This window comes from Phytophthora cinnamomi (genome assembly GCF_018691715.1).
Source record: "Phytophthora cinnamomi strain GKB4 chromosome Unknown Contig11, whole genome shotgun sequence".
NCBI classification, from domain to species: Eukaryota; Oomycota; class Peronosporomycetes; order Peronosporales; family Peronosporaceae; genus Phytophthora; species Phytophthora cinnamomi.
The window spans coordinates 531,516-600,014 of record NW_027150944.1 but is presented as its reverse complement, the minus strand read 5'-3'; the positions used below and the strand labels follow the sequence as shown (position 1 = coordinate 600,014).

The 68,499-nt window shown below is 53.9% G+C and overlaps 15 protein-coding genes across 15 annotated transcripts; 8 read left to right on the top strand and 7 right to left on the bottom strand.

Moving 5' to 3' along the window:
• Nucleotides 1-12,877: 12,877 nt before the first annotated feature.
• IUM83_18946 (HAD hydrolase, family IE) lies at nt 12,878-13,934 on the bottom strand (the record flags this gene model as incomplete). The annotated part of the gene is made up of 3 exons (XM_067943971.1): nt 12,878-13,165; nt 13,236-13,690; nt 13,757-13,934. 3 exons carry the CDS (start codon nt 13,932-13,934, stop codon nt 12,878-12,880), a joined length of 921 nt encoding a protein of 306 aa, XP_067798029.1.
• Nucleotides 13,935-18,245: 4,311 nt separating this feature from the next.
• IUM83_18945 (CAMK/CAMKL/AMPK protein kinase) lies at nt 18,246-21,823 on the bottom strand (the record flags this gene model as incomplete). The annotated part of the gene is made up of 4 exons (XM_067943970.1): nt 18,246-18,533; nt 18,611-19,065; nt 19,182-19,463; nt 21,304-21,823. 4 exons carry the CDS (start codon nt 21,821-21,823, stop codon nt 18,246-18,248), a joined length of 1,545 nt encoding a protein of 514 aa, XP_067798031.1.
• A 1,244-nt stretch (nt 21,824-23,067) lies between these two features.
• IUM83_18944 (HAD hydrolase, family IE) lies at nt 23,068-27,191 on the bottom strand (the record flags this gene model as incomplete). The annotated part of the gene is made up of 3 exons (XM_067943969.1): nt 23,068-23,984; nt 24,050-24,174; nt 24,508-27,191. The coding sequence occupies 3 exons, from the start codon at nt 27,189-27,191 to the stop codon at nt 23,068-23,070; spliced, it is 3,726 nt and encodes a 1,241-aa protein (XP_067798030.1).
• Nucleotides 27,192-27,388: 197 nt separating this feature from the next.
• Nucleotides 27,389-28,032, bottom strand: IUM83_18943 (uncharacterized protein; the record flags this gene model as incomplete). Its single annotated transcript, XM_067943968.1, has 2 exons — nt 27,389-27,824; nt 27,896-28,032. The coding sequence occupies 2 exons, from the start codon at nt 28,030-28,032 to the stop codon at nt 27,389-27,391; spliced, it is 573 nt and encodes a 190-aa protein (XP_067798033.1).
• A 253-nt stretch (nt 28,033-28,285) lies between these two features.
• On the top strand, nt 28,286-29,218 carry IUM83_18942 (synaptobrevin-like protein; the record flags this gene model as incomplete). The annotated part of the gene is made up of 4 exons (XM_067943967.1): nt 28,286-28,304; nt 28,445-28,535; nt 28,658-28,870; nt 28,945-29,218. The coding sequence occupies 4 exons, from the start codon at nt 28,286-28,288 to the stop codon at nt 29,216-29,218; spliced, it is 597 nt and encodes a 198-aa protein (XP_067798032.1).
• Nucleotides 29,219-29,380: 162 nt separating this feature from the next.
• Nucleotides 29,381-30,174, bottom strand: IUM83_18941 (uncharacterized protein; the record flags this gene model as incomplete). Its single annotated transcript, XM_067943966.1, has 4 exons — nt 29,381-29,634; nt 29,705-29,864; nt 29,948-30,015; nt 30,087-30,174. 4 exons carry the CDS (start codon nt 30,172-30,174, stop codon nt 29,381-29,383), a joined length of 570 nt encoding a protein of 189 aa, XP_067798035.1.
• Nucleotides 30,175-30,310: 136 nt separating this feature from the next.
• IUM83_18940 (2-isopropylmalate synthase) lies at nt 30,311-31,727 on the bottom strand (the record flags this gene model as incomplete). Its single annotated transcript, XM_067943965.1, has 3 exons — nt 30,311-30,646; nt 30,767-31,529; nt 31,609-31,727. 3 exons carry the CDS (start codon nt 31,725-31,727, stop codon nt 30,311-30,313), a joined length of 1,218 nt encoding a protein of 405 aa, XP_067798034.1.
• Nucleotides 31,728-32,448: 721 nt separating this feature from the next.
• Nucleotides 32,449-34,194, top strand: IUM83_18939 (AGC/NDR protein kinase; the record flags this gene model as incomplete). Its single annotated transcript, XM_067943964.1, has 1 exon — nt 32,449-34,194. One exon carries the CDS (start codon nt 32,449-32,451, stop codon nt 34,192-34,194), a length of 1,746 nt encoding a protein of 581 aa, XP_067797981.1.
• Nucleotides 34,195-35,347: 1,153 nt separating this feature from the next.
• IUM83_18938 (uncharacterized protein) lies at nt 35,348-36,043 on the top strand (the record flags this gene model as incomplete). Its single annotated transcript, XM_067943963.1, has 1 exon — nt 35,348-36,043. One exon carries the CDS (start codon nt 35,348-35,350, stop codon nt 36,041-36,043), a length of 696 nt encoding a protein of 231 aa, XP_067797982.1.
• Nucleotides 36,044-36,322: 279 nt separating this feature from the next.
• Nucleotides 36,323-37,006, top strand: IUM83_18937 (PLAC8 family protein; the record flags this gene model as incomplete). The annotated part of the gene is made up of 1 exon (XM_067943962.1): nt 36,323-37,006. One exon carries the CDS (start codon nt 36,323-36,325, stop codon nt 37,004-37,006), a length of 684 nt encoding a protein of 227 aa, XP_067798002.1.
• A 695-nt stretch (nt 37,007-37,701) lies between these two features.
• On the top strand, nt 37,702-38,361 carry IUM83_18936 (PLAC8 family protein; the record flags this gene model as incomplete). Its single annotated transcript, XM_067943961.1, has 1 exon — nt 37,702-38,361. One exon carries the CDS (start codon nt 37,702-37,704, stop codon nt 38,359-38,361), a length of 660 nt encoding a protein of 219 aa, XP_067798003.1.
• A 340-nt stretch (nt 38,362-38,701) lies between these two features.
• IUM83_18935 (PLAC8 family protein) lies at nt 38,702-39,361 on the top strand (the record flags this gene model as incomplete). Its single annotated transcript, XM_067943960.1, has 1 exon — nt 38,702-39,361. The coding sequence occupies one exon, from the start codon at nt 38,702-38,704 to the stop codon at nt 39,359-39,361; it is 660 nt and encodes a 219-aa protein (XP_067797980.1).
• A 519-nt stretch (nt 39,362-39,880) lies between these two features.
• Nucleotides 39,881-40,351, top strand: IUM83_18934 (PLAC8 family protein; the record flags this gene model as incomplete). The annotated part of the gene is made up of 1 exon (XM_067943959.1): nt 39,881-40,351. The coding sequence occupies one exon, from the start codon at nt 39,881-39,883 to the stop codon at nt 40,349-40,351; it is 471 nt and encodes a 156-aa protein (XP_067797993.1).
• Nucleotides 40,352-40,871: 520 nt separating this feature from the next.
• On the top strand, nt 40,872-41,342 carry IUM83_18933 (PLAC8 family protein; the record flags this gene model as incomplete). Its single annotated transcript, XM_067943958.1, has 1 exon — nt 40,872-41,342. One exon carries the CDS (start codon nt 40,872-40,874, stop codon nt 41,340-41,342), a length of 471 nt encoding a protein of 156 aa, XP_067797992.1.
• Nucleotides 41,343-47,566: 6,224 nt separating this feature from the next.
• On the bottom strand, nt 47,567-48,396 carry IUM83_18932 (uncharacterized protein; the record flags this gene model as incomplete). Its single annotated transcript, XM_067943957.1, has 6 exons — nt 47,567-47,607; nt 47,839-47,974; nt 48,045-48,052; nt 48,157-48,234; nt 48,298-48,306; nt 48,384-48,396. The coding sequence occupies 6 exons, from the start codon at nt 48,394-48,396 to the stop codon at nt 47,567-47,569; spliced, it is 285 nt and encodes a 94-aa protein (XP_067797977.1).
• Nucleotides 48,397-68,499: the final 20,103 nt, after the last annotated feature.

Below are 68,499 nucleotides of genomic sequence, written 5' to 3'. Positions count from 1 at the left end.
CTTCGGCTTACTTGCTATTATCATATATGTAAGCGGACGGATCGTAGTCAATATACTCAATATCCATAATTTTATTAACTATACTATATGTATACGCATAAGTTCAACATGCCTTGCATCGCGATCACCCTTTCAATAAACCCATGCTCCAGAAGGCCCTCCCTCCTTGTGGGATTCTGTACTTCCGAAGATTACAAGATCCAAATGTATTAAGAGGAACTCAAGAAATGCATCAGAGGATTAACGTTTCTACGCAAGAAACTCAATAAAATGAATACGATGTAGTGGTATCACCGCCTGACTTCCATCAAGTATCGGAAGCTTCAGCGTTGAACTCCTTGCACCCATACCGCTACCCTATCGCTTGCGGTCCGTTTATCGAAGTCGAGTCGAGGCTGGCGAAACACCAATCGGTAAGGTGTCAAAAAAAACTATATAAGGCTACTCGAGAAGCCTGTAACCTGAGATTGTTCATAAATTCAATGCGACTTTTAGGACCTCCGGACGAAGTACCTGGAAACTATCAACCGCAAGCGATTTTATAAATAATATCCGGTTTGCCATATAGAAACAGAGCTTAGAGATTTCAATTTCAGGTCTGCCGCCCTTCCGATTTTCAATCTAATAGCATTCGACATGTTTCCATCATTTGCATCGCGCTCAACACCGGCGGCAATATCAGTCACTCGAGCGGACGAAACTCCGTGTCAGGACGAAAATACGGCTCCCGGAGTATGTACGCGGAAGCATCGTAGCGTCGGACGCAGGCAAAACCATCTCACTTGACAAGCGGGCCACTGGGACTCAGAAAGATCAAGATGGAAGTGGTGATTTAAAAAAAGCCAACTGTTAGCAACTGAAAATCAAGATGATTCCACTAAAATCCTCAATACCGCGATTTCATCGGTTGGAATCAATACTGATCCACTGAAAGTGCCTATTATGGTTGATACTGAAACTACTGCCAGACCAGACGTACGGCGCTGAAGCAGTTACTAAACCATCTATAGCACATATGGGTCTGGCTATTCAAATGGCGATGGATAGATCGGCCGGTGTTAAACCACAATTACCGCTGATGCGTAGATGGGAGACCTCAGAGCCGCGGTCATTCGAGATCATGAAGATCAGGATTGCATCAAGAAATTGGATTAAAGCATTCTACAAGCTAATCCAAACTGGGCGACCATTGGAATCAACCCGGTTAAGAAGGATGGTAAAGACGACCCGGCATTGTAAGGCTGGGAAAATGGATCTCTTCAGTCGGTAAAGGTAGCTATGGCATTTAAAAGTTATGAAGCTCAATCCATTGGGGTCGCTACCGAGGCTAAAATGCAGAATAGTATCACGATGGTGAAAGCAATTCGGTGAGGCGGTGCCATGCCGCTGAAGATGAGAACGCTCGAAGAGCGTTCGATCGACTAGCGTCGGCCTCTCCCCAACCCGCAGATAGAAAAGAAGGGCGAAGATGATATTGAAGATATGATAAAGCGCTAAAGATCTACGGCTTACACATTAAAATATTTAAATAAATCGACTTCGACAAAGCTCGATGATGATGAGGCCTAAATACAAGCTGCCATGGTTTATCATTTAGAGGCAAAACTTATATAGAGGCTAACAACCTACAAACGCATAACTCCTATTCTTAGAGATGGTGGTGTGTTTGCGTTGGATATCTATGGACTTAGTCATTTTTTAGGATCTTCGTGTTTGGTGGGTTATAAGCAAACATCACCCGCTGTGCAAAAAAATTGTAAGTGGTTTGCTACGCTCGAACGATTCTTGACCATTGTCGGGGAGAAAGGATAGCTTGAAGCGTAAATACTGAGATGGCTAACAGAAAATTGCGCTGCCATGAATTGGCAGATAGTGCATCATTGTTATTGATGTTAAAACTGGTAGAGATGAATACCATGGACAAAGAGTTTGCTATCCCAGAACTTGAAGCTTCTGGATTATTACAGGAAGCGCGTCATCAAAGATGAAGATAATAGTAAAGATTACGTCGGTATTAATTCCGGATAAAGGTTCGAAGATCCACCCGACTTACTACCTAGGTGAGCCAACTCATAACAAACCCTATATTTTGAAACGCTCAACACAAACCTGTGAAGAGCGACGTATGCCATTTGGTGAAAATATTCGATGGATGGACACATTCCAATCCTTACTACGCTGGCTAAAGAAGACTGTGGGAATATGTGATGATACCGCAAATCTAGTAGAAAAAATAATGATAATCTCAGAGTTGCGAAGCCATCTTCAGCAACGCTGCTGATATCAAAGCACACTTGGATATGAAGCATGGCGGTGAGACCCTTCAAGAGCTACGTGACGCAGTCGCGCAGAATACCGGAAGCTCAAAGCCGCTTGGAGAAAAGAATATACACGATGCTAAGAAGTCGGAATCAGGCTGATAAAGACGCGGTAAGGCGTTAGGGCGAAGCGGTAAAAGCGCAAAGCAGCATATTCAATCAAATTTCGTGCCCTGTACCCAAAATCTAAAGCTTCAGCAGCAGCGAGAAAATGATCAAATGGGCGATAATATTACGTTAATGTCGGCTTCAGCGCACTGGGTTAGGGCAGGCAGATGGGCTGAAGGTGCCGGACGCTACAAGGTGCAGGTGTCGTACCGCTGGAAAGGTGTTAAAGCGTAAAAGGTAGGACTTACAACCTGAATGATATTCAAGGCAAAGCAACTCCATCAAATATATTTATCGCAAGCTTGGTTCTAAATTTATCAACGTTAGCAGGTCTTGACAAGAAGGGACGCTGACCATGATCAATGCCAAATCTCAGAAAGGTTAAGACCGATGGTAGTCGTGATTCTCTCTACAGACCATGATAAAGGATCTGGTATTTTTTGAAACGTGTATCGATGCGAAATATGATCATCTATCTATTTAATGATAAGCCTATTCAAAGGGAGAATACTTGAGATGACCCATTTTCAATGCTTTGATCAGCATCTTGAGGACCCGCTCGAGTCGCTTCAGTTGAACTACGATGAAAGCTCAAGGAGAACTTCGGGAAAGCAGCAATACAAAATCCCCATCGATTCACAAAAAAACAGCTCAAAGGTAGTATTGGATATATTGCAGCAATCGATTGAGTTTTGTTCTGAATTAAAATCGATTATCGCGCGACCACGATAAGAGCGGAAACGGAGCAGTGGTCGTTAATTATAATATGTTAGTACTCGACCCACGAAATATTTCCAGAGCGGAGGGCTCTACCGTCTAAATGCTGATCGCCAATCTAACAGAGCTCAAATCAGCGCAGGATCTCTACACTCATTTGAACGACCGCATCGCGTAATCGTCCGACAGTGTGGGCGGCTAGTTCTAGAAGCCAGCCATAGAAAAGCCTGTCTCAACACAAGCGGTGCCTCTGGCGAGCAATTGGGAGAAAGCACAGTGATACCTGGCGGATCAGGCGTATTGGCCTATAAAAAAAAAAAAGCGATCGGTCAAGACCTTTGCACTATGAAGTCATAGAAGCAACACGTTTTGGCGCGGAGCTAACGCCTTGCCAGGGCGATGGGTGGGGAGGTCAGTCCCTCAGGAAGAGCCCTGAAAGGGCTCGATCGATAACTTCGTTTGGTCTCTCACTTTGGTTTGCCACCTCGCCTCGCGGCGCTCCGCCAAGTGGGAGAGCCCTGAATGGGCTCGATCAACCAACTTCGTTGGTCTCCCTTAAGGCTCTTAGTCAGCTCTATTAACTCGTAAAGTACATGCGTCATTCAGTCGGCTTTGAGGAATCTCCAACTCGAGTGTATAGGTAAGCTTATGGAAGAGGAGACGGGAGACTTGCCATAGTCAACAGTCATCTGAAGACCTTCCAGTCAGCTCGACATCCTCGACGTACATCTGGATTTGAAGCATTAGTTGAGCACAATGAGGCCTACTTGCTTCAGCATTTCCTGAAGCACAGTATCCGAGGTGCAGGAAGTCATCCGAGTCGTTTTTTGTATTTAAACATGAGCTCAATTTTCAGTAGACCATCGCACAGAGTCCTCCACCGGTTCAAAACAATGCTTTTGGGCGTCGATCACTATATGTATAATAAGCAGTAGAAGCTAAGCGATGAACCACCTCAGCTATTGGAACTATAGGATAACCCTGTCGAGACGAGACTATTACTCCAAAGATTGCTTGAGTACGCTACACCAGTTGCCCCAGCATCTGGTTGAAACGGTTATTCCACGTACAAAATCCATATATAGGCGAAGTGCTACCAATACCTCCCTACCAGTAGTTGTTTTGAATAGTAATATTAGTTTGATCATTGGTTCTAATCTAGGTATTTGTTTGTAAGGTTCCCTGCAAAATTAGTTGAAGTGCTCTTGCTCCGTTATTAATTTCTACGACTCCTCGCACTGCTGTTGAATTCGATCCATACCAGTCCTGAACGATCAGCAAATGATCTATCTAGCCGGTATGATCCATCAGACACAGTCAACAGCAAATGCGGATTAATTAGCCGTTTGAGTAGGATTGATTATTACGCCTGATGCAGCAGGATTAGATTATACCAAATATCGCCACCACAACCGATTCCTCCACCTACGATAAGGGTTCCCGTAGCCTGACTCGTAGCAATAGCTCACTCATATAAGTGCTACCAGAATTGATCCAGAGGCATGCTTGTTCGTTAAAGTTATATTGGTTCCGGCCGATGGAGCATCGGCTATATATACTGTGCTCTAGTAACAGTAACACCGAGTATTACTTACGGCGATGGTGCAAGCGGCAAAACAATTCATTACAGCAGTGGCGTACTTGAAGCAGCAGTGCTTGGTGGTATAGGTTTGCCTAGCGTGGCTAATTAGCGAGGGACCTTGGATAGTCCAAGAAGCTAGAGTTGTCGAAAGCCCGATGAAGAGTTCCTAGCCCTAATGCCACCATGGCTACTAAACAACCAAAATTAGGACTTGTTGAAAATGTTGTATTCGATAAGGTTACAATGCCGGAATGCTGCAATAGTGGATTTGCTCAGCAAGCTGGATCCCGGTCGAAATTGAATGATCCGCTTATTCCAAGACCACCAGAAATAACTAGAGGCTCCAGTAATTGGGGTGCTACTCGAAGCTGTTATCTCCAAGTAATTACTTTCCAGCATTAATCCATAAGCTGTATGCATTATTCCAATCGTCATACTAATTACCAGGAGCGGGGCTATTATCGATATATACAGTGGCAGCATTTTATAGCGGTTGTTTGGTAGAAACTTCTACCAATAATTACTGGGCTGTGCATAGCTTGTAACCCACTGAGCTCGGGAAGGTTACTGACGAATTAATGTTGTAGGTTGTCGCCAATGAGTTGTGCCGGGTTAAATGAATTCCCCAGGATGGATAATAGGCTCCGTATACCTCAATCATTGATATTTTAACAGTGCAGCAGAGGTAAAAGAGTGCCAGAGACGTAATATTAGGCTGAGATGATGTACTCCAAGGTACCTGATATTTCCACTCACCCATAAGAATAGTTAATTTTCCAACGGAAGTGATATTGGGTTGAGATGATGTACTCGGGAATTTACCACTAATGTTTCCACTCACCGTAAGACCGTTAGAGTGCCTAACGACATTGATATTAGGCTGGGCTGCGGTTTGGATGGTTCCAGTAAGGTTTGCAGATGATGGCGGGTATTCCCAGTGATATTGCCCGAAGCATCAAAGTACCAGTGATTTCGATAAACTGCAGTGCCAGGTGTAATACCGATTACGTAGGTTGGCGCCGATGACACTGCTGCACCGTTAACAGTTAGACGAGCAACTTGGTAACCCTATTCAACAGTGATCCATCTCTGGAGCAACGAGAAGCTTCTCCAGGAATAGATGTTCGGCTGTTATTACTTGCGTAATATAGCTCAGTCGATAATCATTAATACCGAGATATAGAGCAATACGTAAAAAAAGACCTCTCGCCCGTTTTACTTGTTCGTAGTACCGGCACCAGAGCACGCATCGCGGAGAACCGGCACCAGAGCGTTCATAGCGGAGAACCGGCACCAGAGCTGCTTGGGCCGCTCAGCTACAGAGCCGCTTGGCCTGCTCGTCGTGGAGCACCGCCACTTGACCCTAACGAAATACTAGTTAGTACACCCAAGAGCGCAAAACTTGGCTAAGACGATCGCAAACATTATCTGATTGAGAGGAAACCAGGAAAATCTCTGCTAAGCTGATACATGAAGTTCATCTTCTTTCACGGGAAGGGATAGGAACAGGTTTGTTTAGGGCTCGTTTGTTGTAAGTTTGAGCATAAACTGAAACTACGGGAAACGTTACCGCCAGTTATTATCAGGCCTAGTCTGGTTACGCGAACACGTATCATCATCATCCTTCCGTCTGGTTACGCGAACACGTAGCATCATCATCCTTCCGTCAAGAGTACGGTTCGTCCTGCAATCACGAGCTTTGTCGGTTTACCAGCAGTGAATGAGCCCTGTGCAGCGATGAATCAGTCACTCCACGTAAACGCCCCATGCTCAGTCCCCAATTAACTCTCCACGGATCAAGCCTCAAGAACGATGCGTTTCGCCTACATCGTCCTCGTGTCTGCTGTCGCTCTACTCACAGGGAGCAACGGCCTAACCGCCAATCGGCGGATAAGCGACAGACACCTAATCCAGCCAAGTAAGGGCCGTGCGCCATCGTCTACCCTCAAAGGCAAAAAAAACAGGTGATCATACCGTTTATTCGAATCTGACCAAAAGCTCTAGCAGCAGTAGCAACGACAGCGAGCCAGCGTCTCCGTCCAATGTCTCCGATTCGACAGGAGGATCGACGGCGAATCGTGGCGATCTGTTGACTTTGTGTAGCCGGCAAGGAAGTAAAGCAGCAGCAGGTCCAAACCACGCCTCCAACAAGAGCAAGGACAACTCTGCATCCAGTGGCGGCATGCATCCTATTACTTATATACTGTAGAAGTACAGTACCAAATACAAATAGTAGTACTTTTAGTAGGTATCAGGCAATGCTTCTTTGTGTGATTTCGCAGGCCGGGAAATCACCAAATTCCGACCCCAGAAACTAATGTGGTTTACCAATGCATGGCCCACCACGAGGACATGCTAAACCGTCGCTGCCAGCATCAATATTTGAGAAGGATTTGCAAGCCCATCGGAACAGAAGGTTCCCGCCCCTATTTGAAAACTGGGTCGTAATTGTTTCTAACCAGTTGATGGTCTTCCCACCTACAAACTTCAATATAAAAATGCGCACACCTATAGTGGCTGTGTTCCACAGCAAGTACGACAACGTTCACGCTATTTAGTCGTAGTTCGAAGTAGTCATACTTCGGTACTTTTCGCGGCATACCGCACAACTATTATTTTCTGACGAGCTCAAAGACACCAGATTTGGACAGGTCTCGTTGAGCTGAAGCCAATCATAGTAGAAGATTATTACTAGCTCAGTCATAAGATGAGTTCAAAAGATAGCCTTTCTCCGTCAAGATCAGTTCAAAGTTTGTTTTTCTCCCTCAAAGTCGTACACCACAATTCGTCACCCCAGACTAAATAGCGTGAACGGTGTAGACGTGTGGCGTGTCGCTCTGTGCGCTCGAGCAAATAGCCGGCATCTACAGCCAGCTTATTCTTTTCGATGTGATCAAGGGGCAAAACAGTCAAAAATGACTTCAAAAGGTCCGTTCCGTAAAAGGTATGGAATCTATTTTCGGCTATAAGCCCAAAAGGGTCTCCGAAACAACGGCGAGTTCAAACAGGCAGACACAAGCGGTCCTGGATCCAAGAGAAACTGTCATGCATACTTCCACCGATATACAAGTTTGTACGTAGTGAGATAAGTTTCTGGGTAGTACATTTGGCCCCGGCACTTGTGCTCGCCGGGCGGGCAAGGAGCCTCCGCGGACCGACAGGCGAGGCAGCAGCGGCAAGCGGGGAGGAGAACAGTCACGGCGAGGTAGCGTCCACAGCGGTACGACGCTTGCAGCGTCGCCGAGCACGTCCATCAACATGCCAAGGACTAGCCTCCGCCGCTGCCTCCCTCAATCTGCTGGATCAATCAGCTATCTTCGAATGTTGAATCCGCTGGAATCCAAGTCGCAGACGACCTAGTTTGATTATTGTGACCCGCGCAAACTAACATTCGTGGATCAATAATATCGGTGACCACCTCCTACTCCTGTAGTTGATTAGTGGGGAGCAATACTACAGCACGAATCGCAGACACTACATACTTCTGACAGCGACTTTCAAAATGCCACAGCGGTGGCAAGCGACAACAATTACAACAACCAGGACACCAGAATTGAAACAAAACTTCATGTTGTTCATGTCCCGACATGTCTGCAACATTGGCAATCACTGCTGATCCACGGCTTCCTTATTTTACGATACAGGAGTCGAGTGGGTTCAATTCGAAGAGCTTGAGAGCCATCGCCGACACCCCTCTCTGCTTGCTCACCACGCCACAACCTACTTCGAAGATGGCCGTGAGGAAGGTCACGATGTCTGTGTCGACGTTTTCCTTGTTCTCGTTCAAGCCCAGTGGCCCTAATTCCGTTTACATTGAGGTAGCTAGCAAAATGAGATGGACACTAAGCAGTGAATCAACTTTTTCACGCCCCACACTTCCTTTTAGCATATGCATAATCCTACAGTTGTACTAGCACTTCGAAGTATTAGTATGGATAGTAGTATAGGTCAGCATTAAAACTCCTCAAAAATGCCGAGTCTAGAACGTCCAAATGCTACCTTTTCTACGGCGATAGTAACTCTCGTATCCGTTAACGATAGTCCAGCCACGTATTCACCTGCCGCCTCACGCCTCTTCATCATCGAGTCGACATCAGTGGGGTTCATTCCGGCGCGGTACCACCTGCGGTACATCCTCCTTGCGACGCTGTTCCGGTTGAAGGCGCGAATAAGGTCGAAGAGACCCTTCTCTTCTTCTTCTTCGTCGTCGTTGTTGGTATTCTCATTTTTCTCGTTAATCTTGTCGGATCTCAGGTATCGCTTGCCATTTTCCTCAGCAGTTACCGCGCGAGCAGCGTCGGAAGAAGTCAGTTGATAAATCTCGTTGCTGTTGACTTCAGTCGGGTCGTTGTAGGGCTGAAATCCGCGCGTGGGCGGACCGGGAAATGCGCACATCAGGCGTATTCGCTGGGCCTGCGTCGGGTGCAAGGGGGATCGATTTACCTTCCATGGCGCTGCTTGATCTTTCGGGCGCGAAATAGGTAGGTCACTGTACCGGACGTGCCTGCCTGGTCATCAAGGGGAATATGTCAACTGTATTCCATTGATTTCTGTGATACATAGGCCTGCTGGTCTGATAGGCAGAACGTTGCGATCACTCCTCAACTTGCAAGCCCCGGGGAAGGAGTTTCAGCCAACCTTCAGTCAAATGCAGGAATCCGACACCAAGCCTCGAATCCAGGTCACAGCAGGCAAAGATGACGATTCTCGCCCTCGATCTGAGATAACAACCTCCACAGGAATCCAGGATCTCTCTCCCGAAAGCTCGATCACGTCACCCACCACGAAGATCTTGTTTCTTGACGGCCTACGAGGAGCTGCAGTTGTCTTCGTCGTGACGGAGCATGCAGGATACATGCGTGACCTCTTCATGGGCGCCGTCGGCGTCGACGCCTTCTTCGTATTATCGGCATTCCTGCTGACCATGATCTTCACGAAGAAAAGCATCAAGCTTCGTGCGGAACGAGCATCGTGCCGCGAGTGGGGGTGGACGTTGGCCGACTACTTCTCCAAGCGGTTCTTCCGTGTGTATCCATTGTTCGCGCTGCTGTCAATTGTGCTGTGGCTCCTGCCGTTCGAGTACAAAAGCTATACTACCAGGTCGTGAAGCCTGAGGACTTCAACTTGTTCCAGACGCTCACTTTCCACCCAGAACACCGGCACTACGTGTTGTGGACGCCTTTGGAGATATCGTACTACTTCATACTACCCACGTTCGTGCTAACCACACTTTGGCTGGGTCGTTTCTGGTGGTTAGTGTTCGCCGCTCTGTACGTCTGGGTCGTTCACGAGGGACTGTACACGACTCGAGACAATTTCCACCGCCAGCCGTTGAGCAAACACCTGTCGACATTCATCGCGGGGTCCATGGCCGCCGTGATATTCGTCAAGTTCGAGGCGTGGAGAAAGAGCAACAGATTCACATACACCAAGCTACATGTCGTCGGGCTTCGAGTCGTAGAAGCTATCCTAATCGCAGTCTACCTCAGCGTAGTCTTCCGTGGGCTGTTCTTCAATTGGCTAGGGATGCCACTGGCGCCTCCCACGAAGTACAGCATGCCGTTTACGAGTGTCAAGCTGTCGCTTGTCATGGTCATCGAGATGATCCAACCGTCAGCTGTGGCGTCAATCTTCGAGTGGGCTGTTCTTCGGTACCTGGGCAAGATCAGCTTTTCGCTATACTTGCTGCACGTGTTCGTGGTTTTCACACCATCGATCCAGGAGCAGACGAACTACTTCGACAAGATGTTTGCGGTGTTTGGGCTGGCGGTTCTGTTATCGACAGCATCGTACCACTCGATCGAGTTCCCGTCACAGCTACTGGCGCAGCGCCTTTCACGCGTGTTCGCTGAGCGAGCAGCTCGAGAGCACCAAAGGATTCCTGATGACCCATAACACTCGTTCGAGTCCTTACGTCTGCTATTGCTTGTCAGTGCGCTATTGACGAACTCGTTCTTTTCTTTGAGAATGGGAACTGAGGGTGCGACGCTCAACATAAATCTCCGTCTGAAACAAATTAGTAACGTTGTTGCACGAAGTCTTTCCTATGCTCTTCACACACATGTCGCCCCACGACGAAACGCCAACAAAACTTTACCACGGAGGTCAAAATACTTTTCTCTTATCCCAACGGTGCTTTGTGTACATGCACATGTACAAATCGTCGCAGTATCCTCTCGAATATTTCTCGCGAATTGCAGCTACAGGTGATTAAAGGTTGACGACTCTGAAACCAAACGGCGGTTGTACAAGTGTCAGCACCATTAGGCGAGACAGGAAACACATGTGAGAGCTCTTCGCTTCCTCGGATTCCTTTAAAAACATAAAAAAAAAAAAAAAAACAATGAGGCGGTTTTTGATCCTCGCCACTGTATGGGCAAAGACAACCGGATCATTTCGACGCTCGCAAGTCCTCATCTTTTCCTTCAACCCCGCGGATGTAGCCTATCCAACACTTCAGTGCATGTAACTACAGCTTCGCGTGTTGTCGAACAGCAAATCGTACCATCCCTCATGGCATCCGAGTAATTTTTGACTAAAAGTGACAACCAAGTTGTCGTAGTCTACGACTCGTAGGTCACTCCTCGACTTGCCAGGTACCGACCAGAACGCTCAACCAATGCAGAAACCGACTGCGAATCCAGGTTATCCATGGCCAAGACGAAGGTGATCACCGCAACACCCGTCCTACATCCCCGATGACGGTCCCAAATGCACCCCAGGATATCTCTCGCGAACCCTCAACCACGAAATCTTCTTCGCCTGTAGCGAAGGTTTCGTTTCTTGATGGAGTTCGAGGTGCCGCAATCATCTTTGTCGTCACGCAACACTCCGGATACATGCACGACATATACATGGGCGCCGTCGGCGTCGACGCCTTCTTCGTGTTGTCATCGTTTCTGCTCACCATGATCTTCATGAAGAAAAGCGTCAAGCTCCTGGCAGAACAAGCTTCGCGTCGCAAGTGGGGGTGGACGCTGGCCAACTACTTCTCCAAGCGGTTCTTCCGTGTGTACCCGCTCTTTGCGCTGGTAGCGATCACGCTATGGCTCTTGCCGTTCGAGTACAAGAAGCGGTACTACCTAGTGAAGAGTCCTGAAGACTTCAACCTGTTCCAGACACTCACCTTCCACCCGGAGCACCGACACTACCTCATGTGGACGCTGCCGCTGGAGATCTCGTACTATTTTATTCTACCGGCGTTCGTCCTTGCCGTGCTGAAGATGCGCCGGTTTTGGTGGATGTCGTCATCCCGCTGTACGTTTGGGTCATTTATGAAGGACTGTACAACACGCGAAGCAACTTTTATCGCCAGCCATTGAGCCAACACCTTCCTACCTTCGTCGCCGGGTCCATGGCGGCCGTCATCTACGTCAAGTTGGAGGCGTTAATCAAGAACACAGGGTTCAAGTTCGGCATGTTACACATCATTGGACTTCGGCTGGTAGAGGCCGTGTTGATCGCTGCGTACCTCAGCGTCGTCTTCCGTGGACTGTTCTTCAACTGGTTGGGAATGCCGCTTCAGCCGTCACAATACTACTTCATGCCGTTCACGAGCGTCAAGTTGTCGCTACTTTTCGTGATTGAGATGGTGCAGCCGTCGACCGTGTCGTTGATTTTCGAGTGGGTCGTGCTGCGATTCTTGGGCAAGATCAGCTTCTCTGTTTACTTGCTGCACGCGTTCGTCATTTCTACTTCGCCAATCAAGGAAGAGGCGAACTACTATGACAAGACATTTGAGGCCTTCAGTCTGGTGATTTTGTTGTCGACGGCGTCCTACTACTTAATCGAGTATCCGTCGCAGCTGCTGGCGCAGCGACTTTCACGTACTTTTAACGGATTAGCCTCCTATGGTCACGAGAAAATTGTTGAGCAAAGTGATACTGAGTCTGATGAACAGTCTGAACCAGAACTTGTCACGTCTCCGCTGTAAGTGGAGTATGGCGAGAAGGCTCCGGTTACTTGTGAGGGATTGACGAGTTAAAGTATTGCATTCGTATGCGGTAATAGTTGAGGCACGGAAGTGCGCCATGATGAATTGTCACTACTTCAAGTGTAATACTACGTAGTAGCCGAGTGACTCGCTCAGCGACCGCTACTAGCGTCTCTAAATTGGAATTGCCCCGCTCATTAGAGCGGGTATGTGGTTGGCTCATTGCTGAATCTGGTGCAGTAGAAGCTCTACAGGCAACAAACTCGCGTCGTTCGTTAGCACAACGTCGAAGCGCTGCAGATACAAATCTAACTTCTCGGCGGCGCCATCGTTTAGGAAACCGATGCGCACAATCTCGTCCTCCTTGAAGTCCAGGCCATTCGCCATGTCAGCATCGCCCAGTGAATCGCCCAGCAGCAGGATGTTGTGCCGCTTTTCCGGCTGACATTGCTTCCAGAAATCGGTATCCACCAGTGTACTCGCGTTCTTGTTCAAACTGTGGATAAGCTGCAGCAAAATATATGTTGTTAGCTCTTTTGCCTTTTACACTGCTTTATAAATTGCAAAAGAAGCTTACCGTTTGTTCGAATCCCACTACCTTGTCACTCGCGTCAAACTGCATCTTGTTAGATACAAGATGAACGTTGGTTGGCAAGAGCTTGGTCTCGACCTTCTCATACTGCTTCTCCAATACAGCGAGAATCACGTCGTACAGCCCCGCTGAAAAGATCAGCGTAGGCACATTTTCATGTGCCAACAGCTCGAAAATCTCTATGAACCCCTCGCGAAGCGTGATGTCACTTTCCTCCACGGCCTTCTTGATTGCGCTCCTCGTCACGCCGTGCTCAATTATGAAGTCGTGCGTTCTGGACCACCACTCGATCATGAAGGGCAGCTTTTCCTCCATGGTCAGCATCGCCGACTGCTCAATCGGGTAAAACTTCTCGAAAGTTTCTCGCGATACGTCTTCTGCTTCCGGTCCGAGAGCTTCGCTCTCCATCAAAAGACGGTGCGAAGTGAGAGCTTGGTCACCTGTTGGGTATATGAAAGTTTAGTTTCGAGTCACTGGGAATTAGTGTTTACTTATAACGTACGAACCTGTGAGTTTGAAGGCAGGCGTGAGCGTGTAGTCGAAGTCGGTGATGACCACGAGTTTATTGAACCCGTCCGAGGAGAATTTCTTCCACTTTCGGGCAAAGTCGACTGGGTTTTGTGCAAACATCATGGACTTTCCAGCAGGACGACGTGCATCGCTGGCGTTCTTGAGGGAACTCATCGCTGGGGTGGGAGTACTTTAGTATCAAGGTAGATCGTCAGAAGAGAAGTGGTGAAGCACGGAGTACGAGGTGGAAGAGCATGGTTGCTAGATGTGCGCAATGCAAAGTCATCCTAAGAACCAAAGACGAGATTATCTATTTATGATTGCACTTGTGAGCATTCATGGTATATTTCAGCAACCCTGTTGGCCATTACAGAGACATGAACGAACTCGCTGGTCTGTCGAAAGTTACTAGTGCCTTATAAATCGATGTTAGCGCTGTGTGCCTTCTGAACGACGAACTCATGCGTCCGTTGCATTGAGTGCGTATAATTCATCCCAGAGGTCGAGGGGAAACTGGTTTTTCCACGATGTCGGAGAGCAGTCAACTGCTAGGCGCAAAGTGTCCCAATTTTCTTTCGATGCGTTCATCAGAATTGGGGAGTGCCCTTCTTGGAATGGTGCGCTGAAGTCGGTGGCTCCGCCGTTCATGATCTGTTCGAGATCGATGCAATATGGAGAACCCCCAGCACCTATCGGCGGGAGGGCATTCAACATCGATTCGACCAATGGGTCGATCCTCGACCAAAAGAATGAAATGTTGGTGTCTGACAGAGAAATAGTAGTCGGCCCGACAATAGGCTGTGGAACGATTCGTGGTAATTCGCGCACGTTCGTGCGAGCGAGGATCAAATACTGCGTGTATGTCACTTCGAAGATCTCGGGCGAAAATTCCGTGATCGGATTACCCACCAATGTCAAATAGTAGGGCTGCAGGCGTGCTAGCACTGGCGGTGCGACTTCTAAGTGGCTGTTTTCGATGTAAATATTGGATCCAAAAAGCCACTTCGTGTCGAGATCGAGTGGTAAAGTCTGCAGGTTAGTTTCGCAAAACGAAATCTGGAAGAGCTGGAGTGGGAAGTCAGAGGACTGAAAGCCAAGGGGTAGAAGTCCACCCGTCATGTTGACTCGGACCACGGACAAGTCTGTCAACTCGGGGTGGTGAGTATTCGTGAAGGCTGCGTCGGCGCCCCATTCCTTAATTGCCGAGTTGTAAATCTGAATTTTCCGCAATCGCCTAAACTCTTGAAAGCTCTCGGGTACTGCGAGTGCTGGGCAATGGAAAAATTGGATCTTTACTCCAGAAGTGCGGTCGAATTTCTCCCACTCGACCTGCACTTCGTTACTTTTGCCAGAGATGTGAAGGTCATGGCAGTTAAAGTTCACCACAAAGCAAGACGGCGCTACGCCCGCGATGGGATGCACTTTAGGGCTACATTCTACCAGTGGCGTCTGTAAGACGGCACACACATGCAGCACTAAAACCACGAATCCCCATAATGCAAAGAGGAAATGGATGTGATGGAGTGAAGGATGACTGGTACGTGTCGTCTTGCTTGAAAGTTGCGAGTGGTTGCGGCAGGAACAACAGAGTTGCTTTTCGCTGGACTGACGCCTAGATTTTGAGTGCTACATGACCCCAGTGGTTGAGTCGAATCATCAGTGCAAGTCGGGCAGGTACCGGGTCCACTCATCGAAGTTTGGTGCTTTGCAGTACGACACAATAGATCAGTCATATTCGTGACAGAAATAATTAACCCGACTGAGAAAACGACTCGCATCGCCAAATCTGACCACGACACCACTAACACGACCTGCGCTTCATTGAGCATGCGCGCCACCCATTCGTCGTCTTCGAGCAACTCAAAGCTGAAGCCGGTAAGTACCACATCATATTGGCTCACATAGCTCAAAACAATTGTGACGGGAACTCCAATCGCAGACATGACGTCTAGAACGCTATCGCACGCGATTGTTGCCAGCCTGCGACGAGCTTCGCCGCGCCAGAAAAACCGTGAATAGATAACCACGGATGACCAACAATTGCTCAGCAATAGACCCACATAGAACCGATTAAGTAGTACTCGTGGTAGATATTTGCTCATGCGAATAGCTTGTGCGGTTTGGAGAGCAGTCTCGAGCAGTTCACGACAGATTAGAACGGTATGAAAGTGCCTGCCATTTACTCCAAATAGTCCGCGTCGATCAGCAAACCTCTTGTATATCTGTACCGTATTCCGCCTCAATATCTCTGCACTCGATGCGTGCCGGTCTTGACGGTCCATCGTTGTAATGCCATGGTTACTCGACTTGCCGCCACGAACAACAAAGCTACTCGCCCATGGTGAAAAGACAGCGTGCGTCGTAGGAGCGATCCAAACACCATCAAAAGTGCACAAACACCATGTGCGGCAGCCAGCGCGATGTAGACGTAAGCGATAGTGTGGAAATGCCCACGAGACATGCCAACATTGTAGCTTTCAAGTGTATAACTCAAGAAAGTCGCATTGAAATCCCAGTAGAATTTGGTGTAGCTGGCGTTGAAAATGCATGCAAGACAATACAATCCGAAGAAAATCAACCAACAAAAGGCGAAGCGACAAGGCGAAAGAGCGACATAGTCGACTGAGGGTCGCAAAGCGTGAGAGTCCATCGCGCAGCACCTCGGTCAATGTTTCCTGGTCTCCTTGCACAAAAATATTGCTTAGTATTTTGGTGACCTCAATCTAAACTAAGATCATTACGCTGAGCCATGGAGCCACAGAACTCATGGCGCGACGTACCTCCTCATCGACACCCTTGACAAGAAATTGCAAATACAGCTCCATCGGCTCAAGGAAAATCAATCCCCGACCCACTAGCTACACTCGCTCAGAACCTTACCTCAGTTTTTTTTAGTGCAGTGGGGGAAACCAACCAGACAACGCTCCGAGCAGCGACCTCATTGCAAAAACAAAACCACGATCATCTACAATATCGGTAGCACACATAGGATCAACCCGTCGACCAGGAAAAAAATTTGCAGACTCCACACCCCAGATACAAAAGCGAAAAACTCACCCAAAGACGACCAACATACAGGCACGTCTCACTACATACAGGTAAGGCTTCTATAGGTCAGTGAGCAAGCTCAAATAGAAGCCCACCTCACACCATCAAGCTAAACTAAGATAATCGAAATGGGAAACGTGGGATCCAATCCACGAAAGATAAATACTACCTCCGTTCGGAAATAGATGACCATTTGTTTTTTTTTTTGCGCAGCGCTCCGCCTCGTTCATTTTCCTGATTATAAAATTGTGGGAGTGCTGGAGATCTAGAGTTGACTCCAAGCGAGGCACAGTCCAGAGAGGCGTTCTTGTTCCGCCGCACTACATACACAAAAATGGATCTAAGATCTCACTACATACTTGAGGGGCACACGATTTGGCTTCGGGTGCTACGAGGATCCCACTTGCTGAGAGATGTTGCATCGCATGGCAATGACGTTGGAAGTCTGTCCGTTCGCATCAGTTTGTACTTAGCAAATGTTCGAGCCGGTAATCATTTCCACCATTAGACTTCATGATATGCTCCATGGGCGCTGGCAGCGGGAGGCGCGAGCCCTCCGTCCAAGCGTCGCTCTCAGTTTTCGCCTCACGCTCATCGTCAGCAACCGAGCCCTCCATCGTCGTCAGATCCCGCATCGCTTCCAGCACACGACGCGCGCCAAGTCGAGCGCGGGGCACGTAGCGCATGTACATGATAGACACGGGGGGAATCGGTCCGGGCACGAAAGGTCGAATCCAGCGTTCCAGGCCTCGGCGCAGCAGCGTCAGCGCGTGGCGTCGGCGAGGTTGCGCGGGGGGGAGTCGTCAGGGCGGTCTATCTTGCACTCTTCGACTTGACCACAGCTGCTACTCGATCTCCCATCGAGTTGATCCCACGCTTCCAATGCGCTCGACAACTTGGCGGCTCACGTGGAAGTACATTGCAACCCGGACGATCTCCCCACGTGTAGCTACGCTGCGAAGCGTTCACTATCCGTAATCTCCCCATCCGCCAACTTTCGAAATGAATCGAAGCCATGTGCGGGGCCAGCAGTAGTGAGCGGAAATCAACTCGCTGAAATATGATTAGAAATGGTCATCTATTTCCGAACGGAGGTAGTACTACTTCTAACGTTACTAAAGCACTGTACAGTACTACAGTAGCTAGCCGCCATCGCAATATGCATGAACTGCGCTAACTGGGCAGGCACATCTTGCTCTTGCCAAGTGCGATCGGCGTTAGCAGTGAAAAATCAAAAAATAATGTTATCGTCACTTGTTGCGTCCAGGGCTATCGCTTTCGCGATTATCTCGTAGCCAATTATGTCTACGATTGACTCAAGCCTCCTAGCCGGCGACATGCGTAGTCGTGGCCACATATTCCACCTTCATATTGCTGTAAAAACACTGACTGATGAGTTTGATTGAGACCAGTCCTTTCTAACTAGCTCAGTCAGCTTCACTGCTGAATCTGGTGCAATAGCAGCTCAACTGGTAACAAACTTGAGTCATTCGTCAGCACAACGTCAAAGCGCTGCAGATACAAATCTAATTTCTCCTCGGCGCCATCATTCAGGAAACCAATGCGCACAATCTCGTCCTCCTTGAAGTCCAGGCCATTTGCCATGTTGGAATCACCTACCGAGTCGCCCAGGAGAAGGATGTTGTGCCGCTTTTCCAGCTGACACTGCTTCCAGAAGTCGGTATCCACCAGTGCACTCGCGTTCTTGTTCAAACTGTGGATAAGCTGCAGCAAAACACGAATGTCAGCTATCTCATCGAACCAAACTCAAAGCAATATCGCTAGGTGCTTGGCCAACCTACCGTTCCATCAAACCCGACCAATTTCTCGCTCTCGTCGAACCGCATCATGTTAGAAATTACATGAACGTTAGGCGGCAGAGTCTTAGCGTCCGTCTCCGCATACTCCTTGTCCAACACGGCGTGAATCACGTCGTACAGCCCCGCTGAAAAAATCAGCGTAGGCACATTCTCACGCGCCAATAGCTCGAAAATCTCCATGAACCCCTCGCGAAGCGTGATGTCACTTTCTTCCACGGCCTTCTTGATTGCGTTCTTCGTCACGCCGTGCTCGATCATGAGTTCGTGTGTCTTGGTCCACCACTCGATCATGAAGGGCAGTTTCTCCTCCATGGTCAACGTCGCCGACTGCTCAATCGGGTAATATTTCTCGAAAATCTCTCGTGCGACGTCTTCAGCGTCCGGTCCGAGCGCTTCGCTCTCCATCAAAAGGCGGTGCGAACTAAGAGCTTGGTCGTCTAGCATAACAAAAAAAATAATATAGGCAAAAGTCACAACAATCTATGCGTAGCAATTCAGAAAGAAAAAGAACACTAAAAAATAAGATTCTACAGGGACGTTTTCGCCCACGGACCCGTGGGTTTGTAGGCGGGCGTGAGCGTGTAGTCGAAGTCGGCGATGACCACGAGTCTGTCCAGACGGTCGGAGGAGAACTTTTTCCACTTGCGGGCGAAGGCGACGGGGTCGCGCACGAACATCATGGGCTTGCCCTCCGGCCGGCGGTGCGCCTCCGACCGCGCGACTCTGCAGCCGTCGAGGGAATAGGCTGCTGAAGCGGTGGCACCCAGCGCGAGGCCCGCGGAGCCGCAGACCAGAAGCGGCGAGGGTCGGGAGCAGAGGCGGCGGAGCAGCATTGCTGGACGTGCGCAGTGGGGATTGCAAAATGGCTTCAATTTGTGTGGCCCACATTTGGAGATAGTCGTTGACCAATAGGATAGCAGCGTTTTGATTACTTCAACTTGACCGATTTGTATCTTCGAGGAATCTGATCTACCTCTCTTTTCAAGCATCACTTCGTGTGTACTAAAGTGAATACGTGTGTATGTCATCGCCGTTGTCGTTTACGTTGTCGTTTACTCGGTATGCTACGACATTGTGCAGTGTGTCTTCGACGCAGTTTTAGGATTAAGACTCTCTTCATTCCAGAAATTGCTCCATGATCTTCATCATCCCCCGCCGAACTAGTCCGAAGATACGTGCCTACTCCGTCGTTACCCTGGCTGTGTTGGCACTTGTCGTCAGGGGCAACATGGTCTCGGTGTCAGCGTCCAGATTCGAATGTCCCAAGGCTTGCTTGAACCATCCGCAGCTGCCCACATAGAGTTCGCCAGTCCACGTGTGCAACGAACGGGTGAGACCCACGAAGCTGATCAGGAAGACGAAGAGAAGGCGGGTCACGGATGCTGCAAAAAACTAGGCGATTGTATACAAGCGTGGGTCCATGACAAGTAAATGGCATCCTACGTCAGGCTCCAGTCGGTGTTCACCAACACGAACAACAAGTTCTTCGAGAAGAACCTCACCACCGACGCGGTGTTCAATTACCTGAAGCTTTACAACAAGAAGAACCGATGGAGACTCCAGGAGGACTGGTTCCCCGAGTTGATGCTATGGAAGACGTTCCATAATGCTTGGGCGAAGAAAATCCTGGTTGGGAAACCAAGGTGGACTTGGGGTGGCTGAGTGATCCCAAGCGCTTCTTTCAACGCTATGGGAAGCAATTCCAGTATTTGATATTGCTGGATGGTCAGATTCTCGTCACAGTGTTGAATACGAAATCCATTTCAACCATTAGTATTATTTTTTTGCGTCTATGAGTTCGCTGGGGCTAGTCGCTGCGGTGACCGAGTGTCGTCTGATTTCGAGACGGGTGCAGTATGAGCTATTGAGGCCACTGCAGCAGGCGTAACAACAGAAGTTGCCGTCACGGGTGAGTGATGCGGACTGTGCGTATGAACGGAATGTGCTGGTGGAGGTGCAGGGCCTTGTGGTCGTCGTCGAATGACCACGCCACCATTTGTCGTAGTGATCGAGTTGCGAGACGGTGGTTCCGCCACTGGAGCGATGTGAGTCGGTGTGGGGTCGTGCATATGATGGAAGGATGGTGCTCCATGTGGAACCTCCGAAGAATGCCGGCGCGTAGCTGATTGTGGGGAAGGTAACAGTTCTCGTCTGGGTGGATGGACTGGCTGGGCTAACGGCCGAAGAGCTACCATGCCATTGCTGATAGTCACGCGTGTATTGCCCCCCTGCGGGTTTCGAGCTGTGAGTATGCCAGAGTGTCGAGGGTCACGCGGTGGATTGGGGCCACTGGCAAAAAAGCCTGCAGCAGGCGACATCACTGTCCCGTTGTTGATCATCACCAGGTTCCGTCCGCCACGAACGGAGCTTGGCCGCTGTGTCACTGCCGAAGCATCATGATGAACGCTGTGCCGCGGAGACGCAACGTTGGACGGTGTGACTGCACGTCGAGCGTACGGACTCTCTCCGTGTTGCTGCAGATGTGGCGGGTGGTGGTGGTGGGGATTTGATTTGCGCCGAGGGCTTTCGTGAACCGACCGTGAACCAGAGTTCTGGCGGTGAGGTGCCCCGTGACCTCGATGTTTTCCCAGATCCAGCAGTAGAACCTGAGCCAGTGATGCGGATATCACTACCTCCAGATCTAACCACAGCATCTTGCCTGTCCTGGTGCTTACCTTCGGTGTTCGTGTTACTCTCTCGACGAACTGGACGATCGATCAAGGAGCTGGGACTATTGCCCGACGTGGACATTGGAATGATACGGGTTTTCATAATACGCTGGAGCTTGCCGTCAAGAAGATAATATGACGCTGTGAACCGGTTGTACGCCTTCTTCGATAGCGCCGCCTGCACCTCTTCTTTAGGTAGACCCAACGATTCCAGCTGATTCAAAACAAGTTCATGCCGTGCCTTAATTTCATCAGTCTTTACACCTTCGCCCACGTCATAACCGGACAATTCAGGAGTCTGTACTCCAGCAAGCCACGGGTGCTGGCGGATTTTGTCTACAGTGTACCGCTTCTCCGGGTCCGTCTCGAGAATGCGCCGAATCAAGTCCTGTGCGTTTGCCGACAAGAATGTCGGCATCTTGTAGTTGGCGCTCAGAATCTTTTTGTAGAGTAAGTTCGTATTGCTGTCCTCAAACGGGAGAAAGCCACAAACCATAGCGAAGAGCACGACACCCAAACTCCACATGTCTGCGATAGGACCATGATACATCCGCCCCTGGATCATCTCAGGAGCAGCGTAGCAAGGTGAGCCACAGGCAGTGCGCAGCAGTCGACCACCGTCGTGTATGTTACTCAGACCGAAGTCCACAATCTTCACCAAAAGTGTCGAAGGGGGTGCGGTCTGCTGCTGTTGCCGGTGATTGTGATTGCGATTCGACTGGAGCAACAAGTTCTCAGGTTTGAGATCACGATGTGTGATTTCGTTCGAGTGCAAGTAGGCGAGTCCATCCACGATCTGTCGAAAGAGAAAAGCGGCTTCGGGTTCACGGATGCGGTGGTGTGCCACGATATACTCGAACATCTCTCCGCCGTCTACGTGCTCCATGATGAGGAAGATGCGGTCGGGCGAGTCGATCACCTCGTACAGCTGAATCACGTTTTGATGTCGATTACGCTTGAGGATTTTGATCTCCCGAGCCACGCGCTCTACGTCCGCCGCCTGCACAATGCGCTTCTTCTCCAAGATCTTCACCGCCACCTTCTCCCCGTGAGCAAGTGCAGCCCAAGCTTCACCTTGCCGAAAGTACCTTTACCGATCGTCTCACCCAGGACGTACTCGCCGATAACATCACCATTACTGTCATCACTCGAATTGGCGGTGCCTTTCGTGGTACTCCCACTTGTCGTGGCTGATGATGATGCTGCTGCTGACGTCGATGATACTGCCGCGGTGTCCGTGACTCTTTCCGGTGCTCGTTGTTGTTGCTGTTTTTCCTGGTCTTGAGAAGTAGATTTCGAGGTCGGCGGCACTCCGTCCACTTGCTGCTGCTTGTGCCTGGGTGAGGTCTTGTCGGGGATGCTCGTCTTGCGGACAGGCGACTCGGGCGCGGGTGGAATGGAAGGGTTCATGACCGCGGCAGTTCCTTTCGTGTTGTGCGCGGTCATCACCGCCGCGCTGCCTGCTCCGATGGAATCCGTTGAGCTGTTGAGCTGAGCTGGTCTACTCGGCTTTCATCTGCCGGTCGAAGACAGCGATACGCACTGCGGAGACAAGAGCGGTCTGACTTGACTGCACACAGACTGCGCCGGTGCCAGCAAGCGAAAGGATCACTGCTCTACGCCACACTGCAGCAAAGCACACAACGCCACAATCCTCTCTGCAGGGATAGACAAGCAGCACAGCACGGCACGGCAGCGAAAATAGGACTCAACCACCATATTCACCATGCCATCCGTGCCGTCCTCCTATTTATACGGGTCGAACGCCATCTACTGCTTCTTGTACCCGCCCGTCATCTGCTCAATGAGCATCTGCACGGGCAGCAGACTCGCGTCGTGCGTGAACACCACGTCGTAGAGCTCAAGGTACTCGTCCAACGCCTCGTCCACGTGCACGTTGAGGAAGCCAACGCGGAGGACCTCGTCGGCGTCGAGGCCGTCGGCCATCCGCACGTCGCCCCTCGAGTCTCCCAGCAGCAGCACATTGCGCCGCTTCTCGAGCTGGCAGGCCTCCCAGAAGGGCGAGTCCAGCAACGCGCGCGCCGTCTTGGTGAGCGGGTGGATGACGCGGCCGTCGAAGCCCTCGATGACCCCTTTGGCGTCGAACCGCATCATGTTGGACACGACGTGCACGTTGGCGGGCGTGAATACCTGCTCGTCGTGGATCTCCTCGGCTGCAATGGATCCACTCCGTCTCTGCTCCGCCGCGAACTCCTTCTCGAGCGCGGCGTGGATGACGTCGTAGAGCCCCGCGGAGAAGACGAGCGTGGGCACCTGCTGGTCGTGCAGCAGCTTGAAGAGCGGGTGGAAGCCCTGGCGGAAGCCCAGCGAGCCCGACGCCACCGCCTGCCTCACCTGCTCCTTGGTCAGCTTGTACTCGACCAGCAGCGCGTGTGTGCGCTCCCACCACTGCGCCATGAAGGGGAACTTCTCGGCCGCCGACAGCGTCGCCGAGATCTCCACGGGGTAGAACTTGGCAAACAGCTCCTGGTGCGCGTTGGCCACCTCAGGTGACAGTGCGCTGCTGGTCATGAGCAGGCCGTGGCTGCTGCTCTCCTGCTCCAGCGGCGCCTTGGGGTCGGCGCGCTGCTTGTAGTACGGCGTCAGCGTGCGGTCGAAGTCGGCGATGACCAGCAACTGGTCCGGTCCGTCCCGCGAGAACTTGTGCATCTTGCGCGCGAATGCGTCTGCATCATAAGGGTTAGAGCGTGCAAGGAGCTACAGCGTCTAGGGGCAGCACGACGGAGTGTACCAGGGTCTCCGATGATCATGCGAGGGGCGCGGCGTTGGTGCCCGTCATTGTAGGACAGCGCATGGATGGAGGGGACTCGGCCCCAGAACAGCGTGACGGAGCGCTGGACACGAGGGCGGAGGCCCCTGCAGCAGCGCAGAGAGCGCGGGGAACGAGCTTTCGCCAAGCCATGGCCGAAACGGAAGTGACGATGGCCGTGGGGACATTGATACGTTGAGGCTGCTTGGGCTCGCAATCAGGTTTTCGGTGCTCGAAGATGTCTCAGACTTTGTATAGAGCTAGTTGAAGTGCATGAGCCAATCAATTACTGCCTGAAGCTACAGGTTGATCTCCTCTATCTCCTCGCCTTTGCGCGTTGCGTCCTTCTGTCGGTTGGCCAGGATCGCAGCGGAGAGGCTGCGCTTTGAGCCGCCCGACGACTTCGCTTCGCGCCGACGGCTGGGGACGGCGTGCGGGACGGCCGAAAGGAGGCGGTGCGTGACGACGGCCGTGTCTTCGCGCCCTCTTCGTCGCTGTCTACGCGCAGGCAGGCCGTGTCGCTTACGAGCTGCTGGCAGAGCTTCTCGATAGAGCCCAGCGTCTTCTCCAGGTCGCGCATCCGCTGCGTCTTGAGCCGATTGCTCTCCGCCAAAGCCTCGAGTCGTGCGGCGACGTCTTCATCCACTGTGTGCCGCAGGTTCTCGATCTGTGACTGCTGGAGCTCCACGCGTCGACTCACTCGAAGTCGATCTTCCGCTTCCAGCAGCTCACTCGCTACTTGCCGCTTGACATGGCGCGTGAGCTTTCGGGATGCCGTCTCGCCTGGAAGTGGCCACTGGTTGCCAGATTTTGGTGGCAGCATGATGAGAGGATCGACCTTGGTGAGGTTGACACCGTTATTCCCGGTACGAATCTCGGACACAACGCGCTTCATATCGGCTACAAATAATCTGCACGCTGGGATGAAGCCTTTCGAGAACGGATACTTACGAAGTTGCTCCATTTCACGACGAGCAGCGTGGAGTGCTCGTTCTTCGCTCGGGGAAATGTCAGCGTTGGCGTCCACAACATCTCCAGATGCATCCCAACCCATGACGTGGTTATGAGCCGCCGTTGCAAGTTCCTCGTCTTCTTCTTCCTGCTCCGTGATGGTCTGCATGTATGCATCGTTCAAGATCGCGAGGAAGACGTTCACTAGGATGAGTAGCAGCAGCAAATAGTACAAAATGTAGAAGACCGGTCCAGCAACGCGATGCGAGTCCGCCATGCCTGCGTAGTCCAGCTCTCCAGCTACAGCTTGTAAGAGCGTCACAATTGCTTGTCCAAGCGAACAAAATCCCCGCACATCGAGGCCAAACAGTAGCAGGCCGATCTGTGCGAACGCGCAAATGCACACTAAGAAGCACACGAAAAACCACGCCAGGTCGCGAGCAGCACGGCCCAACATACGTAACAGCAGGCTCATACGCTTGGAGACAGTTGTGTACTGCAAGAGCTTGAGCCAGACGAGAGCAGCGTTGATGCTCTCAATAACGCTCTCAGCATACAGCACTGTCGCCAACCCTTGCAGGTTCGGAATTTCTTCGAGTGTTGCGGAGGTGATCGCTTTCGACGCCTTGCCGCTCATGGTGCCATACGCCAAATCAATTGTGTACAGCCGAACTGCGATTGTAACAGCGAATACAACGAGATGCAGCGCTGTTAGGACGTTCCAAGGGGACGCGGTCAAGTATCCCTTCACGCTATCCCGGTACATTTCCTTCAGCATGCGACACCACTGGATCAAAATGTAAAATACCAAGAAGCCCTCCAGAACGATACGCCCTGTGCTCGCTAACGAGTACCGGAACAGCCGTAGAACTGCATCCGAAAGCTGCACGAAGGCTCCACCCGATGCAGGAAACTCTACCACAATCTCCACAATATTGAACAACTGGAGATATGCGTTGTAAACCGTGAAGTCCACGATCAACGCGCGCGTAGGAAGGTCTAAGTACCTGTCAACCTTGATCTCTGCCAATTTCTCACGAGAAAGAGTTCCATTCAACCCGAGATCCACCACGTAACCAGACCCTGGGAACGATACATCAGTGTATCCACGAACAGTCTCCGCCTCCGTGACCTTGGCGCTACTCCAGTTGTATGCGTGCACGGCTGCAGGAATCGCTTGCCCCTCACCATTTGGGTTGGGATCGGAACACAGCTTAATCCCCACAGGCTCTTCGTAGATGCATGTACATTGCACTGCACATTGTGCTGTACACTGAGATGTGTAGCGAAACGTATCCACGCCAAACTCCTCTCCACATACACGCTCGCAGTCCGAGTAGCAGGTTTGTAGATCTGTGTAGCCTTTGGTGACGCCGCTCGCTTCAAGATCGGTGAAAAATAACCGTGCCGTAGCATAGCTGATCGACGCAACGATGTCTGCGCTGTTGAGAATGAGGCCGTATCCCTGCTTCTCCTCCACGCTGCTATCGAATTTACCGTAGCAGAACGGAACAATCGTCTCATACTCAGGGATTTGGCTGAGCGATGGGCACGATCCAGCCTTTACGCGTAAAGTCCTCAAACGAACACCTCCCAGCAAGCGGTTCGAGCTCGATACAACAGTGCCAGCTTCGGAGGACGCATCGCTTGTCTCCTCGGTAGTCCCGTAGACGACATCAGCAAAGGGGCCCTGAAGGAAAGCCCACATCTGCGCTTGGTCTCGGATTGCTGTAAAACTGGTTGGCAGCAAAGTACTATCGCTAACTGTTGTCGTTGTGGCTGTCGAAGATGTAGCGGTGACCGTCGGGACTGTGAAGGACTGGTCAACAAGAGCAGTCTTGAGTCGGTTCGCGAAGTAGAACGCCTGCGTGTTCTCCTCCACCACGGTGGTAGCCAAGATGAACAGCACGAGAAACACAGCATAGCTAGCCGCTTCGACCAAACTTCCAAACGGCACCGGGTTCCTCGCGATCCGTTTGAATTTATCGTCACGGTGGACTTGCGTCGATGGGTCAGCTGCAGCGGCCGAGCTGTGCGGGTCAGGAGTTGCAGGTCTCGGCGACGTCGGAGCAGCAAGTGACAGCTCGGCACTCTTGGCGTCGCTTCCCTCCGCCTTCGCGCCCTGCTCCGGTTCCGCTCCCGAGTCATCGCCAACGCGATGCCGCCGCAGCATACTGGCGCTCGATCCCACGACTCTCCGCTGCAACTACTACACGAAAGGGCGGGCGGGCACCTACGAAGAAGCGCCTCGTCAAGCAGCACAAGACCCCAGATAAATGACCACAGAGACAATATATATACACAGCAGCAGCCATCTCAGCCTTCACCCTATCGACGACGCACCAACACGAAGCTCCGGCCAGCAGTCCCTCACGCCTTCTCGGCGCTACCAGGGACGCTGCCGGCCTCACTCGGCGGCGCTGGAACGGGGGACTGCATCTTGGCCGGGCTGGGGGTCATGCCCGGGTCCCTGAACTCCACGCGCCGCTTCTTGGCGGGGGCGGAGGCCGAGCCTGAGGCCGAGAGCTTGGAGCGGGCCTCCTCCACCAAAATGTCCTTGAGCAGCTGGAACTTGGCGTGTTTCTGGTCCGTGAGGCCCTGCAGCTTCGTCTCGAGCTCCTGCAGCTGCTGCTTGGCGGCGTCCACGGCGTCTTCTTCTTCCTGCTGCTGCTCTTGCTGCTTCTCCTCCTCTGCCTCCTGCTTCTCCTCGCTCTTGCTCTCCGCCGCGCTCTCGCCCGCCAGTCTGCGATGGCGGATGCTGATCATCTTGCGCCAGTTCTTCTGCATGCAGCGCCGCCGGATCGCGCTAATAAAAAATAAAAACAATACAAATAAATTAGCGCTACACTTTCTCCGTCGGATCTGCGCGGAATTCACCTGCGGATGGCTTCATGCTTGGCGTCGCGCAGCCTCAGGGGTGCCTCCAGGCGGAACGTGTGCGGCAGGACGGCCTCCAGGTCTCTGGGGCCCACGAAGGGCGCGCGCGGGTTGCGCGCATACGGCCTGCCGCTCATGGCTCCGGCTAAAAAAATGTGACAGTGTTAAGTAACTGGGAGGGGCCAATCACGTCCCGCCAAATCACATCCCCGCTTCAGGGACATGGCACTATACGCCCTGGCCAGAACACGTAGAGAGAGAACACACACGACACCACAGTCGAAACCGCCGGCTCCCGCAATAGCCCAGAGGCAGCAGCGCTACGTTCGCACTCGGGCAGCAGTCAGTCCCTCTTCTCCGCGCTCTCCGCCCCTCTCACCCGCCTCCGCCATGAAGATCGTCGCCATCGGTGCGTGTGCGTGTGTGCGTGTGTCTCCTCCTCCTCGTCCTCCTCCGCCCACTGAGAGAGCCTCGCGCAATCCGACGCTGATATATATGAATTATTAATTTATTAATTTATTTGCTTGTGTCTTTGGTTATTTGCTGCAGAGCTGCTGCGCCAGGACGGCCAGGGCCAGGACCCGACCATCCTGTCGGCGGGCTTCGAGGTGTCGTCCTTTGGTTACTTCCAGCGCTCGGGGTGCGTCGGAGCTGGAGAGGAGTTCTTTGCAGTTGAGGTCGCTGGATGCTGACGTCGTGACGACTTCGTTGCTGTTGTTGCTGTTGTTGCTGTTGCTGTTGCTGCTGTTGCTGGTGCTGCAGCGTGCGGGAGATGATCAACTTCTTCAGCCGCACGTTCGTGAAGCGCACGGAGCCCGGGCAGCGGCAATCCATCCAGCACGAGGAGTACAACTGCCACGTGTACGTGCGCCGCGACGGCCTGGCGGGCATCGTGGTGTGCGACCAGGAGTACCCGCCGCGCGTGGCCTTCGCGCTGCTCAACAAGCTCATGGACGAGTTCGACAAGACCAACAGGTGAGTTTGGGCAGGTTTCTGTCCGGTTGTGCCACGTCACAGCGCGAGATTAATCGATTCGTGCCGCTCTGCAGTGGCTGGAAGACGCAGTCCGGCTCCCCGCAGGAGTTCGCGCCGCTCTCCACGGCCCTGGCCGAGTACCAGGACCCGTCCAAGGCCGACAAGATCTCGGCCATCCAGAAGGAGCTAGACGAGACCACCGCCGTGCTGTCCAAGACCATCGACAACGTGCTGGAGCGCGGCGAGAAGCTGGACGACCTCGTGTCCAAGTCACAGGACCTCAGCAGCCAGTCCAAGGTCTTCTACAAGCAAGCCAAGAAGACCAACTCGTGCTGCGTGGTCATGTAAGAACTGTGAGCTTTGCCGATTTTCGCCCCCGTCTCACCATCGCTCGGGTCCCCTACAGATGCATTCTCTCCCTTCTTGTTGGTACATTTTAAACAAAGAAAATGCTTTACTGCAGTACGCGTTCCAGGGCTAACAGCTCGCCCTGCACACTAGCAAAACAGTCTACTTCCGCTTTGGAGAAGCGGTGGTGGCAGCTTTCCGCCGCGGTCGAAGTGAGCGCTTGGCGGGTTTAGCTCTTGCCTTAGTTTGGGTGGAGGGTGCGGGCGCCGCATCGCTGGACTCGTTGCCAGCGCCGTCATCCGCATTCTCAGCACCGCTGTGCTTCCGTTTCGACACTCTCCTGGGCTCGCTATGGACGCTATCATTGTCGCCGGCTCGTGAGCTCCTGCTATTGGTCTCCGAGAGTTCATCGCCGCCTGAAGACAACAAGAGCATTCGTCAGCTCACATATTCCTCACTGCTAAGCGCGACACAGACGCCACCTACTGTCTTCATCCTTTGCAGCTGAGTTTTTCCGCAGGTTGTGGCCCCTACCATAGTGGGTATTCCTGTGCACCTTCGTGATCTTATGGTTACCACACGTAGGGCAGGCATCGACTGCGTTCCCAGGACCTGAGATTCCAGCGTTATCTCGCAACTTATCGAGCTGCATACACCACAGATAAAACGAGCGTGAGAAATGAAGGTGGTTCCAACTATCACATGAAGCAAGCCGACAGCTCCATGTACCTGTGATACAAGCTGGTTAATAGACTCAAGCTGGTCACTAGCTAACTGTTGAGCATCCAGTTTTTGAGCTGCAATACAACGATCACAAAACAAAGATTAGCAACAAGAACAACAGCATCCTTTCTCGTTGTCGTCTTACCTTCCGACTTTTGCAGCTGGAATCTCAAGCGCTCAATCTCGCCCTTCATTTGCAGCGAGTTGTAACGTTCTTGCTCCCACTCGTTCATGTTCTTAGGCAAATACGATGGAAGCCACTGGAGTGCGTTGGGACCGACGGCAGCTACACGCTCAGGTAGCTCGCTCAACGGACTGATCAAGAGTCCAGTATCAAATGGCGCGATAGGGACTGTAGACGCTGGGAATTCAATCACACGGCGGTTCTTGGACTTTTGGTGTTCGACCCAGGCGGGGTGTCATAACGAGGCGCCGCTTCTTGCCTCTACGCTGACTGGTCTCTTCTAATGAATCATCAGCAGGTGTAGCAGACGATTCGTCATCTGATGACGAAGATCCATCGCTATCATCATAGTCTTCCTCACTATCACTGTTTCCTCGCGTGAAGTCAAAGGCTCCGTTCAGCATACGCAGCTTGCCTGTCGGCTTGACAAGAGCGCCAATCTTCTCGAAGAACCGTTGTTTGAGCGCTTCCTCCGTTTCCACATACGTTGTGTCTGACGGCAGAACCTCCACGTTTTCTTCCTGAATATACCCAACGCCACCAAAATCGAGTTTCACCACAAGCTGCCTTGTATCAAGGCGCAGTTCTAATACTCGGCCAGTCCCAAACGGCTCACACTTCACACGGTCACCGACACACACCTCATCAATCTCAGGGAGCTCAGCACCCTTGGCTTCTAGCATCGCCTCTAGCCTGCTCTTCTGGCGGGTTAGCCGCAAAATGCTGCTTCCTCGCGCTTCCAGCTCATTCATAATATCCTGCAACGCGTTCGTGCGTCGTCGACTGGACTCCAACTCTCTCGCCGTATTCACCACGTCGCGACTCAGCGCCCGCGTCACTCGCTCATGCTGCTTCTGCATACGCTTCATCTCTCCAACCTGCCACAGCAGCGTGCACCGATGCCTGACGTAGGCTCTCTCCAGGTCCTCGCGCTCGATCCTCATGGCTCGCAGCTCGCGCTGCGTGATCCTGACCGCGCGCCTCGCCGCCGGCAGCGTCTCCACAATCTCCTCCGGTGCAATAACTCCGCTGGGCCTCGTGCGTCTGTTCTTCAGCGTCGCAGCATCAGCGTCGCTGTCGTTCTCGTCCACCAGGAACAGCCGTCGATGGTCCTTGTCTCCCACTGCGGGGCGGCCTCCAGGCAGGTTGACGCCGGCCTTGGCCTCGAAGGCCGTGAGCTGCTGCTGGATGCTCTTGATGTCCAGCTGCGCCTCGTGCAGCGACAAGCTCTCGACGCCGTCGATCTCCGGCAGCAGCCGCGGCTGCCGGTCGTAGCGCTGGCCCTCGTGCAGGTGCTGCACGCGGTGCAGGCTGTCGGGGCCCAGCGGCAGCTGCTGCATCTCCCGGAAGGGCTGGCGGCGCTCGTCGTCGTCCTGGTCGTCCGCCCGCTTCTGGTTCGCGCGCCTGCCTCAACGAATTAAAGTGCAGCAACACGTGAGCAACTGGCAGCTAATTCCGAGCGTAAATCGGAGTGCGGGAGCACCTGCGCTTGGCCTTCTTCACGCCGCTCGGGTCCTCCAAGTCATCGACGTCGTCGTAGGCCGCGGGTTTTCTATTGCGCGGCTTGGCGCGGGTCTTTATCGCCGTCTCGCTGTCGATCATGGGGCTGCACGGGCGCTGCAGCAGGCTGGGGAGGCGCTGCGGGGGCGGGAGGGGGGCGGGGCGCCGACAGGAGCGCTGGAAGCTCGCGCAGGACGACGCGGGTGAGACTCGGCGCGCGTCGGAGGGAGAATGGCACCAACTGGGCCCGAGCCTCCCTCGTTTATGTTTCAGCGGTGGGTCGAACGGCCGATGGAGGAAAAATCCAAGGGTTAAATTGCGTTTGTGAGCGCATTGACGATAAATTCTGGTCGTAAAGTGGGTTTATTTGGATGAAAGCGTTTCACCCATGCAGGTTTAGGTGGACTCGAGCACCTGCAGAACGGCATATGCTGTTTCGTAGGCGAGTTGACATGGCTACACCCCCTTCCTCGTGCTCGTGAGTTTGTGAGGCCACTTTCCGAACAGCTTGACCGTCGGATTTGTACCGCTGCTGAGCTGCTGCGGAAGAAGCAGAATGACGACTCCTCTATCCGTAGACCGTCGTCACGCGCTGAAACAGTTCGGCCGCCGCCCATAATATAACCTCTGACAGGCATTTACCTCCCGGCTCTAATAAATCGGGGGAATGCACTCCCACAGGTTCATTACTCACCTCGTCGCAATTTCGACCAATCCGCGACGAGCGCTGGCCTCGTACAACTTTATAAATGCAGTCAGTCAAGAATCACTTAGTCCAGGCTCCAGGCTGAAGGCAGGGCAGGCAAGGCAGGCGGCGCTCTCCATGATCTCCAACTCGACGCGCGAGAAGGCCAAGGCCACCAAGGCGTACCTGGAGCAGAAGTACGCGACCATGAAGCGCGAGCGCGAGGAGAGCCGCGAGCGGTGCAACACGCTGGAGCAGCAGATGGCGGCGCTGCGCCTGACGGAGCGCAAGAAAGAGCAGTACCGCCAGGAGCTGCGCTCGAAGGAGCTGCAGAGCCTGCGCCACCAGCGCAAGCGCCTGGCCGTGGGCGACTTCCAGCCGCTGGCCGTGATCGGCCGCGGCGCCTTCGGCGAGGTGCGGCTCGTGCGCAAGCGCGACAGCGGCGAGATCTTCGCGCTCAAGTCGCTCGAGAAGAGCGCCATGGTGCTCAAGAACCAGGTGGGCCACGTCAAGGCCGAGCGCGACATTTTGGCCAGCGCCGACCAGGACAACAACTGGCTCGTCACGCTGCACTACTCGTTCCAGGACGACCACCGGCTCTACATGGTCATGGAGTACCTGCCAGGCGGAGACCTCATGGGGCTGCTCATGAAGGAGGACACGCTCAACGAGGCCACCACGCGCTTCTACGCGGCCGAGATGGTGCTGGCCATCCAGTCCGTGCACGACCTGGGCTACATCCACCGCGACATGAAGCCGGACAACGTGCTGCTGGACGCGCACGGACACCTCAAGCTCACGGACCTGGGGCTCTGCAAGAAGATGGACTCGCGTGTGGACCTGCTGCCGGTCTCGCAGCACGCCATGAACCCGGAGCAGGCGGCGGCGGCGGCGGCCGCGGCGGCCACGAGAGGAGGCGGCGGGGGCAACAGCGTGGACGCGTCGCGCAGCAAGCCGTTCTCCCGCAACAGACAGGTGGCCTTCAGCACCGTCGGTACGCCCGACTACATTGCGCCGGAGGTGCTGGCGCAGAAGGGGTACGGCAAGGAGTGCGACTGGTGGTCCATGGGCGTCATTCTGTACGAGTGTCTGGTGGGCTACCCTCCGTTCTACGCGGACGAACCGGTGCAGACCTGCCGCAAGATCGTCAACTGGAAGCAGTCGTTCGGGTTCCCGCCCGAGGCCATAGCGCGCCTCAGCCCGCAGTGCATGGACTTTGTGCGGAGACTCATTTGCAACGCGGAGAACCGCTTGGGGACAGGGTCCGTGGAGGAGATCAAGCAGCACCCGTGGTTCCACGGCGTGGACTGGACGACGCTGCGCTCCATCCGAGCGCCGTACATTCCTCCAGGTGGAGGCCCGCAGTTTGACTATGTGCTGAGCCAGCTGCAGGCGAACAACCCGGACCAGTGCGGCACGCAGTACAACGAGCTCGTGAGGCAGATCACGTCCAACTTCGACGAGTTCACGGAGCCATGCGAGTTGCCCGCGCCGGCCCCAGTGCAGGCGTCCGCAGTGCCTCCCGCAGCGCCTATGGGCGGCGCCAGTGGTCCAGCTCACGGTAATGGCGCGGTGGCGGCGGGCCAGACTAACGGAGGCGAGCTGCCGCCAGCATTCGGCCCGGACGGCAAGCCGCTGACCTTCAACAAGTTCATTGGTTACACATACAAGCGGAAGCCGCCGGTGCGCATGGCGCTGAACGACGGGCTGTTTGACAATGGCGAGAATGCCACCGCGGCCGTTGCTGCCGAGGCTTCTACTCCGCCAGGCAACTACGGGGCCAGCCACGGCAATATGAACGTTGCCAACAGTACTCCCCCGTCCTCTGGCTACGCGGCACGGCAAGGCCTCGATGGCGGTAGTAGTCACTACGCCTACCAGTGAGTGAGCGAAGTATCTGTACGTAGATCGCAGGTAGTAATGAAGTCTAAAAGCGCGCATTTGTTGATCGGTGCTTCTTACTGCCACAACAACTCGTTGGGCTCCTCCGGGCATTGGTTGTGAGTCACATCTTGGGAGCAATGCTCAATTATTGATCCTCGATCACACCCTTGTCCTGCCATCTTCATGAGCCGTACGGACGAACCGTAGGTCGAGAACACGCTTTCACCAGCCCACGGATACAGGGCAATACCAGTTGAACAAGTTGACCAAGAACAGAAAACAGCAGCAGACGACGATATCGCCTCGTGCTACAAGCACATCTGGCACAAAAATTAATCTGATGAAGTTGAAGAAGTGGGATAGCACGTGTATTTAGCACTTTCAAGCCATCTTCCTCCGTCACCTGCATGGACATGCAGTCAGCGTGCTTTCATCGCGGCAACGGCGATATTTACCACAAAAGCCACCACCTGCTTTGAGCCTGGTTAGATGTAAGCCTACGAAGACTGCTTCTCTGCCGACACCAGCGCAGACGAGTGGCTGCAGTATACGTAGCGCACCTCGACCATGAACGAAGCGAGCCAGTAATGCAACTTGGGACTGGCTCGTAATTTTTACGCCTCGAATGCATGGCGACCGTCGTGCGTGCTTCAACGAGTTCTATGGCTGCACGCATATACCTGGAATGGGAATCCACGGAGTCGGCGCCGACCGAGCTACGATGCTTATTCAACTTCGGGCGAACAGCCGGGACCAATGCCATGGACTAGCCGCACGCATGGCAGCACCAACTTGCTGCATGGATGTTGTTGACCAGTGCGTCCAACGCTCACAGCGGTTGGACCCCAGCGGCAACCCTGAGCATGCACGATTGGGACTGGAATTTTGCGCTGGCACCACGTTGAACCGCTGGACAGTGGCTGCCGAGATGAAGCCATCGTCGCGATAAACAGGAAGTAAACACTGCAGCAGCGGCGCTCATTGGCTCTAGGCAAATTTTCGAGTCTCACTTAGCGGATATCAAGCCGATGTGCACCACGTGCAGGTGCAGGTCGGGTGGGGGCGTGCGACTCTCGGCAGTGCACGATGTGTGGGCGAAGTAAAGTCTCCATTCGCCGACTTGCACGCCTCGCCGCAAGATCAACCACCAACCATGCAGGACATGGACCCGCAGTCAACCCGCGCCCAGTTCACGAAGGTGGCGACGCCCGGCGAGCCGGACGCGAAATGCGTGAACAACCACCTGCCGTCCCCGTCGATGGCGCTGGAGCTCGACACCCCGCGCGCAATGGAGGTGGTGGCCGGCAACGGCATCCCCACGGGCGCGTGGGCCGCTGGGCTCTTCGACTGCTTCGACAACCTCATGCCCAACTGCTGCATGGTCACGCTGTGCCCGTGCGTGGCGCTGGCGCAGCTGTCCACGCGCCTGGGCGTGGCCTCGTACCGCCTCATCCTGGGGCTGCTGCTGCTCGTGACGGCGGTCGAGCTCACCATGTTCGCGATCGTGTCGACCACGGATTACGAAGACTCGAGCGACGGCAGCGGCAGCGGCTACTACTACTACGCGTGGGAACACCGAGACCGCTCGTTGGCTTACAGTTCCTTCGTGGTCATCACGCTGCTCGTGCAGATGCTGCTGTTCGTCTACATCTGGCAGCTGCGCATCAAGACGCGCACGCGCTTTCAGCTGCCGGGCAACGCGGCCTCGGACTGCCTCAGCTCGTGGTTCTGCTCTTGCTGCTCGGTTGCGCAGCTCCGCACCCACGTGCGCTGCTACCAGCCTGGCGACTGCAGCTTCGGCGCCCCCGACGTGCTGCAGGCCTACCCGGGCAAGTCGTACGCCGTGTAACCCGCCCGCCCGGACTCGACGTTCCCATATGCGCACCTGCATACCCTTCCCAACGTTCACCTAAGTGCCGTTGCACGAAATATACCCCCATTCCCAATCTACGATAAGAAAACCTTCCTCCTTCCTGACCGAGGATATTCTAAACTCAACGGGTCCGTGCAGCATCCCAATCAAACTATTTGAGAAGAACAAGACGATGATGCGTGAATAGCATTCTTATCTGCTATGATAGCGCTGTTGCATTGACACTTTGCGAGTTGCAGTCCAGGCAGCAGTGCGATGGCAGACATCCAGAAGCCCCCGCCGACACCGGAAACGTATTCCTACCCGACGGTGTACGCGACGCCAATCGAGACGGTGGTGTATGTCGAGCACGCGCCTGGCAGTCCAGGACAAGCTCGTCAGGCTGGCGTCAATGAGCAAGGCGTGATGGTCGGCGCGTGGTCGGCTGACTTCTGGGGCTGCTTTGATTCCATGTTTCCCAACTGCTGCATGGTGACGTTCTGCCCGTGCGTCTCGCTGGCCCAGATCTCCGAGCGGCTGGGCGTTGCCCCGTACAGACGTACGCTGGTGGTCTTCCTACTGCTGGTAGCCGCCGAAATCGCCGCGGGGCTGTATCCGTCCAAGTCAAGCAGTAGTAGCTCGAGCGAGTGGAACAGCTCGACGTCGACGTCGAGAAGGTACTCGAATCACAGCAGCGACAGCAACCCAATCCAGAGCTGGGTGATCGTCATTGTGCGCGGCATCTTCATTGCGTACGTCTGGCACCTTCGTCAAACCACTCGCAGGGTGTTCCGCATTCCTGGAGGCGCCTGCGGAGACTGCTGGTCGTCGTTCTGCTGCTCCTGCTGCGCCATGGCTCAGATCGCCACGCACATCAAGAGCTACAAGCCCGGTGACTGCAGCTTTGGTCCTCCCGACGTGCTGCCTCCGTACACGAGAGCGCAGGGAACGACCTCGTGAGCGTCGGTTGATAGATTGAAAACCCTATTTGATACAGAGCAGTTTTTTTTTTTTTTTCACATTCGAGTGTGTTGTCAACATACTTGACGCCACAAAGGCATCAACACAGTGGTGATCCCTTCGTGGCGTCAAGCGCGAAGCTCGCTTCAACTTCAGGCCCAACGTTGTCAGATCACTACCTAGAAGTAGTGATCTTGGCAACGCCACACCACTATTATAATAGAAAGGAAGCATACGAGAAACACGCGATACCACTGAGCAAAGCAGGTAGCTGCTTGGACGACATGCTTCAAAGCAGCAACAGGATTGTTCCTCCTGGAACGTGCGCGCGCACTATAATTTTGGACTTTGCGGCCACACCTGACGTCATGCCAATTCCAAGGATCACGTCGTAGATGTATTATATAACTGGAGGGCGGTGCCCTGTATGGATAGCTGGATTGCTTTGAGGCTGGATCACCAATCCCGTAAGACGCCAAGCAGCGAATCCTACCAGTGGTGTCGCTACGTTGAGCGGGTCTTTGGTATCGTCGCTACGTCGGAGGTGTCATTACGTTGGCTCTCGAATTGCAGATGTCGTGCTGTCTGCGAAAACAGCTTTCTCGTTTGCTGCATGAGACGGGAAATTCACGGTCTCAGTGTCCGAATTCCTGAGCTTCCAGCGCGTACAGTTTGCTTGACAACTCGCGTCCAGTATGAGCGAAACCCCGGTCACCACAGCGACGCCCGCGAAGCCCGTCGAAGTGCCGTACTCCGGCCAGCCTGATGCTTCAGCGGCTCAGCCTGCCAAGTCGGCCGAGACGAAGGATCTCGAGAGTGAGGGCGGACTGACGAGAGGACAGTGGGAAGTCGGCTTCTGGGACTGCTTCACGACGCTCATGCCGAACTGCTTCATGGTCACGTTCTGCTCGTGCATCTCGATCGCGCAGATCGCGTCGCGTCTTGGAGTCGCGACCTACTCGCAGGCTCTCGCCGTGTGCTTGGCCGTCATCGTCGCCGAGTTCGCGCTCAGCGGCTTCGCCTCCGCCTTTAACCCGGCCAGCTACTTCATGGAGACCAGCAGCTACGGCATCATGCTCGGCTACCTCACGACCGACAGCGGCAGCTTCGGCGTCTTCCTGTACCGCATCGTCACCATCTTCCTCCACCTGGTGCTCATTGTGTTCGTCATGCACCTCCGCACCAAGACTCGCGAGCGCTTCCAGATCCCCGGTACTCCGCAACACGACTTCGCCGCCGCGTGTTGCTGCTCTTGCTGCGCGCTGGCCCAAATGGCGACTCACATCAAGAGCTACAAGCCTGGCAGCTGCGAGTTCGGTCCCGTTGCCGACACGCTGCCCGCGTACTCGGCGTAGGCGTTGAAACTGAGAGATTCAAACCGAGGTAAGTCCTCCACAAGTCGAAGTGTACGTCGTTGTAATACACTGGTCGGTTAGAATTTTGAAGCATGAGATCGTGGGTGTGCCGCAGTGAATACCTGCCATCCACCAAAGGCAGCTACGGTCGATGGTTGTCAACAGTTGACGTTGACTCAACGAAAGGTTTCAATTCAGAGATGAGCAGTGAAATGGTGCGAGTGCGGTGTCGACATGGGGGCAAGTGATGGCTTTCACTGTTTTCGTGGTCCGTGCTCCATTGCGGTACGTCACTCATTTGCGAATTCTCTGCATTGCGTTGACACGAGAGCAACTCGCCATGGACGAGCACTACATCAAGTCGGCCCGCTCAGGCGAGTCCGATGGCGCTCCATACATCGCGCATGTCGACGCTCCGCCCGATGCGACTCCAATAGCACCGAAAGGAACGTGGAGCACCGGCCTGTTCGACTGCTTCACCGACATCGTCCCCAACTGCGCGATGGTCACGTTCTTCCCGTGCGTCTCAGTTGCTCAAGTAGCGTCCAAGCTCGAGGTGATGGAGAAGTTTTCCGCCAAGTTCCGGTTGACGCCATACTGGCTCGCGCTCGCGTCGTCGCTCGTCGTCGTCGTGGGGCAGTACGTGATGCTGGCGCTGTTTATCAACCAGGTGGTGGAAATCGCCACGAGCGACTCTGTGGTCTGGGGCTACATCAAGTACAAGTATCACCACTGGGGCGAGGGCAGCACGTGGTACATCTACCTCATCCTGGCCGGAGTTTGCTACGTGCTCTTCTCGATTATGGTCTGGCAGCTCCGCGCAAAGGCGCGTCGTCAGTTCCAGATCCGCGGCGCCTGGGTCGAGGACTGCTGGTCGTCGCTCTGGTGCCCGTGCTGCGCGCTGGCCCAGACTGCAACGCAGGCCAAGAGCTACACGCCCGGCAGCTGCAGCTTCGGACCCCCGCCTGCAGATACCTTGCCTGCGTACTCGCAGCACTAGGCGGCAACGAGTTCGCACGTGGTTACAGCCACTCTCGCCTCACGCAATAGCTAAGAACCCACCGCCATGGTCGGATCGCAAGGAAAGCGGTGCGATATCAGGCGACTTGCACGGCCCATGAGAGAGCGCTTCCTCGAAGGCAAGCACAAAAATATTCCGCTGTTGCGTCGGTCGTGAGCGGGTGCACACCCACGTTGAAGTGGCAAATATACGACACCGGCGACTATCCGAGATAAGAAATGACAGTACTTCCTATCGAGCTTAATTTTCCAGATTACTGATGCCACAATGAGAACCGATTCGACAGGGTATCAGAAAACAGGTTAGCGACATACACTTTTGCAACTTCAACGTCAACGCCGTTTGACTTTCGCGAACGACTTGTACCCACCGAGTGGGTGCAACCAGCGCCCCCAGCGCCACGCAGCGACTTCATCCTCTACATTAGACGCGACTCCGCGCCGTTCATTCCCCAACTCGCCGCCTGCAACGCAAACAGCTACTGCCACCACCACCGCCATGGCCGACTCGGACCAAGCCTACGCCATCCAGATCGAGGACGCCAAGGGGGCCGGAGACCTCGGGATCACCGTGGGCAAGTGGGAGGTCGGCTTCTGCGGCTGCTTCACGCACTGCGTGCCCAACTGCCTCATGGTGACCTTCTGCCCGTGCATCTCGCTGTCCCAAGTGCTCTCGCGCCTGGGCATGATGAGCTTCACCGTCGCGCTCATCATGTCGCTGCTGCTGGGCGTGCTCGCCGCCTTCACCGGCGGCCTCGGCTACATCGTGTTCGCCATTTGGATCTGGAGCGCGCGCTCCAAGACGCGCGAGCGCTTCCAGATCTCGGGAGGGTCCTGCGAGGACTACTGTGCCGCGTGCTGCTGCGGCTGCTGCGCCCTGGCGCAGATCGCGACGCACATCAAGAGCTACCAGCCCGGGAGCTGCAGCTTTGGCCCGCAGGACACGCTGCCGGCGTACAACCGGACGTGATGTTGGAAGGAAGCTGAGAAAACGGAAGGCGACACTCACGTATTTTCTTCGTTTGCACACTCCACCAAGTCAATGGAAACGTTCATGCCTTTTCAGTCCATGGATGCATTCATCCCCTACTTCGTATCGTTGACATGTGCTTAGGTAGGCTTGCTGTTCGATCGCGGGACACCGCAAGTATTTCTGAATCTGCAGGACACCGAATGCGGTTCCTGGGCTCCTAGTGTGCGATATCAAGGCCGACGTGGTACCAGTTTCAGAGACGCGCTAAGCTCGATGTTGCGCTAGTGGTGTTGCCAGCGGTCATCGTGGCGATATATGATGCGGGAAGGCGCGAATTTTACTGTCCGCTTCAACGACATCCATCAAGCACGGCATGTACCCTGAATGCTCCGTAGAGAAGCGCGTGTTCGACTCGACAGTCGATCCGTGGGGCGGCGCTCGCAAAATGCGATCGCGGCCTTGATCTCATTCCTCGCCTCGCAAGCTGTTACCTAGACGGAAGTCCAAGAACAAGATCATGGCTGACACGAACCAAGTCTACACCATTCAAGTGGAGGAGCCCGAGGCCAAGGGCTTCTCAAACATCAAGGTCGGCAAATGGGACGCCCCGTTCTGCGGCTGCTTCACGCACATGGTGCCGAATTGCCTCATGGTCATCTTCTGCCCATGCTTCTCCTTGTCACAAGTGCTGTCAAGGCTGGGCATGATGAGCTTCGGCGCTGCCTTGGCCATAACAATCATGCTGGGTGTCCTGGTGGCGTGCACTGGAGGCCTCGGCCACATCGTGTTCGCACTTTGGATTTGGACTGCGCGCTTGAAAACGCGCGAGCGTTTCCAGATCCCCGGAAGCTGCTGCGAGGACTACCTGGCCGCCTGCTGCTGCGGGTGCTGCACACTGGCGCAGATCGCGACGCATATCAAGAGCTACAAACCCGGAAGCTGTGCGTTCGGACCGCAGGACACTCTGCCGGCGTACATTCGCATCTAAACGGACGACAACATATTCACGGGCCCGTTGCGTTGATTGAAACGAGTGCGATGCATGCCATTACCTCTTCATGTAGTTACATTTCATTGATTTTACCATGGTGGGCCGTTCATCACGATAAAGTTTAGTATGCCACGACAGAACTCAACAAGCTTGTTTTTGATCACGATAACCCTGCACGATGTGAATCACAGCTAGTGTAGCGTTATCGTGATCACAACATACCAATGTATGCCGAGTTGGCCACACCAGCTTCTGTGCAGGTCTTGAAGCGGCACGATGCTGTGTTCGATTCTGGGACACAATTGCTTCCCGCAGCAGATGCAATTGCTTGCCCATCGAGCCCTTTTTTATTTTTATTTTTTGAGAAACAGCGATGTCATTTAGTTATCTAACGACTTCTTATGTCCATACCAACTTACGTCTCTAGATCGCGAGTTGCTCTGTGATCCATCAGCCTAGGGCCTCCACCATATCACATCGGTGATATCTCGGGCCCCAAAGGGTCCTCATTCCAGTTTCGAGCTATCCAGTGTCCCACGTCCGAATGGCTCAGCATCGCGGCTGTCTCCCACCATGCCCGACAATATGTGGTGCTCGTTGAGCACTTTGTCGAGCCCTTTTAGTGAGTGGCTTGTGGTGGATTTTCCTCGAAGTGAAGGAGCACTCTGTAACTTACAGTGAAGTACACACTAGAACTCGAAGACAAACGCAGCCATGGGGAGGGGGAGGAGAACTGCCGTATGCCATTCAAGTGGACGGAGAATCAACAGCGTTCAAGCACGAACTGTTGGCAAGTGGGATGTCGGCCTCTGCGGTTGCTGTACGCACCACATGATGCCCAACTGCCTCATGGCATTCTGTTGCCCGTGTGTCTCGCTGGCGCAGATCTCGTCGCGTCTGAGCATGCTGACCTACGACATCGCGCTGGTGCTGTTCGTCCTCCTGTTCTGCTGCACCTGCGGGGCTGTTAGCATTGTCGGTGTCGTGTGGCTCTGGCAGACACGTGCGCAGACGCGCGACCGCTTTCAGATCCCGGGTAGTTGCTGTGGAGACTTTTGCGCTGCTTGCTGCTGCGGCGGCTGCTGCTCGATGGCCCAGATCGCCACGCAGATCAAGAGTTACATGCCCGGTAGCTGTGACCCAAAGCACGCTGCCACCGCACGAGCACGCCTAGAACCCCCCAGGCAACGCTACGATCCGTTTTTCTGGTGCTGCACTGCACTGGAATGGCGGCACAGGCGGCAATAGTATTCAAAAACGGTATGTTCATTCTGTTGTTCAATGATTCCAATACGGCGCACGCTTTGCACTCTTTGACGTGTCTTGAAATGTTACTTGTTCCCAGGACTACCAGCGAAACAGTCGAACCCAATGCGACTGCAAGGCTGTCCCTAGCGCGGCAAACTCCGTTACGTGGCCAGCCGATTCATTTCACAGATTGCAAGCTGCTGCACAATCGAGAAGACCAAACTCACCATGGCGGAGACTGAGCTTACCTAAGATACCTTACGCCATCCAAGTCGAAAAAGCCGCGCTGCTTCTAATAACGACGTGGGCATCACCGTCGTCAAATGGGAAGTCGGTTTCTGCGACTGCTTCACTGACATGGTGCCGAACTGCCTGGTGGCATTTTTCTGCCCGTGCATCTCGATGGCCCATACGCAGTAACGGAAAATGGCAATTAGTATTGCGGTGCCAAATAACGGAAATTCCCGATTAATACCCTCTACCCAAATAGTACCCTCTCAGAGTAACCCGGTAGTAACCCTACAGTAACTCACGTACCCTACCCTGCTCTGATGACCAGTCATCTTGTTACACCTCACTTCACTATAGAACGCAGCCACGAGGATATGGACGACTTTAACCTGGACGAGCTGCACGACGCTCTTGATGATGCTGCACTGATCGACGAGTAAGCTAAGGTAGCGATGTAACCTTTTGGTAATACAGAGTAACCTTTCGAGATTTTGTGAGGGGTACTATTAAATAGTGCCCGGGGTATTATTCCGTAATTTCCGTTAGAATACCCCCTGTAGAATCCGATCATCTCGTTGACTATACAATTCCTATTGTACTGTACCTACGCCAATTAGTATACTGTACCTCACGTTGGCATTCTAAAGCACGACATCCGGCACTTGCGCTGCGGAAATATTGTTAGTTTTCAATTCGCTGTCAACAACAAGCACCTGCACCAACCAACCAACGCCACCATGCCTGGATCCCGCCTCGCCAAGACCATGTCGGAGAAGAAGGAGGTCGTCACGTGATCGAGGAGCACCGAGAGGTCCCAGGAAGGGCCGCCAGGACAAACTCTCGACTGTTTCATTAACGAATGGAAACCGGCGAACCGCGTGCAGTACACGAAAGGTGGAAACCCGAAGCAGCCTCCAGTTACAGAGGTTGCTCAGTGGGTGGAAACAGCCTGGAAAGAGGTACCTGACGACGTTGTTACTCGGTCTGTGGCAGCGGCAGGATTCGCTCCCTGTTACCAAGATTGGTAAACCAGTTGCCATGACGTCTAGGGAGAACTATTTTGCGCAAGTGACTCTCTCGCGACGATGATTCCGATGACAACGATGTTGAAGAGGATCTTCTCAAAAATCTGGACGAGTTCACGATTTGGGACTCTGAGGATTCCATCTAGGCAATAGTTTACCTCCTCCTACAGTAAACGTGTACTACCTCCGTTCGGAAATAGATGACCATTTCCAATCATATTTCAGCCTCTCCAACATAATTCCCCTTCTAAACCAATCGAGTTTGAATTCTGAATCTCCCGCGCTTTCCCCGCTCACTGGCCACCACACACTGCTGGCCCCCGCACACTGGCTTCTGGATTCATTACGAAAGTTGGCGGATGGGGGAGATTACGGATAGTGTTGTCGAGCGCATTGGAAGCGTGGAATCAACTCGATGGGAGATCGAGTAGCAGCTGTGGTCAAGTCAAGAAAGAGTGCAAGATGGACCGCTGCCCCTGCCAACTGCCCGGACGACTCTCGCCCCCCCCCCCCCCCCCCCCCCAACCTCGCCGACGCCACTGCTGCGCCGAGGCCTGGAACGCTGGATTCGACCTTTCGTGCCCGGACCGATTCCCCCCGTGTCTCGCATGTACATGCGCTACGTGCCCCGCGCTCGACTTGGTGCGCGTCGTGTGCTGGAAGCGATGCGGGATCCGACGACGATGGAGGGCTCGGTTGCTGACGATGAGCGTGAGGCGAAGGCTGAGAGCGACGCTTGGACGGAGGACTCGCGCTTCCCGCTGCCAGCGCCCATGGAGCATATCATGAACTCTGATAGTGGAAATGATTACCGGCTCGAACATTTGCTAAGTACAAACTGATGCGAACGGACAGACTTCCAACGTCATTGCCATGCGATGCAACATCTCTCACCAATGCGAGCGCCTCCCTGCTATCCATCGCAGCAAGTGGGATTCTCGTAGCACCCGAAGCCAAATCAAGTGCCCCTCAAGTATGTAGTGAGACCTTAGATCCATTTTTGTGTATGTAGTGCGGCGGAACAAGAACGCCTGCGCGTCTCTGGACTGTGTCTTGCTTATTGTCAACTCTAGATCTCCAGCCCTCCCACAATTTAAACGCCTGCGCCACTCTGGACTGTGCCTCGCTTGGTGTCAACCAGCACTCCCACAATTTTATAATCAGGAAAATGAACGAGGCGGAGCGCTGCGCAAAAAAAAAACAAGTGGTTATCTATTTCCGAACGGAGGTAGTACCTTGCTAATAATGAAGTGTGTTCAATTCGATTGTACACAGTGCACTAATTTGCATTTTCCGTTAGTTGTTCAAGGAGACAGCGCTCTCCTCTCTCAACTAGTCGTATTTGTACTTGCTTATCCACTTGGGGTGTGCGTGCTGGTATTTTTTTGCATACAGAATCCAGAGACTTCGCTCGGGCCTTTGCTCGCCATCGCTAAGCCTCAACCACCTGTACACCTGGTTTGGATTGAAGCTTCGATTGAGGAAATCATTCGCCGTTTTCTCGATATCCAAAACCCCCGACTTGACGTTCACGTACAACCAATGGACGGCTGTCTTGGGTAACTTAACCGTTGATATGCTCAGCTTCTTGACACCATCCATGATTCCCCTCTCTTCATTTTCGGCGGTCTCGTCCGTCTTCGCAGCAGTTCGCAGCAACAATCGCCCCTGGGTGGTCTCCAGCTCGTCGGCTTCGGTTGACTGAATTAGGATCTGGGACGCATGGAGGTTGGTAGCAGACCCCGAGACAACGCTGAAGAGAGCGACCACTGCCAGGAGCAGAGCAAGGTAGAATCGCATGTCTGGATAGCGTCTCCGCTCGACAGTGCTCGTTCTTGCCGTCGGAATGGTGAGTGGGTTGTGCAAATTCTGGAGTGACCTTCACCGCATCGCCTCTTCACTGGGAAGAGGCGATGGCACCGAATCTTGGGATCTGCTGGGGAACGCAGATGGTTCGCATCAAAACGGCTGCGATCGCTTCGCAGCACCGTTCTCCGGACCTCTGTTGTCGGGCCCTGAGTCCCTGAGTGTAGGTAGGTAGGTTTCGATTTCGAGCGAACCGTAATCGTCGCTGAGAGAGAGGCAGGAGCGGAATAGCATAGCCAGGCTTGCGGTATTATATATAATACATACGTAGTACATGTACATGTCCATCGTCTCAGGGCCGTTCTTAACGGAGCGGTAGGCTGGGTGTGCGGTGGGGCGTAGAGAGTACCACTCTGCGCGTCGTCGTTAAGAATGACGGAGTGTAGGGCGGTAGGCCGCTGTATCAGACTGTACCTGTGTCCGAGAAATTGTCTCATTCACAAAACGCCCCGAACCCCCTGTGGCAGATACTACGTATGTCCCCTCAGCTAGTCGATTCGAACGACGAGGAATAGAGCAGTTCGTCCAGTGATGAAGAGATGAATGACATTGCCGTGTGTGTCGCTGCAGCGACGCAGGCGCTTGCCATTAGAGAAGATTATTCAGTGGAGCTCGCGCTGGGCTAGACAATGGTGCGCAGCAACTCTCGAGGGCGATCCATTTGGATGGGGAGTCTGAATCTGGGCAGCCTACAGCGGACAGCGCACCCCCCCCCCCCCTCGCGTAGGGCGTAGGGGGCCTATCGATCCGTGATCGAAAATTCCTCTGTAGTCCCGACTGCGGCAAAGAGCCGGCGCGCAGCCTCCCCGGCCTACCTGTAGTCCCGACTGCGGCACAGAGCCGGTGCACAGCCTCCCCGGCCTACCGAGCCTACCGCACACCCGCTCCGGGTTAAGAACGGCCCTCAGACGTTAGGCGCTGGCTGCGCGACGTTGGCTCTGTCCGATGCCCAAACAGCAGCGGATCGCCCTGCGGTGCTAGCAAAACTCTCGACTAGGTTACTGTATAGGGTGTATGTATGCAGTGCATGCCATGTAGCACGATAGGTATAATGTGGACCTCGTGAACTTTTGCGGGGGTTCACGGTATCACGGAGGCAACGTACCTTGGGATATCACGGTGATATAATATTATGCTTTGCAATGCGTCCTAGTGTTTTGCCCGAGTTATAATATCTGGCGCCCGATATAAAAACAGATGGCCATTAAATCCTCCAAGTTATAATCGCCAGCCTCGATATCGATCTCGATTTACGCTATCTGTGGTCGAATTGCCGATCCAAAAACGAAATTCGGGCCGATTTAATTTAAATCGCGATGTCTGTGTACGGATTATAATGCCGCGCTTTATTTATATAACATGTGCAATTGGACACTTACATCTGGACACTTGACGAGTGGTCGGCAGATCGCGCTGCCGATCTGTCGAAGCACCGCAGTTTCCGAAACCTTCACCTTGCACAAGTGCAGCATGTACTCTCTCGACTACCGTTGGCGAGCCGTTTTTCTTATGTATGTGTATGGAATATGTATGCAGTATGTTAGTGATATATTTGGGCCTAACGTGCGAACACTGCAACGTTGGTACAAGTTGTTTTTGACCGATGGTGTGGTTGATGAAGGAGTTCGAACTAACCGCTCGTCGCGTTGGCCGAACGACGTGGTAACCCGTGTTCGAAAGTACGTGAAAGCCCACCCTACATTTTATTTAGAGGAGCTACAGCAGTTCATACGAAACGCTTTTCCTAAAGTAAAATGGTAGCGTATTATTAACATGTGGTCTTACATGGCGGGGAGCTGCTCGCGCCACAGAGAAGCGGAAAGCCCAGTGTTGCAGGAGCCGCTCGTGCACTCACGCTGTCGCTCGCCGAATGCCTTCCGCCACTCGTCGAGCTGCAGCAAGATAAACAAAAAATTCGAAAGTGAACTGATCATGAGTTGGAAGTTCACTCGATGACATCGTTAGAATATCAGCTTCGGAGATGTAGGCCCAACGATGCTTTAGCAGCTCCCAGAAGTTGGATACGGAGACCTCCTTGAAGTCTTGCTGGCGGGCGTTCTTAGTGGCTTTCATGAATACCTTCCTGTCTTCGATCACGTCAACTTCAGCATCAAACTCCTGACCTGAGAGGAAGCGAAACATTTGAGCCCGGGCCACTGAGTAGCCTGCATCGGCCACAAACTTGAACGACTTCACGATTCCTTTACGCGGGCCTGATGAGCGCTGGCCAGTCCTGAACGTCACCGAGCCTCGAAGTTGCTTGTCGAATGGCAAATCACCACCACGTGGTGGGCTCATTGTAAGAAGCTAGAGCCGCTAGTGCACCCACAGACGAAGCTAACGAGCTATCAAACACGTTCAACAGATTAGTAATAGAGTCGCAAGGGCCGGAGACACACTAAGTTTCAGTATGGTAGCGTAGTATCGACATGCGGTCTTACATGGCGGAGTGCAGCTCGCGCGACAGACAAGCGGAAAGCCCAGCGATACAGGAGCCGCTAGTGCACTCACAGACGAAGCTAACGAGTCGTTAAACACGTCCAACAGAGCCGTATCGGAGTAGCAGTGGCCAGCGACGTTACCTCGGTGTCCTGAGAACCAACGATGCGCCCGTTATATTTAGTAAGAAGAGGTGGTGCGACTTACCTACACCTGGAGGTCGATTTACTACCGTCTCGCATTTAGATGTCTTCGAATTATTTTATCTCAGAGATCGATCTAAGCCCTAAATCCGAGCGACAAAATATCTGCAAACCACAATACCTGGGATAATACATGTAACGCCCCTCAGTGATAAGTCTGCGGACATCTTTGTAACATGTCGTTGCCTTGATCACTAATGTAAGGTAAATCATACATTTTAGGCCAAAGTGCGTATTTAAGGCCGCACATATATGTGAAAACCGGTGATTTTGTCACTCCGTATAGCTCTGTAAATCAGGGCTGTGAGCAAAAACGATACGCGGTAATTTGTACTGAATAGGAAGTTAATGTGGGTTCTAATCTGAGTAAGTCGGCTTAAATAGGAGTTGGGAACTGGGCTCGTCGATGTCTTCCGCAGCCTGTTGAATACGATTACGTGTTGCACGTCGCCGCGTTGTCTCGCCTGCCTGATTTTCCCCGACAGCAAATGAGAATAGCTCCAAGCAGAGCGGCCCTGTGTCCTTGCGACGCCGCTGGAAGTTGGCTTGGTGATTCACGCGAAGAAGCAACGTGGGAACCAGTAGAGAACCTGAATCAGATTCCAGGTCTCATTGACAAGTACTGGGAAACCAAGAAGAAGAGAAAGCCAGCTTCGAAATCGCGGGGTCTTCTTGGAAGGGAGGTCATGTGACGTGGACGACCGTCTGCCAATGAGATGGCAGAGGACTCCCACGTCAATTGCTAATGCATACCTTTCTGTTTACGCTGTACAGCGTAATAAAACATTGCATGGTTTATATTCGTTACATGCTATCCTACTGGTCAATATCAAGAATAATCATGATTATGGGACGCATAAACATGGAGTTTCATGCGACCTCATTGGCTAAAAATCCTTGAGATGTGCAAGAATCAACTTTTCGAGCCGAACTTTTGATAATGGGACGCTAGTCGCATATTTGGATCAAGCTACGTTTTGGATTAGTAGATTCTCATTGGTAGATCAGTATAGAATTAGGATCTGAGATTGATAGACTTGAGGATGGGACCTGGATACTTGTTTGCGTGTCCAGGTCGCCAAGAACTACTGGTTGTGTGGCGGCAATGAGCCGACACCAAACTAACGATTCAATCAATCACTTTTCAATTTCCAATCTTCCTCTTAAGTGTTCACGGGCGCCCGCCACTGCGCCATCAAGCTTCGGGTCTTCGGGTCTTCGGGTCTTCGCATCGGTTTGTGTGACATAGTAGCACTTGCTGTGTCAAGCTTCGGTTCAAGTTCAAGAAAGGTTTACTCGTGGCCACATCGTGGGAAGTGAGTTTTACCTGTGACTATTGGAGCCAGCCACATCGTGGGAAGCTCTAGGTTGCGAACGTGCAGCTTTTGAGGAGCTCACTTCGAAGAAGTGGTGTCGTGTAGGAACACGCGCTAAATTATATATGGCACACTTTCCCCACCAACAACACCCACCGAGTCACCGAAGACTCAAATGGGCTTGTTAGGGTCAGAACCTGAAGGCCCAGGAACTTTCCCTTGCACCGGGTTGATGTTTCCCCTGTGTACCGAGCTTCCGCTAGTCGACCGACGGAAGACTCAGCGTCACTAGCCACGAGCAAAGGCTAGCACGCTCTCACACACAAAATATACCTCGCAGGCCCTCAGAAGGAAGGGTCCCGGCCTTTTACGGCGTGATACGAGGGTGCCGGAGCTATACTCTGGCGGGAAGAAATAAATGGAGTGCGCTCTCGCTCCTCCAGTTCCTGGCGACGACTCGTCGCTACCAATACACCGGCCACTAACTCTTGGCCCTGCCTGGGATGAACACACGCTACACTAGTAGATGTGCCCACCGACAGTCATAATCCTACCTACCAGGTTTACCTTGAGCTGCAGGTCGTTCACTGCAGGCACCGGTGTCGCCCTTGCGTGGTTGGGAGGAAAAGCTGTTCTGTTATTGTTGCCCGAAGGCTTATCTGGTCTTCTCTTAAGTTTCCTATCGATCAATACAAATATCAAGTATAAACGCGTCTGTTTTTGGACCGCCAGTTGTAACTCACGACTCTTCGGCGCTTTCTCTGCGACGTGGCGGCGTTACCGACGACTCAAACGGCCGCTGAAACGCCACCGACGACTCGGGACAGGCGCCGACGACTCATAGGTTCGGATCTTGCCAGTAGGTTCGCCCCGTACTTAGCGAGCTGCAACCGCCCGCGCTTGACTCGGGACCGTCGACGAGTCATCGTCACCGGCCTATTTTAGGCCAATCAGCGATCAGGGAGTTTAGTCCAATGACTGGCGATGGGTTGTGACTTGCCAGTTAACGCCGGCGCCTCGAGTCTTCTTCGTCCCTCGTCCCGCCTTTGGGTTTTGGCTTCGGCTTCATTTCCCGATACCACAACTGCCCCCACCGCGACTCGAGCCGCGTGCTGGTGAGCGTCGGGGTGCTCCTGTGCCATGGTTGGTTCTTCGCGCGCTGCCCAGTCCACCGTGAACTCGGCCCTCAGGGCTCTCGGTGTATCTCGGTCTTCGCTCCAGGTAAGCCGTCTTCTTCTTGTTCTCTTGCCGTCTTCACTCCTAACCCGGATCTTGGTATCTTGGTCAGTCTTCGCCAGGTCGAGGAAGCTCGCTTGGTGCTGGTAGTTCGCCTGCTGCTCCTGCTCCCTCGCAGTCGGCGGTGTCTGAGGATGAGAGCGCTGCTGAGTCGACGGCCAGTTCGGTCACGGTGAGTTTCCTGCCGTCTTCTCGCTTTCTGTTAGCTTCACGTGAGATGCTGATGCTTGGCGGCTTTGTGCGTCTGTTTCCCAGGTTGTCTTGTCATCTCCGGAGTTGGGCTCACTCGCTGTTGGCGATGCGCCGAGCCAAGCTTCGCTGGACGCTTCCGCTGAGTCGTCCGCGTTTCTGGCCACCTCTCTGGCTGTTCCTTCGGTACGTCTCGTTGACTGGCACCTTGATCTTGAGCTGCTCTCGCTTACCTTCACGGTTATTGCCTTCGTTTCTTGTCATTCAGGATACCTCCCTGTTTAATGTGCCTGTTGGTAGTGCTGCCGGCGACTCAGTTTCGATCCAGTCTTCGGAGCTAGCTGCTCGGTGCTCTACTTCGAGCGCTGAGGCCAGTCGTTCCACCACCGACGACTCGCTGATCACGGTGTCGCGTGAGGCCCTTGAGCAAGTCGTCATGGAAGCCAGTGCTGAGGCGTCGGAGCGCGTGATCGCGGTGTTGGGTCCACGGTTGGATCTCATCGGTCGTCTCAATGTCACTCTGCACCAGGGTCCCAACATTCGTGGGGACCGCCACGTGGGCTCTCGCTTGGCCGCTGCTCGCTCGCTGGAAGACGTGGTGGCGGCGGCTCAGCCCAACATGGGGGTCCACGATGACATCAATCTGGATTTGGCCGTGATGCGAGGTCAGTTGCACTCCGCTGAAGCTGCACGTGCTGCCGCCGAAAACTCGGCGATGAAGGAGTCGTTCAAGCACGAGAACACCATGGTGTTCCTCAAGCAAGCGCGCGCGGAACTCGAGCACTCCAAGAAAGAGGTCAAGCGTCTGCGGGTCCTGGAGGCTCACTACCTCCAGGAGATGGAGGGTCTTCGTGGAGCCGTGGATGCGCACACCGAGACGGCCGCCCGCTTGGAGAACCGCGTTAGAGTTGCTGACGACGAGTGCAAGCGTATGGCTCTCCAGCTCACTCGCGAGCAGACGGTGTTCAAGGCTGCTGTGGCGTCGTCGACTGCACAGAGCAAGCGTCTTCACGATCTTCTGGCTCGCTTGGATGCCGGCGATGACTCGTCGTCGACTCGCCTCCAGCGCCGAAATGAAGACCTTCAAGAGCAGGTGAAGCGGCTTACGCGCGCCAACAGGACTCTTCGGGCGCATGTCAAGTTTGAAGACATGGATCCAGACGTCCTCGTGCTGATCTCTGAAGGTTCGTACTGGTCGTTGTGTTGCTGGATGTGCTGGCTTGTGTTCTGATTCTGCCGATGACTCATGCTTTACAGGTTTGTCGACTGGCGAGTTGAACTGGGACCTGCTGGACATTAGCTACGAGACTCGGCGGGTCCTCAAGGACATGCTGGCCAATGCGGATCCGTCTCGAACCGAGGATGCCATTGCTGTTGACCTGGCCCGTGCTGCGTTCCTGGAATCGGACTCTCATGTTGAGTTGTCGTCGGAGGAGCGGTCGGCTGAGGCGAACAAGACAACGCCGGGAACTCGTGCTGCCGATATCGAAGCGGACCGGGCTGTACGCGCTGCGCAGATTGGTTGCTCACGCAAGCGTTCCTCGCAAAGGGAAGCCGGTTCTCACCATGTTCGTCGTCGGTCAAGCTCTGTTTCTCGTCCGGCGTCGCAAAAGCGGGTTCGCTCCTCGTCACTCCGTCGCAGTCCGTCCGCCAGTCGCCTGGGCAAGAGACCTTGCCGCCCCGCCGAAGACTCAGCTTCCGCTGTCCGTGGCTCTCGTACGTCTTCTTCCTGTCGAGGTGGTAGCCGCGAGTCTTCGGTGACAGCTCCTGGTGGTTCTCGGGTTCCTTCTCAAGATGGTGAGCGCTTGGAATTGGAGGTGGAGGTTGTCGAGTCTTCCGGAAGTGTTCCTGCGGCCGCAGAGTCTCCGCCCGCGTTGGCAGTGCAAGCCCCGAGTGCTTCCAGGGCTTCGTCGTCCAAGGGCAAGTCGAGGCGGAAACCCAAGGGGCGATGGGCTCGTTCTCAGCGATCTACTGGTCCGCCCGCTCGTGCCGCCTTCTCCGGGGCCGCTGCCAAGTCTTCGTCGGACAGCTCACCCGTTGTTCCTTCCCGCAAGCCGTCTCGTGTGGTGGAGTCATCGGATGAAGATGCTGTTTCGTCGAGCACTATTTCTCCTCCTTCCGAGCAAGTTCACGTTGATTCTGGCGCTTCTCTCGAATGGTTTCCAGACACTGGTTCGGAGGCGGAGAATTTGGTCGTTGGATCAGTGATTGAGTTATCGGTGGGCGTCCCTCAATCCTCTTCTCTTTTGGAGCTCCCAGGTTCCGAGTCGTCGGGAGCTATCTCAGGTGCTGGTGTGGAGCCTAAGAAAACACCTCCTGTCCCACCGAAGACTCACACGAGTCACCGTCGACAACTCCGTCGTTCTTCCGTTCCACGCCAGTCTGCGTCTTCCGGAAGCAGCCGAGTCGTCGCCACTTCGTCGTCCACCCCTGGGTCAGATTCCAGCCCCCGGCGTCATCCGGTGGTACCGTCGCCGGCGCGGGGTCAGTTACCCCTCGTCCGATTTTCCAAGCAAGTGGCTAAGTGGGCTGTGCCGTACATCGAGCCGCCTTTTACGCGTCCTGGGGCTCTCAAGTGCTGGACCCAGATGCTGAATGCTCGGTTGCTTGCACCGGTGCCCCGGGATCTCCGAATTATTTCCAGTCCTGAAGGTATCGCGGCATTCGCGGACTACAAAAACCCTGATCATCCGTGGCAGAAGCTTCGGCGGCGACTCCCGTGTCAAGCGTGTCTTTTTGACACTTCAGAGTTTGATCCCGACTCCAAGGTATCCCAGCGGGCTTCGCCGATGACTCGAGTGATGGGGTACTGGAGCAATTTTCGTGGGAGCGGCGACTCGGACAACGTCGACCTTGGTTTTTCGCTTTGGGAACGTGATCACTGGATCCTTCCGAAGGCAGTGGAGACTACGTTCTCCGCAGTTGCCGCTGACTTGGACATGATGGACTGGACTGCCGCGCGGAAGACTCGGACGAGGAAGGACTTGGATACTTTGAAAGCCGCCTGGTCGAGATACGTGGTCGAGCGCAACAAACGCAGTGACCGTCTCCGCGCCAAGGTGGTCCCGTACATCTGGAAGTGGGGCAGCAGCCAGGATCCTGGTTTCTCGGAGGTGAAGCCCGAGTTCATGCTTGAGCCGACCATGCCCGGGTATTCTCTGGAGTACTTGCCTTGGGAGCCCAAGACTGCCGACTGGTTGAGCGAGGTCGCTGCCCTGGATGCTGCGGAGCCTTGGCGGAACGGCTGGATCGATGTGCCGGAGCAGCACCCCTACAACACCACGTTCGTCCCATGCAACCCGTCGGCTCCGCTCTTTGTCCCGGCTGGTTCTTCGCGCGTCGGTGTTGGTCGTCGAGTTGTTCCAAGTTCGTCGCTGCAGCCGGGTGAATTGAGCTCAGAATGGGTGGCCGAGTTTGGTGGTGCTCGCGTTCCTGCTGCGTCTGAGTCTTCGCCGACTGCTGCGTCTGTTCCGGGAGGACCAGTTCTGGATGCTGCTGGTGGTTCCGATGACTCGGGCTTGCTTGGTGTCTTGGCTCGGGCAGCCGTTGCCTCCGATCCTGATTGAGTTGAAGTCGGGTTCAAGCGAGTCGTCGGCAGCGTCTTCTATCCATTTGGTTTTCGTTTCCAATTCCGCTTCTGAGTTGCCGTTGAGTTTAGCTGTCCGTCTTGGTAGCGTTTAATTTTCAAATGCAAAAAGGTAGTACTGCAGTAGCTGTTTTCGTCTGTGTTCTTGGGCTGCGTTGCCCCAAGTACAGGTCGTCATGGCGGTGACTCATAGCCACCTAGTCTTCGTCGGCGACTTGAACCATCTGCAGGCGCTGTTCACTTCGTTTTCGCCGTAGGTAATCATAGAGGAGCCCTCCACAAGAAAGGTTAGCGGCTGGCTCCCACGTTGGTTCATCGTAGCCGACCCATTTGACTCTAAACTCGCGCACTGCTCTTTCAGTTCCCGTGGACAACGGCACACGGTCGTCGAGGATGGCTTCAACTTCATACTCTCCTGCCACGTGATCTGGCTCCCAACTATCTTCAGGGAGCAGTTCTTCGTCAAAGTCTAGTCGCGTGTCGTCGACGAGTCTGGGCGCGAGGCGAGTCTTCGGTCGATCTCCAAACTCATCAACCAGCTTTAGTCGGGATATGTGGACGACTGGGTAAAATCGGTATCCACTGCGGTCCGGTAACTCGAGTTCGAAGGCATAGTCTCCGATCCTCTTTTTTATCCGGAAGGGTCCATGCCACCGGTGTGCCAGTTTCTTGGTAAGGCCGGGCTTGACTCTCTCCATGTACAACCAGACCCTGCTGCCGACATCGAACGGGACCAGCAGCATTGACTTCCGACCTGCAATCTGCTCAATTCCGCCAGTCTTCGGTGGATCCACCCTGTACCGAGAGACATGTCCCCCCTGTCCCACAAACGGTTGGTGTGGGGTACCTGCCGACGACTCGCGAGTCGTCGGTGGCAAATGCGTACTTGGTTTGAGCGACAGGTGACTTGGGACGGGGGTGTCTTGTCCCGTAGACGGTTGGTCCTGTGCCGCCGCCGACGACTCGTGATCCCGAGTCTTCGCCAGTATTGTCTTCTCTTTCCTACTGAGTTTGGCGTTGTGTTCCCGGGCTCTGCGAGTCTGCTCGGTGGCCTGGTATTCCTTGGCCATTTCCATAGCAATCTGCTGTTGTCTGTTGACTTCGCGGCGCCACGCCAGTGCGTCTGACTGCTTTGGCGTGCCGTGTCGGAGCGAGGATGACATGGCTTTCAGCGTTGACTGGGCATCCCACCCGTGCACCAAGTAGAATGGTGTTTCCTTCCGAGTCGTGTCTTGTGAGTTGTTGATGGCGAAGACTAAGCGCTCCACGATCTCGTCCCAGTCTTGTTGGAGCGGGTCTTCGGCGTATACCTTGACGGATTGCATTACAGTCTTGACTGACCGTTCTTGCTGTCCGTTGGCTTGCGGCCGGTAACTCAGCGTTGATCGGGACCTTGACTGCATCATTTCTGCAAACGTTTGGAACACTTCGCTCATGAACCGTGGGTCGCGGTCATGACGGATAAGTGATGGCGCACCGAATCGTCGGTATATGCATTCTTCGAATGCTTGTGCCACCTTGAGTGCGCTCGTATCCGCCATGGTTTTTGCAATGATGAAACCCGTAAAGGAACATTGGAAGAGTAGCAGGGCTGTGTTGCCCCTCCGAGTCTTCGGCAGTGGTATCACAAAATCCATAGACACTAACTGGAAAGGCCGTTCCGCCAGCACGTTGCCAGGAGAGTATCCCTTCAGTTGGGGGTGGCTCTTGCTGGTGCTGCAATCGGGGCACGATCTCACGTGCTTTTCCACGTCGGTGTAGAGTCCCAACCAGTAGTAATCTCGCTTGACTCGCTGGTAGGTTCTCATCACACCCTGATGGCCGCCTTCCAGCGAGTCATGGCAATTCTGGAGCACTTCTTGAATCATCGTGGTGGGTACCACCAGACGCAACGAGATCTCCTCTTGCGACTCAGCGTCACGCCGACGACTCGTTCCCATGTAGTGTAGCAAATTGTCTTCCGACAACACGAACTTATCTGCGATTTTCCATGCATCTCTGGCGGCTCGGTATCCAAGTTTCTCCACATCTCCGCGTAACAGGGTCTTCAGGTTAGCCCATCGCAATTCTTCGTCCTGAGCGGAAGCTATTCGTCGTCGTCTTTCTTCTTGGACTTCCACAGGATCAATGTCTTGTGCGTTAGGAGCTGCTGGTGGAGCTTGGGTCGTTTCCGGGGGTTGAATTTCAGGAGGTTTCCGGTTAGGTCGAGTCTTCGGCGGTGACTTCGGCTTGTCGTGTGTGAATCGGACATGTTTTTTCTTGCTCTTGGTCTGCGCCCGAGTCATCGCCAGTAGCATTCCAGGTTCTGGACGTACGAAATCAGCAAATGTCTTGCGTTTCACGGTCGAGACGCCGCTCAGAGTTTGAATAGAGTCTCCTGGAACCAGGTTTTGTGCTTCTGATCCTTGCGGCGGCGACTCGTCGATCACTTCTTGTATCCGATTGAGTCCGGCCAACTCTGCTTTCCGGTTTCACTCAGAATGACCTTGGAAACCTTTTGACTCCAAGGCTTCTGTTGCCAACGAGTCCGCGGCAGCATTGTATTCGCGTACCACGTGCAGGTATTTGACTGACCGCAACCGTGCTGTGATCTCCTTGTGATGATTCAGCTGTGCCATCAGTGATTCCTTCCGGCAAGCTATCACCCCTAGGGATTGCTGGATCGCGAGTCTCGAGTCTCCCACGACCTCTAAGTCTTCGGCGCCGTGTTCGATCGCGGCGAGAACACCGTTGTTCATGCCGGTGTACTCGGCGATGTTGACCGTGGTTTTGTCGAGGTAAGCGTTCGCTGCAATAACGATTTTCCACTCCGCAAGGCTCCACACGATCCATGAACAACTGTCGTAACCACCGTACTTCTCAGTCTTCGCTGACCCATCGAAAGAGACCACGAAGCCTGTATGAGTCGTCGGTAGGCGTGCATAGAGCAAGTTTGGGTCCATGCGAGTCGTCGGTGAGCCTTTAGTCGGCGGGGCAACCAGTTCCAATGAGTCATCGAGATCCACGAAGTTGGTCACCGTCGACTGGAGCAGCTGGGTGAAGGCACAGTCCTTCTCCTTGACTCGTTGGACGATCAGGTGCCACGGGGAGAGCAATACCGCGAATTGTACAGCTCTCCCAAAGAGTGACTTCGACTTGGTAATCCACTCCAAGGTGGAGAAGCGAGTGTAAACTCGTATTGTCCGCCCCGCCAACTGAGTGTAGCAAGTCTTCAGCAGTAGCAACAGTGCTAGCACCTCTTTCTCCGCCGCATGATAGTTCATCTCGGCCTCCTTCAATACACGTCCGCAGAAGCGAACAGGGTGCAACTTGTCATCATGCAACTGTAGCAGCGTGGAGCTTAATGTCCACTCGTTTGCGAACAGCATGACGTGCACGTCCTTGGTGCGGTTGAAGTGGCGGAGTATCGGCGCTGCCGCAACCTTGTCTAGGAGAGCTTGGAAGCTCCGGCGGGCAACTGTGAGGTCACCCTCCGGCGCGAAATCGTCTTCCTTCAGCTGGTACAGCGCCGTGCCGTAGACAGCGAAGTCTTGGATGAAGCGGTTGTAATAATTCAGCGCACCTAGGAAAGACTGCATTCCCTTCTTCGTTCGTGGGAAAGACAGCTTAGTGATCGCGTCCAGCTTCTTCGGATCGGGCCGAATGCCGTCTGTTGACACTTCATGGGACAGAAAGTCAACGCGTCCTTGCACGAAAGTACTCTTGGTAAAGCTGACGCTGATCCGGCACTCTTCAAAACGACTGAGGAGCCGATCCAGCGTCGCCAAACAACTGTCGACGTCTTCGCCACCGAAACCGATATCGTCCACGAAGGATCGCCGGTCGAACACAGGTACCAGCGACGACTCGTCGGCTTCGTTGGTCGTAAACATATCGGCTTCGGGACTGTTAATGAGTCGAGTAATGGGTTCAGCTGTCTTCGCGTCATCGCGGGCAGCTGCAAACTTGGTTCGAGTCGTCGCTGTAGTGCCTGGCAGGCGAGGCGACGACTCGAGTCGCCGGCAGTGTTCTGCCGAGTCTTCGGCGGCCTTCATCTTTGCTGCAAAGGCGTTCCAGCCGCCCTTAGGTTGCACAAATCCCCACAATGCGTTGTCTATCATCCGTTGGTAGATCATCGGCGCGTTCGTGAGGCCGAAAGGCATTCGTAGCCACTCGAAGTGCCCCAGAGGACACACAAATGCCGAAATCTTGCGCGCACGTAGAGTCATCAGGATGGCCCAGAATCCGCTGGCCGCGTCGAGCGAGCAGAACCAAAGATAAGTCTCCAAGTCAGTGAGCAAGTCGTCGACGAGCGGCATGGCGTACTCCAGGATTGCCGTTACCGCGTTGACCATCTTGTAGTCGATGCAGAGGCGGATGTCTTGGCCATTCTTCTTGAGGACAATGACGATTGGCGAGGCCCACGGGCTGTCCGAGAACGCGATGAGCCCTGCCTGGAGCAGTCCTTTGAGGAGTTCGTACAATTTTTGAGATGCTTGAATGGGATCCGTCGGGCCCGCTGTTTGATCGGCGCATGCCCCTGCACATCTATGTCGCAGACAACGCCATATGCCGGCGGTGGGAGTGCATTCCCGCTTGCAATCGTGATACTTTCATGGCGTCGGAGTACTTCGATCAGGCTCCCTTGTTGGTCTGCCGACAACTCGGGATTCTTGACGTTCGCCGCCGAGTAGTCGAGTGTAGTCGGCTCCGGCTCCGATAAATCGGGGAGGAACGCTAATTCATGCGCGTAGTCCTCCAGTTCGATGTCCGCTGCCGGGTGTTCCGCCGTCTCGTCGCTACTGTCGACGGTACCTTCCGTGGTCAGTACACGCATTACTGCTATGAACGTCTGGTCGAGTGTCGTTGAGATGTCTCCGGCTTCTCGGCTGGGTGCAGTCTGAGTCATCGGTGGATGCCTCTTCGGACTGCACTCTAGTCCTTGGTCTTCGTCGCGGCGCACCATCGACTCAGCAGTCTCCAGTCCTGATCCAACTACTTCTGGAGTCATGGCTTCATCGTCAGTCGTCGTCACCCCCGTCGAGTCGCCGGCAGTAGTGTCGAGTCGTCGGTGATGTTCTTCCGCTATCCATTCTGAGTCATCCGTCACCGACGAGTCGTCGGCACTGCCACGTTCACTGTTGACGGGTGGTTTCTCGGCCGAGTCTTCGTCAGGTCGCTGCAAGATACCTTTGGGTGTCGGGTAACGCACTTGTTCCACCGCTGGAGGCTGCTTGGCTAATCATTGTTGGTAGAGTTCAGCCTCCCACTTGAGTAGTGTCTTGTCTCGTGCGGCAGCGTATGCGAGTACCTGCCACTCTTTGTACTTTGCGGAATCTAGCCGCACGTAGCCTTCCGTCTTCGGCAGCGACCCAATCGGAACCCAGACTATCACCGGGAAGTGTACCGGACAACTCGCCAGCCTATCCGTGGCGTTGGTAAGTCGAATCCTGACCGGACGTCCCTTGTAGAACCTGGTGACAGTCGGCATGAACGTCTCCGTTCGGCGAATCCAAGGCACGTGAGTCGTCGGCTCGGGTTGTCGCCGCTGTGGTTTGAACTCGTCCCATTCGTGGCCCGGTATTTGCATTGGTTCCGTCGGACCGTACACGACGAGGCTTCCTTCGGCCTCGTCCATCATGTTTTGTGTCTTGATCAGCGGGATCATTACCTCGTCCGGAAGCTTGGCCGTCGCGTTTAGGAGGTCCAGTCGGATACCGGCCGGGATCATAAAGTCGGTGCCAAGCACCACTTCTACCCCGGCGCAGTGATCCATTATCCAGACTTCAAAGACATAAACGCGTTCCCATCCAAGGGTGACATTCACCTTCGCTCGGCGAGTCGTCATCATCTTGCCCTTGGTGATCCCTTGTACATCCATGCAACGTCCATGCCCCACTACTTCGCGGAGTTTCAGTCGCTTGGCAAGTTTCTCCGAGATGACACTGACGTTTGCCCCAGTGTCCAGCAATATCCTCGTGCGCGAGTCGTCCACGGCTCCGTTCACCAGTGTCCGCATCCTTACGCGCTTGTCAATTTCTGCGCCGACCTCCATCCCATCCGTTCTCAGCTAAGAGTCGCACTTCCGGAACGAGTCGTCGGCGCGAGTCCTCTTCTACTGCGCTTGTCAGCCAGTCTTCGGCAGTATCTCCAACCTCTTCGTTATCGTCTTTTTCACACCATACATACACCTCCACCGAGGCAGTCGCCTATCTCCTTTTCCAATTCCGTCATTATCATGTCGTTGTTTTGCTCAGTCTGAAGTCCATTCGCACTCGCCCACAAATGCAAAGATGCACTCGGCTTCAATTGCGGGCTCGGCTAACTGTGGCAGCCCGATTGGGACCAACCCAGTCGTAGTTGGCGGGCTGCCTAGTTTAAATGGTCCGAAAACAGGAGTTCTTGGAGCTCGGGTGTGAGGTCTTTCTTGTCCACCTTGGACTTGATGATCTTGGTGATTTCTTGGAACACTTCACATTTTCCGGAGTCGTGCACTTGTTTGCACAGCTTGCACCGACGTCGGCAGTAGTGCGCCGAGTGATAGAGACCCCCGCAGGCCGCGCACGGTCCATACTGGCGAGGTCTCTCGTCGCGGTGACCGCGGTTCTGGAGCCGATTGTCCCGGCCTTGGCTGCGCCCCGCTGAGTCACCCCAGGGTTGTCGGTTGGCGGACCGGCGTACGTGCCTTCGGCGGCGACTCGTCGTTCGTTGTCATTGGCTGCCGCAAGGTAGTGGTCGCTTCCGTCTGACGAATAGCTATCACCCCCGTCTTCGCCGCAACGTTGTGAGTCGTCGCTGCCGTGTTCACTTCCATCTTCGCTGTTGCTGTCGCCATCATATCTGTGGCGTTGTTGCTGCAGCTCGCTCCGCGTGTCTCGCGTGTCCCGTCCATGAAGTTCGGCGACGATATCGGCGACAGATGCTTCAGCTAGGCTCACGCGAGGCATATTGCGTGAGTCGTCGCGACGACGCTCATAATCCCGTTCGCGTCGGTCGCGACGGTTGTAAGCATCCCGCGAGTCGTCGCGGCGGCGGTCATCACGTCGGCGAGCGTCCTCCGAGCGCTCGTGGCGGTGCGAGTCATCGCGACGTCTGTCATCGCATCGTCGGGAGGCATCACGAGCTCGAGAGTGAGGCAGCGACGACTCGCGGGACGAACTACGCTCGTCAATCTTCAGAATCTCTTGGATCATCTCTTCCAACTCATGTATGTCTGAGATGCGCAGGTGGCACAGGCGCCGTTCGAGTCCTCGGTCGCCGCAAGTCTCGAGGAACCGCTTGACGTGGTCGCGTGCCTTGCGGTCGTTGCTCTCAAACCGAATTCCGGCGTTCCTGGCATAGCCATTGAGCCGGTTTAGGTAATCGCAAACATGTTCCTTGTCTTCGCGCTTGGCTGAGTAGTAGCGAGTCTCCGCTGACTGGCTGAACTGGGAGCAATAGTACCTGATGAAAGCTTCGCTTAAGAGGCTCCACGTTCGCTTGGTCTTCTTGGGTAGTTGTCGGTACCAATGTAGAGCGCCGTCCCGAAGACTTAGCTCGAAAGGCATGCACCAATCGTTGAGCGATGCTCGTGTTCCTTTCATCTCGTAGACAAAGGCGCGAAGCCATTGCATCGAGATCTCGCTCTTGTTTCTGGTGCCCGAAAACGCCTTGATCTGCCCCAGTGGGCGATGCGTTGCCACCTCGATCCTCGGAGTCGCGTTAAGCAACTCGGATTCGGTCACTTCACGGATTTGGCGCAGGTACTCGCCCATCTGCGCTCCTCCATCGCCGGTAAAGTCCGCTTCTTCGTCCGACGAGTCGTCGGTGGGCCCGCTGCGGCGGATCGTGCTCCGTCTTGAGTTGCTTTTCGTGCCCCTGGCCGATTTTGAGTCATCGGTGGTGCGTCCAGCGCGGTCTGAGTAGCCCGTAGTTGGTGGAGTCACCATGCGGGAGTCTTGAAAGTACGGGGATCGCTCTCCTGACGCGCTAAACACCCCTCCGGTGGGTTTTTCGGCTGGGGTTTTCGCGGATTGTCCTCTTCGGAGTCGTCGGCAGCGGTACGCTGGCCGGGTCGACCACTTCGCGAGCCGCACGAGTCTTCCGCGAGTCGTCCAGAGTGAACGAGTTCACGCCGAAGGCTGTGCGGAGTCACTTCTTCCATTTCCAGAGCTCCGCGCCTGCTTCGGCCGGCACCCAGCACTCCAGAGTCGACGGTGAAGGGTACTCCAGAGGCCGAAGACCCAATGCTTTCAGAAATCGTTCGGTTTCCTTCACCACTTGTTCGATTGTTACCGAACTCACTGGGCGAGCCAACTCGTGATACAAATCGGCCCAAACCGCCTGGCGAGTCATCGTTGGCTCGAATAGCTCACCCCAGTCGCTCTTCTTCATCTCTTCGTATAGTCGACCGAGAACTTTGTTGGCCGCCGGCGTGTCACCGTTGAGTGGCGGCCGGTTACCGGAGGTTTGCTCGGTCACTTGAGTCGTCAGGACTGGTGACCTCGAGTCGTCGGCGGCGTCTTCAAAGTCTTCCAAGTCGTCATATGCAGGCCCTGGACCATCCACATCATCCAGTTCATCCGCGAGGTTGCGCGTCACGGAGCGCATGTCATCGTCAAGCTCAACCGCGAGGTTTCGCGACAACGAACGCGTGCCCACGCTGCGTCCCGCAGACAGCACTGCATCTTCCGGAGTCTCGGGTGTCACCACCGCTGGCGCAGGCGCCTTCTCCTCCAGGTAATCGTCGTAATCTTCATCCATTTCTTCGTCCTTGGCGTCGGATCCAGTCATCGAGTCGTCGAAGCTGACGGTCCGCTCAGCAATCGGGTCGAGGTGCGGCGTGATCAGGGCCGCCGTCGAGTCGTCGCCACGCGTTCCGCCAGTCTTCATCGGAGTTGCTGGTACCGCTGAACGTGATCCTTTCGCCATTTTCTTCTTTCTTCGTCTTTTTTTTCTTTTTCTTGTTGTTCTTCTTCTTCTTGGTTGCTCGTAAAGTCGATCGACCTGCAGTAGCACGAAACACAGAAGGTCACACCAATCCCGGGTCGCGGCACCAGTTGTCGTGTAGGAACACGCGCTAAATTATATATGGCACACTTTCCCCACCAACAACACCCACCGAGTCACCGAAGACTCAAATGGGCTTGTTAGGGTTAGAACCTGAAGGCCCAGGAACTTTCCCTTGCACCGGGTTGATGTTTCCCCTGTGTACCGAGCTTCCGCTAGTCGACCGACGGAAGACTCAGCGTCACTAGCCACGAGCAAAGGCTAGCACGCTCTCACACACAAAATATACCTCGCAGGCCCTCAGAAGGAAGGGTCCCGGCCTTTTACGGCGTGATACGAGGGTGCCGGAGCTATACTCCGGCGGGAAGAAATAAATGGAGTGCGCTCTCGCTCCTCCAGTTCCTGGCGACGACTCGTCGCTACCAATACACCGGCCACTAACTCTTGGTCCTGCCAGGGATGAACACACGCTACACTAGTAGATGTGCCCACCGACAGTCATAATCCTACCTACCAGGTTTACCTTGAGCTACAGGTCGTTCACTGCAGGCACCGGTGTCGTCCTTGCGTGGTTGGGAGGAAAAGCGGTTCTTTTATTGTTGCCCGAAGGCTTATCTTGTCTTCTCTTAAGTTTCCAATCGATCAATACAAATATCAAGTATAAACGCGTCCGTTTTTGGACCGCCAGTTGTAACTCACGACTCTTCGGCGCTTTCTCTGCGACGTGGCGGCGTTACCGACGACTCAAACGGCCGCTGAAACGCCACCGACGACTCGGGACAGGCGCCGACGACTCATAGGTTCGGATCTTGCCAGTAGGTTCGCACCGTACTTAGCGAGCTGCAACCGCCCGCGCTTGACTCGGGACCGTCGACGAGTCATCGTCACCGGCCTATTTTAGGCCAATCAGCGATCGGGGAGTTTAGTCCAATGACTGGCGATGGGTTGTGACTTGCCAGTTAACGCCGGCGCCTCGAGTCTTCTTCGTCCCTCGTCCCGCCTTTGGGTTTTGGCTTCGGCTTCATTTCCCGATACCACAGTGGGTACATTATCACGCCGTGTGGCCGGTGGAAATACCACGTAGGGGCTTTGACTCCGCCTAGATCGGATTGTACCTAACCTTCGCTGTGTGCTGGGCTTTCACTAGAAGCTGGTTTAGCACCAGGGCGCCTGCATTGTGTCTGCGAAAGCGGAACTTTGTAGAAGTTTACCGGTCCTTGGTTACCCGGTGGTAGTCCCTTGCCTCTTTTTCGATCTTTGGAGTCGGTCTATGGCCCGCTACATGAAGGATCACAACCAAAGCAGTAAGAAGAAGCATCAGAAAGCGAGTGTCGTGAAAGTATCATCGACGTCCACTCCTGCTCCTCCACCTGTTACGGCGATTGACACCAGCCTTTTCTTCTCGCCAGCCGAGGCGGAGAGTTTCGCTAAATTTCAAGTGGATCTCCTCCGCCAGGTCAAAACGGCTAAGCGGGTTTTGGGCAAGTTTCGCAAAGAGACTTTCTGGATCAAGGACGGGCGCATCGAGTCCCAGGTTGATCGCCAACTTAACCTGTCGTTTCTGAACCTTTTGGAGTGCCAAGACAACCTTGCTGCGAAGCTTAACAGCATTATTCGCCATAAACCGCAGCAACACTAAGTTGTAAAACTCTTTTTGAGCTTTTAATTCCTTTTCCGTTTTATTTCGCCGTATTTTACGGATCACTCACCGAAAAGTCCATCTGTCCTACCCCTAATGACTATGACAAGGAGTAGGGCAGCTGAGAGTGAATCGCCTAACCCGCGGCAACGCCAAGTGCCACGGACGGCTCAAACGGAGGCGGCAACGCCGCAGGAAGCTAACCACGCAGTCCCACCCGCCGGAACGACAAACGTTGCACCTGAAGCAACAGTTAATGATCTGGTTAACGCAACAGCAGCAAATGTATCAGACGCAGATGCAAACGCAATTTCAGATGTAAATGCAGCAGGCCAATAACCGTTTTGAACACTTGCTCGCATCGCAAGGTGAACGACGGAAGAAGGATCCTCCCATGTATGAAGGGAAATTCGGTGACGATTTGGAACTATGGATCTTTGCCATGGGGGAATATTACGCTAACAAGCGCGGATTGATGGAGGCCGATACGTCCGATTTTGTGACCATGATATCCAGGAGTTTAGGTAAATCTGTGCTAAACTGGTATCACGCTTTTTCGTCAGATTGTGAAGCGGCAGGAGTTCCCAAAACATGGCAATTGTTTAAGGCGAAACTACGTGAACGCTCTCGTCCCAAAGACTTTGAATACAATCTACGTGAGCGATTGTTTCAGCTGAAACAACACGGGACCATCCAAGAATATGTGTCATCGTTTCAGGATCTGATGTCTCAATCCGAGTAGGAGATTTCGGAGATGGAGAAGCGGTTCTACATTCAGAACGGACTTCGGCCGGAGACAGCGAAAAAGGTGAAGGAGCTCAGTCCAAGATTCTTGCATGAAGTAGTTGAGATTGCAACGAATTTCGAGTTTGCCCACTATGGAGGACTCTCGGCAAAGACCACGGCGAATCACCATCCTTGTTCGAAAGCGTCATCATCTGTGAAACCAGCGGCTAACAATACATGTAACGGGGTTACACGTACAAGTGGCTGCAAGCCATTTGTGAATTTAACAGATAGGATATCTGTTAAAAGTTTTAGATACTTCCTCACATTGGTGTAAGTCACACCAATGGATACATTGAAGTGGACCACCACAATGAGTGGTCCACATCTACCCAAAGATCCTATTGGTAGAAAGCAGCATCTTTCTACCAATCAGAGACATGCATATTAGCGGGGCTCTGACAGCCAGCCGCTGCCAACCCTTTCATAGATGATAAACAGTTTTTAGCAGATTTAGGAGGAAGATCAATTTACAAACAATACAGTTCTCATTTTACCGTACACTAGCTACTTGGAGTCTTATCTGATATAAATTATATTTGTGTATTCAAATATAAGTAACCTAAGTACTTACTAAGTACTTACGCTTCCTCATACACGTAGCGCAACGTGTAAGCAAAGTAGTGAGCCAAAGTAGGCCCACTACACCTGGTAGCACTTCGTAGTCCGTCCAACGACCGACTGCTTGACGTTCGTTCGTACGAGGTGTACGAACGCGGAGCCGAGAACCACATGAGCACGGAGGTGCCCATGGAGAGCTCCAACACGCCTGCAACGCATGTTGCACGCGCGGACTGCCCCCACCTGTCTGACCCAGAGTGGGAGGCCCTTCAACGACTGTCAACAGTCATTGGAGAAGCGGCGATAGCTACGATGCTGCGTACGCTATCGCCGACGGAGCAACATGGTGTTGCTCTGGGGTTCATCATGAAAGAGCAGCGTGATGCTGCTTCATCAGTGACAGCGTCGTCAGGGACGACACCGCGTGCTCAATCATTGAAATTGAGCGTAAGCAATTACGTGGGAAGAGAGGGCGAGCCTCTCCTCCGATGGCTTGTCGAACTCGACACAGCCATAGCGGCTCGACGCATCGTCGACCCGCTGTCGAAGGTCGCGTTCGCCATGTCATGTCTTGGCGGACGAGCGAGGAGTTGGGCGTACGGACGCCGACTCTCCGATCCTACGTGCTTCAGCACGTACGAAGTGTTCAAGGAGGAGCTCAAACAAGCGTTTGAGCCCCCGCAAAATGAGTTCCGGTCGAGGGCGGAGTTCCTCGACCTTCAGCAGGGTAAGCATGACGTCCATGCTTACGCGCAGCGCGCACGATACTTGGTATCAAATATCGTGACTAACCCGATTGACGAGGCGACCAAGGTCGTCACGTTCATGAAGGGACTTAGAGATGGGCCCGTGAAGACCTATCTCTTCCGAGAGTACCCGAGTACTCTCGAAGCTGCAATCACCCTTGCCATGCAAGAAGAGTTTAGCCTGCGGCAGGCTAAACTGCATGCGAATGTGCCGAGGTCGCAACCGCGCCCGGTAGCGAGGACGGGAGGTCCAGAACCAATGGACCTCTCGAACGCAACGACTGCTGGCTACCAGCAGCAGGGTGGCAACGTGCGATGCTTCCGTTGCGGAAGGATCGGTCACTTTGCACGGGAGTGCACAGCTCCCATGCCTCCTGGAGGAGGCCGTCGTGGCGATGCTAGGCATCGCCGCGGACCAACAAAAAACGCGAACATCCAGTAGGCGCGGGGCGCCCTACTGGTAATGCAGTCGCGCGTGCTGACATCGGGCACGCGACACTGAGGACTGCAGCCCCCAGTGAGACCAGCTCCCACCGCAAGAAACAAGATGACAGGCCGAACCTAGTCATCTTGAAGGTTTACTCGAAGAGAGCGAGTGACTCTCTTCGAGCTTTGGTAGATTCAGGCGCGTCGAATAACTTTGTTCGACTACGAAGCCTGCCGAGACTTGACTTCGAGGAGGTAAATGTACCTCGAAGTCCCCTGGAGGTACGACTGGCAACAGGTGCCATCGTGAAGACCGAGAAGCGCGTCGTCAACGTGCGCTTCTCGTACAAACAACGAGTGTTTGTCGAACACTTTATCGTCCTGGACCTGGACGATAAGTTCGACGTAGTAATGGGCATGCCGTGGCTTGCACGGCATGATCCGGTGATAGACTGGGAGAAGCGCACGCTCGTGCGCTTCGGCCGTGACAGCGGAACAGAGAGCGATGGCCCTGTTACCGCAGCGCACGCACCAGCAGGTGCGCGCGGCTCACCAGTCGAGACAGCGCTTAATGCTGCTGTCCCGGAGTGCCCAGGAAGTGCGCGAGGGCGTGCACAAGTGAGACCAACGTCGGCAATGCTGCCGACGTCGGAAGAAAAAGATGTGTTGGTTCCGGGAACCAACACCCAC